This window comes from Parambassis ranga, unplaced genomic scaffold (genome assembly GCF_900634625.1).
Source record: "Parambassis ranga unplaced genomic scaffold, fParRan2.1 scaffold_31_arrow_ctg1, whole genome shotgun sequence".
NCBI lineage: Eukaryota > Metazoa > Chordata > Actinopteri > Ambassidae > Parambassis > Parambassis ranga.
In genome coordinates this window covers 1,132,401-1,204,489 of record NW_021144801.1, presented here as the reverse complement: position 1 = coordinate 1,204,489, position 72,089 = coordinate 1,132,401, and the positions used below count along the sequence as shown (strand labels likewise).

Genomic DNA, 72,089 nt, shown 5'->3' with positions numbered 1-72,089 from the left:
CGAGGAGGACTTGGCCCTCTCCCACCACCCCGCGCTTATGCGGGCCCCAGCTGGGTTGTACGCTTCCTCCCAGACGGAGGAGGAGGAGGGGGGAGGCCTGCAGCAGGCAGGGGAGGACGAGTCTGTAAGTACCGTATTTTCACGACTATAAGGCGCACCTAAAAGTCTAAAATTTTCTCAAAAGTCGGCCCTGCGCCTTATAATACGGTGCGCCTTGTGTATGGGTTGAGTACCAGACACGGGGACGTGGTACGTAAACTACGTACGCTGGCAGCAATTCACCAATCAGCTGAACAGTACGTCATACGTACACTACGTACACTAGCAGCGATGAACCAATCAGATGGATACTACATAACACACCGGTTCAGCCGATTGGTGAATTGCTGCCAGCGTACACTACGCTGGCAGCAATTCACCAATCAGCTGAACGCTACGGTACTGGCGCAGCAACTTCCAGCGGATTACAGCTTCCGCGTTATGCAGTGACAACATTGCCAGCAAAAACATCCAGCCCAGCCACATCACCAACATGGATGAAGTCCACCTCACTTTCGACATCCCCGTGACCCAAACTGTGGAGAGAATGGGGACCAGCACGGTATCAATACGGACTGTAGTGGTGGACTGGATGGTAATGGACAGAAACTTCCGCCTATGGAAGAGAAAGACTCTGCCTAAAGAAATGTTTCCAGCAGGAGTCTTTGTTAAGGAGAAATGAGGAGACGAGGAGTGGCTCAGGGAAGTTTATGTAAAGAGACCGGATGGTTTTTTTCACGCATCACCCTCGCTGCTGATCCGCGACTCCGCGTACGCCCGTCTCACCGCTGGTGTAAAAATACAGGCGAAGCAGATGAATTCATAGCTTGCCGTAATCCCGGGAGGGTTAACAAAGAACTCCAACCGCTGGACATCGGCGTAAACAGGGCGTTCAAAGTAAAGTTGCGAGCGGTGTGGGAGCGATGGATGGCGGACAGCGAGCACAGCTTTACTGCGAGGCAGCGCCGGGCGAGTTACGCCAGCATATGTGAATGGATTGTGGACACATGGGCTCATGTTTCTGCAGTGACTGTTGCCCGAGCTTTTGTGAAAGCCGGCATAATTTCCGAACAATAATAATAATAATTTCCGAACAGCCAGCCGGCAACGTGTGTGACTGTGACTCTGACAGTGACGAGAGGGAAGCTGGCAGGTTTGAACTCGTGCAGTTGTTTCCTGTTTATTGTTGTAATAAATATTCTGTATAGTCAGCCACTGGTAAGGATGAATTAGGAATCACTGTGGTGCATCTGATTAAAATGCGGGACAACGTATATCCGAAGATGGTCTTTATTTATTAATAAAGTGTAAAGATAAAGTTGGAATCACAACAGGCATTCAGCAGCAGCCACTGCTCTGCCCGTAGAAACACACACGCTGTTTCTCTGTCGCTGCCACCGTCGAGAGAGAGGCTGCACCGGCTCCTCGCTGATATCCAGCCGGTTTTTACTGAATTTACATACTGGTATGTTTTAGTGTAACCTGCGCCTTATAGTACGGTGCGCCTTATGGTCGCGAAAATACGTATATATGATGAACCAATCAATCATCACATTCTGATCACTGACAGGTGAGCTGAATAACACTGATGATCTGGTTACCATGGTAACTGGCTGGATATATGAGGCAGCAAGAGAACATTTGTGTGTCTAAGAACCAGCGTTAGTTTTGGGTTAGGCATTAAAAAACAGTGTTGTTGTTGTAGAGTCTGTCTGTGTGAATACATTAAATGATGTCAGCGATTCACTGAAAGGAAAGATCCTTCCTGCAGAGGATGGATCCTTTAAAGATGGAGGACGGGTTTGTGTGTGTGTGTGTTCTCCCACAGTGAGCATGTGAGTGTTGGACAGAACAAACAGCACACAGGTTAAACCTCAGCCGTGTAGCTGTGCCGCTTCCTCCGTGAGTCAGAGCAGGAAATGATTTGTGAGTTTGTGTAAAGCTTCACGGTTGTGGAAGGATTACTGAAAGTCCCGCTTCCTCAGCAGCAGCTGGCGAAACAAACACAGATTCCACTGCTGAGATATTGTGCACGACACCAGGCAGCTACTTTATTTGTAACTGCTGGAAATGTGAGTCACATAACAAATAAAGGAATCAGCATGTTGCTGTAAACACTGCGTCACTCACCCACAAATAAAGCTTCACTTCATGACTGTTTCAGATAAAGCTCTGTAATCTCTGAGAGCAGAAACAAAGCGCTCATATTTCTAAATGTCTCCGCGCCTTAAATCCATGTTTCTTTTGTTTGATGGCAAATCTAAGTGAATGAAAGTGCAGAAAGACGGTTATTGATCTAATGATCCGGGCAGAGGGCGAGCTGTGTGGACTGTATGTGTGCAGGCCGGGGTCCGTCTTTGGAATACAAAGGCCGCTCTGCACTGGAGCACTCTCAGCAGCATGTCTGTGAATCACTGTGTGAGCTCAGGCAGAAAAACTCAGGTTAACATCCTGATTTCATCCTGAAGTGAGATCTGCAGTTCTTCCATGAAGAAACACAAAGTACGACAAACAAACACACCAACAGCCAATCAGAGCGAGCGAGCAGACCGGGAAGCACCACCGACCTGACAAACATGGCTCCAACCAAAACACACAACAACACGGCCCAGGAGAACATACACACCGGGGGGAATATGGCATCAACAACATGCGTGTCTTTACTATGTCTCATGGAGACACATCACAGCTGACGACATCTGTCGTCCTCCATGTTTGTTTTTCTTCTGAAGTCACGTTTGATCTCCACACACACATAAACACAGACACACACACAGTGTAGAATGTGTGTGTGTTCAGTGGATAAACATGAAAACTCTAAAACAGCTTTTACATGACAGACACAAGCAGAAAAACGCTGAAGCTTCACAGACACATCATACGAGCTCTCTGAACTTCCAGAGGTCTGATGATTCATGCAGTGATGGTAATGGTCCAATAACATTTTAGGAAGCCTCTGTTAATCAACACAAGTAAACATGTTCACATTCAGAAGTCACGTTTTAGCTGCTCACACCTGCACTACACCAATAAATGAAACCTTTCAATGTAACGTCCTAACATCATCAACTCAGCTTCCTGTCCACATCTGTCCTCTGCTGTGCCATCATCAGCTCTGAGACAGAGACATGAATGTAATAAAACAGGACCTGAGACTGAACCCTGTGGAACACCGAACGTGACGTGAGATGTGATAAAAACCAACCGGGTTCAGTGTGTGATGAGCACACAGGTCTGAAGAATCAACTCGAAGCTAAGATAAAAAGAATTAAAGGCGAGCTCTGTGGTTACAGACGGTCTGTGCTGAGACTGAATCAGGTGGATCATCCAGAACAATCTGTGCTTCCACTGTTCAGCTTAGAGTCCTCCTCCACTGACTGCACATGGTTAAAACATTAAGAGCTGAAAGATATTTTTCTCCGCTGTGAGTAAATCTATTGCTACATGCGTGATAACTGTCATCCTTCAGTGTGTGTAAACAGAATCATTAGCGGGCTGCTGCAGACCTCTGCCTTCTGTGCTGAAGGTGGCTGATTACTGGGTTTGGTGTTAACAAAGAAATCAGCCGGGGAAGAGTATTGGCATCAGCACCGGGTAGAAGCAGACTGCATCAATTCTGTTAATGAGTTCTCCACCTCTCTGTCCTCCTCTTCTTTCTTTATTCCCCTGTGCCGTCTGCTGAGCTGGTGCTTCTGCAGGAAAAGATGGCTGGAGGATGGAGAGCAGCCAAACTGGCTCATCCATGAACTTTCAAAGGTCACACGATATCCTGGCAAACAGCCACAGGACACGGAGTGCTACAGTAGCACGGTGCTGTTCAGTCAGTGGTGTCTTGTTGATCTGCTGGAGGATGAGAGCATTATAAGGCTGCAGGTCCTCGTCTGAAGCAGTGTTTGTCTTGAGTAATGCAGCCCCTCACGTTCATGATAGAAAATATGAGCCTTAAATTCCCTTTTTCCTATGAAAATATTATCAGAGGAGCATCGTTCTTCATGCACTGACTGCTCATTTTCTTTGAGAAATGAAAACCTGTGGTCGGCCTCTCTCTCACACACTCAGTGTAATCACTGCACTGCATACCTCCACGCTGTCTGGACTTTGATAAAATCCCGGCTGCACTTTAACTACACAGTTTGACTCTGTTTTTTTCCATTAACTCCACTTTTTTTCTACCTGACTTGTCATATCTTGCAGGTGTACATGACACAGGCGGCGTCCTCGCAGCGTGATGTGTGCGGCGCCGCCGGCTGCTGTAAGCAGATTCTGCTGGTGATACATGAACAGCCTGCCTGGAGCTTCTGTGCTGTTTGTCCACAGGGGGAAACTGATGAGGTTGACTCAGGGGTCATCAGCTCCTCCTGGGCAGGACACAGCTGATCATCCTCCTCCTGCGCCGCTCCACTGCTCAACAATCAGCACAGTACCAAAAAACCATGAGGCAAAGGAACACAGATGCCCTTTACCACCCACAGTCCAGCCTGCAGGACGGCGCTGCAGCGTGGGCCCCAGCGCCGGAAAGTTACATGAATATAAACATGTAATACATTCACTGGGAGCAGGGACTCCCATCTTTTCTGCCACTGTGGTCATTTTCCAAAACACAAGCCTAATGTAAAAATAATCCATGTATGCAGAGTGGAAATGGATGTGCAGTGTTTAGCAGAGTTTGTTTTTATTTTCCTTTGGTCAACAGTGATTTCATGCTCCAGTGGGAGAGTAAAGCTCAAATCCCCGCTGACAGAGCTCTGCTGCCGACCACTGCCACGGGTCAGCAAAGGTTAACTCGTTCCTTTAACTCCACACACCTCCCAGTGCAGCTCTGTAAATCATTTTAAGCTGCTTCAACCTAAAAACCTAACTTCATCTGCTGCCTGAGTTAACTGGTCAGACTGAAGGTTCACTGAGCACTGCGTCGGACTTAAACCACCTCATCCATAAACTGTAAATAAAGATGGACAAAGTGGCTCCGCCTCCACCCGTTGAAGGTAACTCCACCTTGGAGCCAGAGAGAACATCACTCTCCTAATGTTTTCAGCATTGAGCTCAACACAAACAGGATGCAGTTTACTTAATGTTTCCCAATAGCATCATGCTAAGTTACAGTTAGCTGCTGAATGCTAGCTGGCCGTTTGTAAGCTGCTTGAATGTGTAATTAAAGCTAATGATTGGTCTGCTAATCATGTAAGCCTGCTGGGTAGGGTTGTTCAAATTAATTAAAATTTAGCATCCAGGTCTGCCTCGAGCCCCTGGCTTGTGGTGCTCTGTTTTCAAGATTCAAGATTCAAAGGGCTTATTGTCATGTGCACAGTATAGAAACTGGTTTCCCTGTACAATGAAATTCTTACTTTGCTGCTCACACTGAATGCCATAAAGGTTTAAGAAGTCAAAATAGAATAATTTGCAAAAGAGCAATTTGAAGAGCAAAAAGATGCAAATAAGTACACAAAAATATAAACTATGGAAGTAAATGAAGCTACATACATATACATGTAAATGTGCATGTGTGCTACATCAGCAAATTGAGCAGAGAATGAATCATAGTGCAACTGTCAGGAGGTAAACAGCTGTACATGTGCAGTTATTGGATTGGATATTAAGGTGCATAAAGAAAGAAATAGATAAACAGTATTGCAGTTACTGTTACTGCATGCAAACATGTCAGCATGTAAACAGTCAGTGTGTATGTGCAGGGTACAGTCCATTTTTTACTGTTGTGTGTGTGTGTGTGTAAAATTAGAAGGCTAGCAATCTAAGCTAGCATAGCCAGCCAGAAGTAACTTAGCTAAACTACATATCTGCTAGCATCCTAACTAAAAAATGTACACTTGAAAACTCCTGCTGATCAGAACCTGTCACAAACATAAACTTATTTATTTGTCTTTCTATTTACTGTCATTAGTTTTTAAATTTTTTGTCTGAGTGTTTCGGTTTGGACACACCAAGCACTTGTTCAGAGGGTGCAACCCCCCATTAAAATACATGGGATCTGCCCTGAGAGGAGTAACAGGAGGCTGACACACCTCTCTCTCCAACATTACTTAAGCTTAATTAGGCAGGCAGAGCTGTTACCATGGTGACAGGCTGTCACACAAGAAGCATACAAAACAGCCATATTTGTAGTCTTTATCAGACTTTAGGCATTATATCTGTCATATTGATCATCCTTCAGCTGTATAGTATTCGGTATTACTTCTTTGTCAATCATTATGATATCTGCCATATTCATCGCTATGGAGCTGTTTGCTACATGTCCACATCGCATATACTGTGTTGTAGAGCAACATCTTGTGATTCTGGCGGTGTCCATATTTTTTGTCTGAAGGCTTCAGTTGGGACAAAAACAGAAGTTGTTTAGAGGGTGTTTTTACATTGGAAACACATTAGGAGGGAGACAGAGAGAGCTGCAGTCAGGGGCATTAAGAGCAGCAATAAACATTCAGGTTGCCATGGATACAGGCAGGCATGCCTTTGATTCAAAGGCATACCTTTGATCCTGTGTCAGCCTGTCACCACGGTAACAGCCCAAAGGTATATAAAGGCACACCTTTTTGCAATAAAGGTATTGTTGGTCAGTTCCAAAGACAGACACAGCAGGATATTTTGGGGAGTTCCGTGGAGACGAACCTGCCTGAAGTGCAAAGCAATAGGCGTCCTAAAGGAGAATAATTTCAAGCGTGATTACTGGACTAAACGCGGAGAACAGAAGGATCAGAGAAGAAGGAGAAACACAGCTGCAGAGGAGGCTAACATCTTAGCAACAGGTTTCTTCATACAGTCAGATTCGTGGTGAGTACTAACAGTAGTGAGTGATAAGTGCAACTTCATCGCGTTCATTCAAAGAGAGAGAGGGAGAGAGAGTCGTGTGCATTTACGCACATGCTGTGTGTGTGTGTCTGTGCGTATTGGGGGCGAACTCCATTCTGTGTGATAGAGAGACCAGAGAAATGTAAACCCAGGGACTGTAGAGACGGTGGAGCTCTCTGTGAAGTTACATTGATGTTAGACTCAACTCAAAAAAAAAGCTGGGAGGAAGCTGTTGTCTACTTAAGGTTACAGTAGATGGTATTATTTGGCTGATGATCTGTTGTTTGCCATATCTGCAATGGACATAAGGAGAAGGGTTACAGGCTGGAATTAGTAGATCTGATTCCAGAATCGCAAAACAACATGTCCACATAAAAATCATTTAGTCTCCCTAAGCCTCAGCTATTATTCCAAGATCAGACAATTCACCTCCTATTCAAAGCAATTTTCCAGCTGCTGTTCAGATGAATTCAGCTGCTCTTATGACTGATTCAGCTTGTGTTCAGAGTAATTCAGCTCTTGTTCTGCCATTCAGCTTCTATTCATATGCAATCTGATGTGGTTTTTCATATTTTTAGAGTTCAAAGCAATCGTTCAGATAAGCTTTCAAAGCAATGCTGCAGCTTCTGCAATCAAACTTGCATTTTCTTCAGAAACTGCCTTTTCTAGTTTATATTCAAGCCGTTCACACAGCAGCCACACAGGGCACTTCTCACACAGAGGAGTGATTCACTTCTGTCATACAATCCAGTCAAAGGCAGACTGCTGCTGTCTGGAATTAGCGACCTATCAGCCAATCAGAAAATAGAACTGCTCAGCTCATCTGTCTCTGAAACAATGACAAAATAAAGTGTTTGCTTCTGTAGGTAAAACAAAAGCAGCATCCACCAGTCACCTGGGAGCACTGCAGTGTTTGTCTTTGTGTCATTCATGATTTTAGTATAGATCAAATAATGTATTCAATATAGTGGAAGCTCACACAGAAACACTTGAAGTCTTGAGAGCCCTTCGCGGACACATGAACAGCGTGTCAGTGTGAACGTGCTAATTGTGATCTATATTTTCATTTACACCTCACAGCTACAAACCTCCAGCTCTGCACCTAAAACACGTTTCCATCATTTCAGTGTTCTTGAACACATTAAAGGAGGAGAGGTGCATGCTGGGAAGTCTGTTCAAATGCTGCTCAAGTTTCTTTTGAAACTTAATGAGTTGAAAGAACTCTTTGATGATCAGAGGCAGCAGAAGAGGAGCTCAAAGGGTTAAATGCACTTTCATGCTATACATATGGATGTTTAAAGCTAATAGTCCATCATGATTCTGTGTGTGTGTGTTAGTTTATCTCACCTTTATACCATTATTTAACCTTTATCCTCTTAAGGAGAATTCTGGTAAAATAAAGGGTTAACTTTCAACCTCACAGCTCATGTCTGCTGGTCCTGATCAGTCGGTGGCCTCAGGCAGCTCCTCATCACTTCCTGGACGATGACCTGAGTCCTGGCTCAGTTTCTGGCTCTCAGGCCCGCATCTGTCGATAGTGTGAGTAAGTCAGGCATCAATAAAAATTAAACATTTAGCAGCACGCAGCTGATTAATGTGATTTTCCAAATGATTTTTCCTCCTGGCTCTTAGCTGTGAGGGCTACAGTAATTCCTCCCTAGATGGGTTTGCTTCCTGAATGTTAACTGTGGATCTCTGTGGAGACAACAGGCAGCAGACCTGCTGCATGTCAGCCAGCAGGTTCCTTCACACTGAAGCCAAATAACAACCAAGCGGCAACCTTCGGGGCTCAAAGTGGAAGCCCATGCGGAAGTGTCAAAACTTGTAATTCACGCTGCAACAGCTGGGGGTTGGCTCCAAAAGCGAGTAATTTCCCATAGACTCCCATGTTAAAATGGCCGATTTCACAGCAGAAAAGAACATGTTTACGGCCTGGTACAAAAAATCGCTGTGGTCTCAGATGATAGGTTCTCTTCTAGTGTCAATTGTAGGGGGGGTGAATTTTTTTACAACTCACTCGTTTCAATTGTATTCGGACTTAAAATTACGCCTAACGCGTTGCCGCTTGAGTGACAGACAGTTGACGTATCACAGCGTGAGTTTCCTGCTTCCACGATCGCCCGCCCCCCTAAACCCCGCTCGTGCCCCCCCTCTTTGTCCATATTCGGAGTTTTAGTTGACGTGACGCTGCCAACATGGCGGCGGTCATCAACGTCCCGGAACCTCCCACTGAGACTCAAAACGGCTCTTCAGAAACAAACGGGTGACGTCACGGAGGCTCTGTCCATAGTTTTTACTGTCAACAGACAGCACAACAACTGCTGCAGCAGTCAAAGGAAACACTGACTGTTGAATCATGGAAACACTGTTTAACCTGTCAGACCCCGTTTCCACAAACACGGGTATCTGTGAAAACGAACATTTCCTTCCCTCCGTTTTCCAAAATAACATTGTGCACACATCATCGTTTTCATAAACGTTTCTGTTTACATTAACCCGCATAAATACGCTCAGAGAGCCATCATGACTACGCCAGGCCTGTGGGGGGCAGTGTTGGCAGAAGGAGAAAGCCGTGCAAGCCAATCAGAAGCCTCATCGAAGCAGTCTGCCTCTTTGTGTCAGACGTTGTTCCAAAATTGCTGAAACTCGAGACCTAACATGTCTCTGCTCCTCTACACAGCACGAGGAGCTGTATTTGCAAATGCAAACGCTACCATTACTTCCATTACTAGACTACAGCTGCTCTTGCAGCCGTACTACACAAAAAAAAGGTCGTACCAACTGACGCACTGCTGCAAACTCCGTTTTTGTCAGTTCAAACGCGAATACACAGAGTTTTTAGAAAGAATTGTTTTCATAGGTGAAAACTCATTTATGTGTAAATAAAAGGCACAAAGGAAGGAAAAGTCTCCGTTTTTACACATACCTGTGTAACAAGGTCTCAGTCAGACTGAGTTACACATCGTCCAGCATGTACAGCTGAAACAATGACATCACTGATGTCAGTATTAGCTAACCTGCAGTGACAGCTTTGAGTACACTTCAGGGGACTGATGGAACCTGGACACATCAGCCCAGGATGGTGGACATTTTGAGACATTTGGACAAAAGAAGCACACTGTAGATCACAGTGCTGAAGAGAAGCCTGAGAGCACAGCGCTGTAACACTGAGGCTCTGCTGTGTGACACTCTCATCAGTTTATCTCCTGCCTGCGCTCCGTCACACAGGCCGGCAGTGTGTGTCCTCAGAAAGGTCAGGTTCTGCAGTTTTTGTCATTTTGAACCACCTCACTGTGATGTAGGGCTGCAACAAACGAGTATTTTGATACTCGGCGATTATTTTTGCGAATACTCGAGTACTCGGATCACACGTAAATGTCATAGTTTTCCCATAGATACGGCTGCAGCTAACAGCTAATGGATACCTGCTTTGGACCGCTGCAGTGTCATTGCTTCAGGCCATGACCGCCTCCATGCCGGGCGCCAAAACGCGTATGTGTGTGTGTGTGTGTGTACAGTTTACACATTTTGAACCCCCCAATGACGTCTCTAACGAGTCATCGAGTACTAAATTAGTTGTCGATGCATTTTGCCCTCGAATATTACTCGAGTACTTGTAAAGTAATCGTTGCAGCCCTACTGTGATGAAGACTTTCAAAGATATTCTGAATGAAGAAGAGGCGTCAGGGTGTCTGTCTGTGTTCATACCTGCACTGTGGGCTGAAGACAGTCGGCTCACTTCTTCATTCTCCTGTGCAGATGTGGGCTGCAGAGCTGCAGTCTCCTCAGAGACGGCGGTTGTTATGGTTTCATAGAACACACACAGATGGTGATGCTGCGAATAAAAAGGATGGAGGATACACAGAACCAAGACACAGGCAGGAACAACGAGGGCGGGCAGCCAATCACAGAGGAGGAAAGACAACAGGAAGTAAAACAAACTGCCTACCAAAACAAAACAGGAAGTAGAAAAAAACTGAAACAGAACCAACTTAACACAAGAGAACATCCACCCACCCATCATCTGAACCAGAACCAAAGACCTTTATACAGCACAAAGTGAACTTAATGACCAAAAGATGATAAACAAATGGAACACGTGTGACAGGAGCAGCTGTCCTTTAAAGGACCTGCAGTGGGACACAGCTGTGTGGTCCTCACCCGGAGCTGGTCTGGACCAGCCTGGCTGTGCTCAGGGACACAGCAGCATGTGCAGCATGTCTGCAGCAGCACATCCAGACTGAACAGCACCTCCAGCAGCAGGCCTGCACAGCTTGCACTGTCACTTTTTACTTGCTACATCTGGCCGCTAATGTTGTTATTCATAAATGATGATGATGATGGCCCAGCTTGTTATATCTGAGAACGACAGGAGCACCAGGAAACCAGCATTATAAAGAATCATTAGACTGGAGCACATGAAAGCCTATTTCCACACATTTAGGGCTGCGTTCTCATTATCCACAGCATAAATCACTCTCTGCCAAGAAGAATCATGAGCTGGTAAAATATATACATGTCTATATAAACCTCCACATGTTCTATCAGAGTCCTCAGGTGACTGGTCATGATTTAAATAAGCGTGGGAATATTTTATGAGCCAAGGACAGGCAGAAGCAGGAGCGGCACGTCGATATTCATACGATGCTCTCAATCGATGTTCTTTCTTCTACAGAGCTGAAGGCGGCTCGCTGAATGTGAGAGACGTGCTGCAGGAGGACAAAGACCGTCAGGAGGTGTGAGCTCCACAGCACAGGACGTGCAGACGTATCAGGATGCAGCCAGATGTTTGGTGGGATCCAGGTCATATAACAGCATCCTGCTCCCTCTGCTCTGTTAACTGCTAAGTGCTCTGTGCTTCAAACCTCGCTGACACCTGAGCCTTTTCCTGAAGAACACAGCCTGTTCAGAGGACCCTTATCTTTGGTCCCAAACCTCCCCTCACAAGCTACAACAAGCCCCGTTGACTTAATGTTGTCCTCCCAAGACGCACCGGTCTCAGCGCTCTCACACAGGAGCAGATAAAAATGCAGCGCGAGGAACGACACTGAGGAACTTTGGTGCCTTTCAGCTGAGAGCTATTGATTCATTCACAGCTTTGGCTCACCGTGTTCTCGCTGTGCTAACAACACGCACCGGACACGGTAAGAGGAGCTGAGACTGCAGGAGGCGCAGAGGAGGAGCTGAGCAACCAGCTGCTTACAGCCAATCAGCACACGGGGTCAGACATTAAACCACGTGTTAGGATAAAAATTTCTGGTTCAGATTCATATAAAACTCGATCAATACCGATGACCAGTCTGGTGTTAAAACTTGATTTCGGCCCCATGCATCAGCAGCACGTTGGTAGAGCTCAATGACAACAAGCACAGAGCAGCAACATAGGAAGCCAGCGGTATGGAGGTAATTCACAGTCACTGTGCCAATAATCAATCACTTAACTCTTCTCTATTTTCTCTTCTTTAATTACAGAAAAAAAACTGCTGCTTTTCCTGTTCAAAGGAAAATGTGACACAAGGTGACATCACCACAAGCCACTGTACAGCATCAGTCACCATCAGTCCTAATCTGAACTAACCAATCAGCAGCCATTAGCAGGATGCTAGCATGCTATGGTCGGAATTAGCTGTAAGGAAGAGGGGCGCTGTGGGATGGCTCTCCTCAGACGTCTCTAACTGGTTGCGAGGTGACCGTGACGTCGTTAATTTGGCGCAGCTGCTTCATATTGATCAGCAGCATCAGATCTTAGGTGAAACTTCAACAAAGCCATCCACCTAAAACTCCTTTTGAGAGAGAACAGTTCAGCTCGACATGCAAACAAACGCACAGCTTTGGTTTAGCAGCATCTGAGCAGACTTTACATGGAGTACTTTCTCAGAAAGCCTCTCTGAACTGTGTCATGTCGGGGTGAAAAATCCCCTTGTTTCCTTCTGATCACCCCCTGAATTAGTTTGTAAGGAAGGAGCGGATAAATTCTGGTCTCAAAATTATAATTTATTAAACAATGAGGCAAATTCTGAGTCGCAGAGCTCTGGGTTGTTGAGATACAAAGAACCAAACAAGAACAACACAAGAACAGGACAACCAACAAGAACAAACAACCACACAGCAACAACGAACAGCGCAACAACAACTGGACATGGAATTCACACATTGATATACCCCATGGGCGTTCCGCCTGCCAGCCCACAGGGGCATCTACTAGCCCCCTGCAGACCCTGGGTCATACAGCGAATAGAACATTAGTGTTTACTGCCAAATAAGGTAAAACTTCAATTTCTTAAATCTCATAGGTTGTGAGTCCGATCTAGGGATGACCATAACATGGGGCACTCAGGAGAAAAACACATTCCTTTAGAATCTGGCTTTTATCAGGTCAGAGGTGCTGCTGTCCTTAGTCTGAATTTATGACCATCTCGTACCAACCGGAGCTCCAGAGAGCAGACAAAACAACTGATCTCATCTGCCACAGCCTGAACTGCAGAAAACAAAGTTATATGACACACTATGAAATGACTTCTTAATACATTCAGTATCCTCGAATTACTTTGATTTTCTATAAAATTTCCTAACACATAAACACGTATGAAAATCACATTATTAAGTGATAAACACATATAAACATGAATACTTATATATCTGAACACACTGCATGTTAACACCATGCAGAATAAATTCTTTCACCCAACAGTTGTTGTACCCAGCGTCCAAGCTCTACAGCACCATGTGACGCATCATGGCGACGCAGACAGTGAGCTGACAATAGTCTGCTCAGAACTTCACCTAAACGTTACACAATGAGTTTAAAAAAATAAGAACTGCCCATATAAAATCACAGGCACACAGGCTCGGGTCCGGCAGCTCTACTGTAAAGTGGTTTGAAAAAATGAAATCGTAATCGGCTAAAATCAACAGCAGGTCAAACTCAATCAAAAACTGGAAATCAGAATCGGGATTCCTAGTTAGCATTAAGCACAGACAAATAATACAGAGATTAACAGATTACTGTTGATAAGAAGCACAATGTGTATATTTAGGAGACCATGCAGTCTGAAACTGGAGAGATGAACATGTTTGTGCTGCTAACTAATGAAACAAACTAAACAGCCTTATGCTATTTATCTTATTTGACAGGCAGCAAATCATTAACTAATTCACTGATTAAATGTAACTTCATACAGTCTGCACATAGGACGCAGACACATGCGCACATACAGGTGAGCACACTTCCACCAGCGGATTGAGCTGGTGGATTAGGCTAAACTAAGCTAAGCTAAGCTAAACTAAGCTAAGGTAAGCTAACGGTTGTGACGCGACCGATCATGTGGCGCGCTTGACCGGCATAAAATCGGCATATCTCAGTCTGATCTGCGGACGCCGGTCATGGCCGATCAATCGCTGCATCTCTGATGCTAACTGACGGTAACTTCAACGGTAAATAAACAAAGCACAGAGCTCTGAGGAGCTAAAGCAGAGAGAGAACAGCTGGAGGGACACATTTGTAGCTTCAAGTCATGAAGTCAGTGTCCTCCTGTCAGAAACACTATGTGCTGAATGTCACTCTTTTCACACAGAGCCGTTGTTGTTCCGTGACATTGTCATGTTTACATACCTGTTCTGTGTAGCTTGATCTCAGGCTTCAGGAGCAGATCCAGCAGTTTGCGCTGACGGTCCAGCTCTCCCTCGTACTGGACGATAGTTTGTTCAAACACTCCCAATATTTCAGCAGCAGCAGCAGTTAGCCGCTCGCTGATAAAAGCTCTCAGAGACTCCGCAGCAGCCATTCAGATGTAATAAAACACTTACAGCGGAAAACTTCTGTTGAACTTCTGCTGTCGCTGTGCTCGTCTTTCTAGTTCCTCTTCCCCCTCCTTCTCCTTGTTCAGTTCATTTGTTTGATTGCCGTTGCTAGGCAATAAAACACTTGTTATTCACCCTCTTTCATCTTTTTTGTTTGATTTCCGTTGCTAGGCAACTTGCCGTTGCTAGGCAATCAACTCTTGTTATTCACCCTCTTTCTTCTTCTTCTTCTTTGTTTGATTGCCGTTGCTCATCTGTTGTTCATCTCCCAGAGGACATTCCGGGTCAAATTCACGTTTTTTTCCAAAAATGATAGTTTTTCAAATATTAAGCAATTTCGGTGTCATCTGCCAAATGTATCTCCTCCTAGAAATTTCAAGCTGCAGACTCCATTTTAGTCTTAAAACGCTCATTAGATGCTGCTCTATCAAACTTGTATTCAGAATTTTCTAATTCCGAATCGTTTCCACACGCCAGGCGCAGCCACAGGTTCTGAGCGCTGTGTTTACTTGTTTTTGCTCCTTGCTTTATACTTTTTTTACAAACCATACATTTTGTATGACTTACAAATGCCAATATTTCCTTCAGACTAGGTTTCTATTTTCTTTATATTTCATTATATTTCCATTTGAATGACTTAATTGGAATTGTGAAAAGTCTCCTGCCCTGAAATGACTGAGCTGTTTCTGAGGTATTGCCGTCTCCTTCCTCCTCTCTGGCGCTTACTGTTTGTAAATGGCAGATTTCAAGCCCAGGAGACTGGTGGGAGTGCATGCAGCCTGTGGGAGTCAAATGAAAAAAACTGGAAGATTGTAAACAAGAAATGTATATAAGAAATGTGAATAGCTGGTTCATAGAGTGGAGGCTGACCACCATTTTAAATCTGTCCTAAAGTGCATATTGTGCAGAATCAGAAAAACCTCATTAATCCCTGCAGATGCTGCTTTGTTCAGTCACTCAACATCATAAATTATCCTGGATAGTATGAGAGATGGATGGATTTGTCATGGTCACAGTCCTCCCAACATCAACAGACAAGTGCCTCATAATGCACCTGTAGGGGCTACTGCTGTAATAAAAGGAATGATGCAAAAATGTGACATCATCTTACACACACACATTTCCAAGAATCCGTCTGTATATTATAATACAATAGGCATATTTTATAAATGCTGTTGCCCAGAACATATACATTGGTTTGTGGTGAAACGGTACCCTAGCTTCTATATCGTATGCTCACTCAGACTTGATACAGGGCAGAATCTTGTATTCGTATATGTACTTCCAATATGAGGCGCCCTCACATTTAGGCTTTAGCTAGTTCTGTGTCTGAGTAAACGCTCTTACTTGACACACATATATGCATCAAATACAGCAAGCCATTGCCATCACACAAGGACATCTGGCATTCAGCACACCAGCTGTTTGTACTTTTATAAAATATAAGCGTTGTTGTTTTTCAGTGTTCTCAGGCACTGATGTGACATGAATAAGCATGTTTCTCACAAATGATGGTCTTGTTCCGCCTGCTATTGTGGAAACTGACAGTTAAGGTTGGTCAGAGATGGGAGACAAAGCCTTATGTAGCCTTATGCCTTCGACCCTCAGATTGCCTCCTCTGCTGAGGCTTATTAACACAGACCTGTATCCATAGTAGTTCACATGTACAAGTGGCTTGGATGACGTCCCTGAAACTATGACAGGTGGAGAAATAAATTCAACTCTGAAGAAGATAATTGTGTTGTTACAAAGCTTGTTGTCAGTATAGACTTTCAGGTATTTTCAGTCTTGTGTTTTGTCACAGAACATGTGTTTACTGCAGATGTATTTATGAGAGAAGTTAAAGGAGTTAGCTCTTTTTTATGCTACTGTAAACTAATATAAGGTTCATTTCATCATAAAAATGCAATTGGGCCACTTTACAGATATTCACACAAACTCAGATAACTTGTCTTCCACCTGATACGTTCTTTTGGTTTCATAAGAGAAGAATATTGAGAAAGAGGTCAGCTGTAGTTCCTCCTCTCAGTTCCATTGCAGTGTATTATTTTGTGTCTGTCTCCTTATTTCATTTCCACTGTGTTTGGGGACTGCCAGGTGAATGCCTGTTTTTTCCATCTCCTGGTGTTGTATGTTACTAACAGTGTTGGGAAGAATACTTTTAATAAGTATTCAGTTACTGAATACAGATTACAGGCCCTAAAACTTAACATTGCTCAGTCTAAGTAACATATTCTGAATACTTGGATTACTCACACATTAATTTGTGTAGCATGTATATGATATACTGTACAAATCTGGATGTATTGAGTTGGACTAGTGCAGGGGTCGGCAACCTTCAGCATTAAAAGAGCCATTTGGGCCGGTTTCCCACTGAATAAAGCACACTCGGAGCCACAAACCCCCAACTACTAATCTACACCTATTTGACTAAGTTAAAGGCAAAATGAATCTATATATAGGCCTAATATAGATAGATATAGATAATATTTATCTGAACAAAAAATCAGAATCAGAATCAGAATCAGAAATACTTTATTGATCCCCGGGGGGAAATTGTTTAAATGCCAGTTTATATGTTATTTTGATTTCAGTGTGCCGTCAAAATATTAAAAGTTTTATTTTAATCACGACAGCATCTCAATCTCCAAAGAAACAACTATTACTATGAAAAAACTAAATGAATAAAATAAAATACATTTAAATTAAACGGCCATTATTTATTCATATTATTATTATTTTTTACCAAAAATGAGCTCGCTGCCTGGGAGCCACAACAGAGGGATGAAAGAGCCTCATGCAGCTCCGGAGCCGCAGGTTGCCGACCCCTGGACTAGTGGCTCAGAAGTGTAGGAGCAGCTCTGGGAATGAGTAAGAGAGACAGGGAGATGATTTGCTGAAGTACCATATATATTTAAATGACACAGACAAAAGACAAACAGTTAACAAACCCAGCCATGGGGGGGCCACACGCAGCGAGGGGACAAAAGTTCAAAATAAAGGGGGCTGCAGGAGCCTCCTACCACTCCTCCAACCAGAAGAGATCTGGGCCAGATCCAGACGTTGAGCTGAATCGTATTCTTCGAGCCTAAGCAGAGCTCAATCCTAGCTCGCCATCAGCCCTGGCCTGCACACAGCACAGGACCAATTAATGTGCACACAGTCCATCTATCTAATAATAATACAGTACAAATCGTATCATACATAGTTCTAAATTAGAGTTCTCATATCATCAAATATATACATACAAATATAGATATTCTATTAGTCAAATTGGGAAATAAATGTTTGCTATATTGTAATATCAATTCTGCTAGTGTAGCAATATCAAACATGATCAAACATTAAAGGTCAGACAGAAATACTTTACAGACCTCTCACATTGATTCAATGTAGCACAGTTAAGGATAGTCAGAGAGACCTGGCTTTTTTCTGGACTCAGTGCAGGAGGTGGGTGACAGGAGGGTCCTGACAAAACTGACTCCCATGATGCACCACTGAGACACAGGAAGTCATTCCTGCCTGTCTCAATCAAACTACTGAACTCTGAACTGTAAGATAAGACAAGACAAGACTTTATTAATCCCGAAGGAAATTCCTGTGCCAGAGGTATCAAGTTACATTAAATGCAGTTAAGTACAGAGTATAAGAGTAGAAGTGTCACTCAGACACTGTACATTCATACTGGTGCATTCATGTCCTGCTCTTTACTATGGAAAGGTTTTATACAGTAGTGAATATGTTCTTTAGATACAACTCAGGGATTTAAATGCTGTCTAGGTATTTAGATATTTATTATATATTTCAATGTATCTTTAATTTCTAATGTCTGTAACAAAAAAGAATTTCCCTTTGGGGACAAATAAAGTCATTCTGATTCTGATTCTGATTCTGATGCTGGACAATGAGTCCTGCAGGACGCCCTGTCAGCTCTGCAGAGCAGCTTCAGTGGCAGACTGCTCCACCCTCGGTGTGTGAAGGAGAGATACAGAAGGTCTTTCCTTCCTGCTGCTGTCAGACTGTATAATAACCACTTCTGATAGGAGCAATATTCACACACCACAGTGTACAATACATTATTTATTTAGTTTCTGATGCACTATGTACAGTTTTCTTACAGACCACTTCTCCCTCCACTCACCTGTGCAATAACTGTTCATATGTAAACTGTTGATGATTCTATTCTATATTTTATTGGTAGTTTATTTTATCATATATATCTTTTCTTAACTTATCCTTTGCTGTCTGTACCTGCTGTTGCAAAAATGCAATTTCCCCATTGTGGGACTAATAAAGGTTTCTTAATTCTTAATATCCTGTGCTGACCGCTCCATATAAACCAATGGAAGCGGCTAGGCTAAATTACCCAATGGGAATGAATGAGCAGCTGAGCTAACAGTAATGAGACTCACCAGTTCTGCAGTTTAAGATCAATTCAGATGATCCACTCATATCCACTCCGCATAAAGACTTTGGTAGTTGGCTCCTATAGATCGACATTCAGTACATTTAATTTGAAGAGATTACAACATGAATTACAGCAAACTTTTCCTACTCGTGTCCCAGCGATCAGTCCCTGTTTACTACAGAGGACGCTATAAAACATTCAGTCAAACCTGTCCAGACTGTTCCAACTGACTGCATCACATCAATGTTATTCTACTTAAAGAAACAGGAAAAAAAAACGTAATGATGACAGAACGCTCCTCCTACAGCTGTAAAGCTACAAACATGCTTTCAAAACTAAAGTGTCTAAATGTGATGACACCCTTGCTGTGACTTTGGGACAATCTGACAACATAGTAATTAAAAATGTGCAACTCAGAAAGTAGCCATGCTATACAGCTGAAACTTTGAACATATTTTAAAAGATGTATTTACTTAAATATAGTTAAAACTGTAGTCATAGCGCCACCATGTGGTGAGATATAAAGTGTCAAAAACTTTGGACAAAACATTAGTGGACAACTTTAAATAGTGTAAGATTTTTGTATTTTGGAATATCTAATAGCGTTTCATTGCTATTGGCTAATAAACTTTTGTGGGCGTGGCCATGTGTACTTAATGTACTATAACTGATGCATACTGTAACATATAGCTGCTAAATTTCACTTATGTAGGCTAGTACTAAGACTTAGTGTACCAAGTTTCATGTGGTTTGGCCACTGGGGGGCGCTATAGTGAGGTGTGAAACAATGTGTGAAACAAGTTAAATATTGTCCATTTATTGTTTACAAAGACATCTACAGTGCCCATGTTAGTCAGAATATGTCTATGTGTTTGCGCTGGCTATTGCACCAACAAAAACTCTTACTATGAATAATATTCTGACAAAGAAAAGTTTATATGACAAGCACCCTAGACCACGTGGCCTAATGGATAAGGCGTCTGACTTCGGATCAGAAGATTGAGGGTTCGAGTCCCTTCGTGGTTGAGGTTTTATACAGGTATGAAATGAGCCAACTTCTATCTGTGGTTTATCCACAACCTTTAGTGGGTCTACTACTACACTACTACGCCAGTTTGGAGTCGCCCTCGGAACCTGAGACCCTCCTCCTCTCCTGATAACTGTCTGTCTTGATGGGTTCCCTCAGTGTGCAGGGGTGATGGATGGGAGTCATATTTCCATTATTGCTCCTGAGGATAACCATGCTGACTATTTTTTATTTATTCAACATCTGTCCAGTCAGCAGTCTTCCCCATGATTGTGTCTGCTTTGCAGGTGTTTTGAGTTCATCATCTGATCACAGTGTGACATCATTAGTTTATAATATTGAACTTTTCCACAATATTCTCATTTATGGAGATGCACCTGTACATGGTGGCTGATTATGATAACAAACAATAAAAACATGAGACAGTGGGGACCTTGGGTGTCTCCTTCAGCCACAGACCTTTGTCCAGACAGGGGTCAGACTGTATAACATCAGTCCATCTGTACTCTAACCTCTGTACTTTATCACCATGTTTACACCCAGTGACACTGATGGGGAAACAGTACAGTGTTTTTTCTCTTAGTGCAATAACATCCTCACCTACAGTGTAATACTCAGAGTTTTTCATGATATCATAACAGGACATAATACATCTCTGTACATTTCTCATCTGTATATCTGCATGTCTTATGGTTGCTCTGTCCATAGTCTTTATTTCTACTTTATCTATTGTTATGCTGCTCAGGACCTTGTTTTCATGCTGCTGTAATGGAATGGAAGGAACGCTGACAACCAACATGGGTCATAGCAGCAGTCCTGGTGCGGTCATGTATCAGCTGGGGTGTGACGCAGTGGCTCCGTCAGTAACTATGGGCAGTGTGTACGCACCCAGACACACATCATTGGAGACCAGCTTTAATGAGAGGTGAGGGTTGCAAAAGTCAGAACAAGAGCCTGTTGACAGAAAACTCTAAAGGAGAAGGTTGCCATGTTAGAAAACGAACAAGACTTTCTGCAGAAAACCATGACCATGACATCCACTGGTAGGTCATCTGTTCTTTGAACTCAAACGTTTGAACTAGTGCCGTCACATGATTACAAATTTAATCACATTAAACACAATGCTGTATATTTATTGTGATTAAATATCACTCATTTGTTTAACCTATACTCATTGGATGAACTCAATTAAATTGAGTTTTTCCATCCAATAAATGCAGCAGAAATAGAAACAGTAAGGTGCATAACATTCCTCCAGGACATAAACCTTTGCATTTCAATATACCAAATTAAGTTGGATGAAACCCCCACATCGCTGGGCTCCTGTCTTCAGAACGTGTAAGCTGCCCTCCTATAGGGTTAAAAAACACAAACACACAACACTCATGTTGATCCTGAGCATCACATAAACATGTGAATCTTTCATTAATATTGAAGTTCCTCCTTTGTTCTGGGAAACTTACAGAAGCTTCTTTGAGAAGTGGTTCAGCTGGGCCATGAACTTCAATGCAGCGGCTTTATATTCCTAACCAGAAATCTTTGTTCATAACTTTACCAATGTCAAACTAAGAAGAACATTGTGTTGTTCTTCCACTGACTGAAACATGAAAAAAGAGATGTCACACATGGCTCGTTGGTCTAGAGTCTGATCTCACCGTTTATAGGAACTACACTGCAGTTTTGGGCGGATTGTCTTCAGTCGATTATTTGATGTTTGGCAGGTCTGGTTTTAGATCTGCAGATTGCACCCCCTCCTACATTAGCACAGGCCACTGGTGCAGCTTTGACACCTACTGCTAGGAGGGTTTTTTTAATGCACTAAAATTGGAAAGCAGTTTTTGTGACTGGGGGACAGGACACAGAAAAGCAGGGCTCTCTGATAAGGTGGACCAATGTGACCACTAGTGTGACATGTGGCGCCCTCAGTGACACCATGAGCTTCTTTTGGGTGTCGCCTCTTTAACCGGGGTCAGATTTATTGTGGCAACGGCGCCCTTAGCAACGCGGCGGGTCCATGGAGACAAACAACAGTCCGAGTAGTGAGGGAATGCTGGGCTGCACGGTTAACAGACACGAAGAAAGAAATCTGATTAAACTGCATGTTTGAGGACTTTTTATGGGCTCACTTCATACCGCTGCTGTGAGGTGAAGATGGGATGCCTAAGCTCGACGCACACGGCGGTTGAGCCGCTGGTAGCCGCGGAGGTGCAGGAGGTAGGCTCGGTGTGTGGAGACGTGTTACAGAGATTTACGTACTGTATCCTACCAATGATTTAGCTGCTGATTCTCATTCATTATTAACCAAAACTAGCAACTCTAAGTGAGAAACTTCTGCGAACTCATACAACACTATCAATAAAATCAGTCAATCAAATTACAGGATGGAACATAAATGTGAATAAATGGCCCTTAAAATGATCACATCATAGTGCTAATATTTATGTTTTAAAACATGTCACTAACAAAAGGATAAGTTGAATGAAACAATTTAATACTTAATAATCTTGGCCTTTGCCTGAGTATTGGCAGCTCTTGGGGATTTTATGCTTCATGATTGTATCTTTGTTTTATTGTATTTTACTGCAGTTTGTCTCTTTTATGTATTTTATTAGTTTGAGTTTATTTCATGTATTTTAATGTTAAGCACTTTGGTGGGCAATGCCCTTATAAATGTGATATATAAATAAAACGGGCATTGACATAATAATAAACCTTAAAATGTTTGTAGACTAACCTGAATTAAAAAAACTACAAATGAATTTAGTGTTAGATTTAGTTAAATATAAATTATACCTGTCCTCTGAAATGAAAGCGTGACAGATTTTCTCTGGTTCTACATTTACACCAGCAAAAATTGGCAAAATTTACTTCAATCTCTTTGTAGTGTATCGTTGTTGTTGCTGAGTTACTGTATTCATGACAATATGTCAACACAATGATGATGTCACCATGACAACGTCACGTCTGGGATTCAGGATGCTGTCAAATTGTGATAATGTGTGTGTGTGTGTGTGCTGCCAGGAGGAAACTAAAAGTAAACTCAGCGGTCGTAGGGACTCTGCTGTGTCGAAGGGCACTGCGGACAGCGGGGTGGTGATGGAGAACACAGAGATCCCCAACTTACCCGACACAGTGCCCAGTAACCTTCCTCCTCTAACATCAGTGAGCGTCACAGAAAGTGAGGGAAACAAAGAAACACAGCACAGTGAGGATGTGCTCCACACAGGCTGGAGAGAGAAAACATGTGTCTTAAAATGTGTTTATGTTCTGTCTGCTGCTCCAGGTCAGCTGCTGCAAAATGGCACAGAACAGAACCGTCCAAAGGCCAGAGAGATCCTGGAGGAACTGATGCAGCAGGGAATCATCATAGAAGGGCAGAGAGAGGCCGGCAGTGGCGCAGGAGAGGCCTACAGCATCATGGTGGGCACCTGGTTAGCATGCTTCATTCACAATATCAATATGCTATGATAAAATATGTAACATTGTGTGTGTGTGTGTCAGCTGGATGACAGTGAAGGGTTCCGGCGAAGGTACCCTGCCAGACTTAAGTCTCTGAGGGGCAAAAAAGCTCCCTGCACCAGAGAACAGATTGATGAGAAGATGAGGCTCGCTGATGAGAGACGCAAGGTAGTGTGTGTGTGTGTGTGTACTAACCACCTTCTTCTAATGTCTTCTCTCTCACATGCTTGATATTTCAGTCAAAGGAAGATACGCTCAAAACACGTTTAAGAGCCAAGTCTGCACGTATTCGTGGCCCCGCTCCTGTCTGCACCACTGAGGAGGATGAAGATGCAACCATTACCCCTGTGGTGCCGCTGCAGTTACCTGTCAGTCCTGACAGACAGATTGGTCAAAAAGCTGGTGAGGAAGGAGGGTGGGTGAGAGACGCTGGAGGTGACGACAGGGAAAAAAGTGGCCCCGCTCCTGTCTGCACCACTGAGGAGGATGAAGATGCAACCATTACCCCTGTGGGGCTGCTGCAGTTACCTGTCAGTCCTGACAGACAGATTGGTCAAAAAGCTGGTGAGGAAAGAGGGTGGGTGAGAGACGCTGGAGGTGACGACAGTGGCCTTCCTCCTGTCTGCATCACATAAACCCAATAGTGGATTGGGTTCATTCTCTGGAATGTTGAATTAAAATAAACGTTGTTCTCGGACCTGCAGGACTTTGTAGTCACTTCAGCTGGACACGCATCAGAAAGTCTCACCTACGCTTACTACGTGGCCGGTTGTGGTGAAACGGCCACTTCATAGGACGTGAGCCAAACTCAAACATTTTGCACTGTGAAGACTCCTCTTTAAGATATATATTGTTTGCAGGTAAATAGACAGGATGTCATTAAGCATCAGCACTTTAATGGAGGTAACATTATTATATATATTTGCATTTAGGAGGGATCAGTCTGGCACTGAAAGTACTCCTGCACCACGTGCTGCTGAGGAACAGGAGTACTTTCAGTAGCCAGACTGATCCCTCCTAAATGCACCACTGAGTGCCACTGGAGGTCATTCCTTTCTGTGGCCATCAAACTGTACAACTCCTCCCTCTGAGATCAGACAATCTAACGCACTGTCTTGTAGTTATACCCATATTGGATTTATAGTAGACAAGATTTTACTGCACACAGTTTTAGTTGTATTATATATGACTATCAGTCTTCACTTGCCTGGATTTTACTTGAATGTTTATTAACGTTTGGAATTTCTAACCTGTTTTATTTTTATTTTACTATTTTACTACTTTATCTTACTACTCCTGTTGGACTTGAGATGGCGCTGTTTCATTTCCCTGTAGATGAGCTACTAGGAAAAGTCTGAGTAACATGAGGAAGTGCCTTATGTGAAAAGACATTAAAAACTTATTTATGAATAAAGTTCCAGCTTTTCTTTAACTGTAAGTGTGTACAGTGGCAGTGTGTGAAGATATATGTGCTACAAAAGGATGCTGAATATGAATGAAATGTGATAAATTAAGAGGGAAAGATTACTATTTTAGGGGATATAACAACTCATATTACGCACTGCTCAGAGACTGACCCACTAGTGTAACCTGATCTTTTAATATTTGTTTTAACTTACGCTTAAAAGTAACTTTAAAGTTGTACAAATATTGGGTAGAGTAACAGTATTTCCCTCTGAAATGTACGTGAACATAACAGAAAAATGGAGAAGTTCCTCTCCCTATATTGAACACACAGTGCATATTTGACCATTTATCTATGTCATCTATGTCTTCAGGTTGGTTGTAGCCACACACACACACAAGTGGAAGCTGTCAGGAAGCTGCACCTGTCTGTGGAGCATCTGTCCTCTGAGCTGCTGCCTGTCTGTTGGACAGGATGGATCTCAGTAACAGTTCAATCATGAGAGACTCAGCGAACTGAATGAGAAATATTTATTAGTACAAAGTTTGAATGTGCATCGGCGTCCTAGACCCCGTCGTGAAGACCACATCCGAAAAGGGGGGAAAACGCAAGAAGAGAGGCCGCTGGATCAGAAGACGAAACGCACTAAAAAAAACTGGGTGGGGTTAGAGGCAGCGCTTTTAGGAATGGGTCCCAAACGTATTTAGTTACCAAGAAGAGCTGGAAACACCTGATGCTATCCGTGGGACAATCCGCTCCATGTCACAGCCCTCTTAACTGACATCTACCTCCAGGCTGCTTCAGTATTATCACTTTTGTCGAGTTTTTTTGTTTGTTTTCTCCCGAGAAAGTCACAGAGCCAGCTGATCTTTTGCTTTCCTCTCCACACACGTATCGATAAGGAGACTTTGCACTATAATTAGGGCCCGAGCACCGAATGGTGCAAGAGCCCTATTGAAACCTTAGAGATTATTATTTTTCATTTTGTTTTTTTTCCGACTCGATGATCACATTTTTGGGGGGCTTAACATGCTAACTAACACACTGACTGATCATGTAAATAATTTAAAATATATATACTTTTCTAAATGTACCTGATTAAGATTTGGTTCTTACAGCAGATAAAATCATATATTTAACTGTACTATAACTGCCATGAATACTTCCTGCTCTTGGAGCTGAATGTTTTGCAAACACAACAGAGCTTGAACCTGAACAATGAGCTTCAGCCTGTCTCCTCGGATTTTGCTGATCATTGAGGCAAAAAAAATGAGTTTTTTTTTTTATCTGTGTGAGTGCAGGTATTTATTTTATTTTTTTACACCAATGATAATTAAGAGTAGATCCTGGTCAATGCTGCAGGTGGAGTATGAGCTGTGTGTATCCTCTGCCTGTCAAAGACTCCATCCACCACCAAAATAAGAAAGTTAACTGTTAATGTATTTTCAAGACATGGAAGGCATTTACACAGTATGATGTGCTGATGTGTTGGGACATATTTAGCTTATAAAAGTAATGGAGGAAGGACTTGGTGCACCCTGAAGGTGGAGCAGAAGTGCCATGCATCAGTTGTCTACCTCCCCAGGACACTGCAGCCCTCATTACAGGGAACTGCCACTGTCAGCTGTGCTGCTTCTCATGTGTAACCCTTATTCAAGCCTAGACCAACGAGCCACATGTGACTTCTTGCTTTTCATGTTTCAGTTGGTGGAAGAACAACACAAAGCACATGTTTTTCTTAGTTTGACATTGGTAAAGATATGTACAAAGATTTCTGGTTAGGAATATATAGTGTTGCTCCTGAACAGGGACTTGAACCCTGGGCCCTCAGATTAAAAGTCTGATTTCCTGCAAGATCCACCCACAGAGATCCTGAACACATAAAACTCAGATTCCCAACCAGAATAGTAGCAGAACTGAAGACACCACTTGGAGGAGTGTCTTCAAAAACCAATCCTTGAGTCCAGAACGCACGCTTCCATGACATCACAGGCCGTTGTTGGGTTAGGGGTTTAATCCCAGAATTTTGTCTACCATTCCAGAATCCTGCCTATCATTCTGGAGTGGGTGGATGGATGTCTATTCCAGGATGCTCTCATTCTAGATTTCTGCCTTTCATTTGGGAATGCTTTCTTCCATTCTGGGATGCTTTTCATTCCAGAATGATGTCTTGCTGACTTCTGTTCCACTATACAGAGTGTTATTCGGGAATTCTGCCTATCATTCTGGAATACTGATGTCTATTCTGGAATGCTGCCACTTATTCTGGATTACTGCCTTTCATTTCGGAAATTTGAATTTCATTCTGGAATGCTTTTCATTCCGAAATGCTGCCTTTCATTCTGCAAGTCTGCTTTTCGTCCAAGGCGCTGTGTTAAAGTTGCAGTCTCCACTGGAGGACAACCCTGAGACAGAACCTGGTACAGCCAAAGGATGAAACTCCCAGGGAGAAACACAGCAATATCATATATGCAGTTCAGTGCAGTGAGGAATGCTCTGATCTGTACATTGGAGAAACTAAACAACCACTCCACAGAAGAATGGCTCAGCACAGGAGAGCCACCTCCTCAGGACAAAACTCAGCGGTTCACCTCCACCTCAAAGACAAAGGACACTCCTTTGAGGACAACAATGTTCACATTTTAGACAGAGAGGAAGTCAAGGAAGCCATCTATCATAGTCGTTAGCCAGTCATTAGACACACCTGGCACAGGCAGCCAGATCATCACAGGTAATTATGGAAACATTTAGTGCTATTGTTTGTGAGTTTTATCCAGACCACCCACTGAGGTCTGCAACCACATATAAACCATGTTTCCCCACCAACAGATCAACAACTGATGAAGCTGCTTGGATGAGCAGCGAAACCTCTTCAGGAAAACTCTACAAGTCCAGACGCCTTGCTTCAATCTTCTCTACAAACATGCCAAAGCAAACAGTTTTTACCAACAATGTTACACACTGAGTTTTGAAGGTCTTAACCACTAGTCTTAAGTTGGAATGTTTACGACATGTGTGAAAAATTGTAATTCACGTGTGTTATTACCCATAGACTCCCATGTTAAAATGTCCAACTTCACAGCAGAAATGAACATGTTTACAGCCTGGTACAAAAAAACATTCTGGTCTCAAATGATAGGTTCTCTTCTAGTGTCAATTGTATGGGAGGTGATTTTTTTTACAACTCACTCGTTTTAATTCAAAGTCAGCTTTATTGTCAAATCTGCTATATGTGCTGGACATACAGAGAATCGAAATTGCGTTACTCTTCACTCCATATATAACATATAACTAAAAACTTGTGTAAGTGTAAAAAATGTACCTACAATGAGGCACACACAAAATACAAGGCACAAAAATGAAGGCACAATGCAGTAAGAGTGCAAAAGATGTATAGTGCAAGACAGTGCAGTTGGCATAATGTAAACAGTCCAGGAATGGTTTAAGTTATAGCAGCTTATATGAGACTGGATGACATGACTAGGGTGCAAGAGAATGCACAGGGTAAAGTGGCTGGTGCACAGAGTTCCTAACTTGGGGGGGTTCTTTTGTAGAGGGAAGGGGGAGAAAGTGGGGCACAGCAGGGAGAGAGTTCAGCTTCCTGACAGCCTGGTGGATGAAGCTGTCCCTCAGTCTGCTGGTCCTGGCCCGGAGGCTGCGCAGTCTCTTTCCTGATGGCAGCAGACTGAAGAAGCGGTGTGAAGGGTGGGTGGGGTCTCCTGTGATGCGGAGGGCCTTTCGGATGAGACGGCTGTCGTAGAGGTCTTGGAGGGAGGGGAGAGGGACGCTGATGATCCTCTCAGCTATGAGCAGCACTATGCGATGAAGCACCTTCCTGCAGGTGGCGGTGCAGGCTCCGTACCACACAGTGATGCAGCTGGACAGGATGCTCTCAACAGCCCCTCTGTAGAAGGTGCACAGGATGGAGGGAGGGGCTCTGGCTCTTTTGAGCTTGCGGAGGAAGTAGAGGCGCTGCTGTGCCTTCTTGGTCAGGGATGCAGTGTTGTTAGTCCAGGAGAGGTCCTCAGTTATGTGCACACCCAAGAACCCCGTTGATGGTCAGAGGGGTGTGCTGACTGTGTGCTCTCCTGTAGTCCACAACCATCTCCTTTGTCTTCTCCACATTCAGGGAGAGGTTGTGGTCTCTGCACCACTCGGCCAGAAGGTGCACCTCATTCCTGTAGACGCCTTGCTTCAATCTTCTCTACGTATGATGACCTGGATGACTGAGAATCTTCATCAACATCTTCCTGCAGTTTGTTTCATCTCCACCAGAGATGAGACCCACCACAGTTGTGTCGTCCACAAACTTCACAAAGATGTTGGAGTTGTGTATCTTTGAAGAAGAACTTGTTTCTGTCACAGCTTTTGCCTTAAACATAAGCATCTTGTTTGAAGACAAACTTTGACAAACATTGAAGGCCAGTTTTTGGAGTAGTTGTTTGGTTTCTCCATTGTACAGAACAGAGCATGCCGCACTGCACTGGACTGCATATATCCAGGGGTGGCAGTAAAAAGCAGCTTCCCTGAAGGAAACTCAGTGATGCTGTAACCTCTGTTATGCTGACTTTTTTTTTAAAAATACTTTAATAATCCCAGAAGGGAAATTGCTTAAGGCTGCTGCCAAGCAGTGTCATACAATGACCAGCACTGGAGGCAATGTGGGTCAAGGACACACAACCCTGCTCTACCACTGAGCCACTGCTGATGTTGCCTTCCCTTCTGGACTGCTGACTTGCCAGAATACTGACTGTTACTCCTGAATTCTACGTATAATTCCGGAATTCTGTTGACCAATGCGCAATGGATAGCACATTGGACTTCTAGTTAAACACAGGAGAAGTGATTCAAAGGTTGTGGGTTCGAGTCCCACCAGAGTCATAGTGCCTTTTAACTTCCTGTGGCGCCGTCCTTCAGGGTGGATACAGCTCCTGTCCTGAGAGCTAGAAAAAAAGGACTGCACTCAGACATCCCGGAAAACAGCGTCACTGCCCCTGGCTTTGTGACCGTACAGGTTGACAGAGATCTGACTGGTGTGAGCTTTTGCTTGGCACAGAGGCAGCTAATAAACTGAAAGTTGTACCTTTTTCAAATGACATGGTGAGGAGGAGAACAGAAGATCTCTCAGCTGACATTCAGGCACAGCTGCTGGATAGACTGTGATCATGTAAGAAATTTTCCTTTCAGTTGGATGAATCGACAGAGCAGAGCATCTCCAGTGCTGCTCAGTTGATAGTTTTGGTGTGCTATCCCTGGAAAGGAGATATTTTGGAAGACTTTCTGTTCTGCAAGTTATTGTGCAGATAAAGTCTGTCAATCCAGAGATTAAAGCTGCTCACTGTATGCTGCTGAACATGAGGCACTGCTGGATCACTCTCTCTGGATCACTGTCGCAATGGCTGCAGCACAGAGCTCAATCAGAGGGAAAGAAGAAGGAGCAACATCACTGGAGAGCAGACTGGAGAAGAAGGCAGCGTGGTCAGAGCAGTCAGAAACAGGTGCTGCAGGGTTTCAGCCTTTCTCTGACACAACCTGATTCAGATCATGTGCTTCATCTGGTGCAGAATGATACAGCTGTAAATCCGAATGAACTCAAAATTCATTAGTAATCCTGTACTCCTGTTAACCTCTCATTGTGATCAACAATTACATAATGCAATTAGCAGAAAAAGTGTCAATATTATTACAAAGGGGCAGCTAATTATCTACAGGTTTAGATTTTGTTAGCCACAACACCCACTGTTTTAACAGAGACAAAATGGCTGACAGTAAGTAAATAGTAAAAGTATATTATTTTGTTACATTTGTACTTAAGTACAAGTAAAAGTACTGGCTTAAAAATAAAGTACAAGTACCCAGAAAAACTACTTAATTACAGTAACTTGAGTATTTGTAATCAGTTACTGCCACCCTTGGATATTTGCAGTCCACCCCTGGTCACATGCAGTCCACCCCTGGACACATGCAGTCCACCCCTGGATATATGCAGTCCAGTGCAGTGAGGCATGCTCTGATCTGTACAATGGAGAAACCAAACAACTACTCCAAAAACTGGCCTTCAATGTTTGTCAAAGTTTGTCAAGATGCTTATGTTTAAGGCAAAAGCTGTGACCTCTTTCAAGTTTTGCAGCGTATTTTCGCTCGAAGCCGTGAACACATGTTAATCAGACAGACGAGGTGGCCGAGTGGTTAAGGCGATGGACTGCTAATCCATTGTGCTCTGCACGCGTGGGTTCGAATCCCATCCTTGTCGTTTCATATTTTAAGGTCAACGTCCTGACACAGGATCATCACTTGATGGTGTCATAAATATTCCAACTTAAGACAGTAATACTGGTGTCCTATCTACACAGATCAGTCTATGGAGAAGTCCACAGTCTGTGCATTGGTCCAGCTGTAGTCATTAATGGAAAACACACATTCAGAAGGTCAGGAAATGAGAATATGTGAAAAGGTTCAATATTGAAGACACCTGGAGCCACTCTAACCAGATAATGAACTCAAAACACCTGCAAAGGCCTTTAAATGGTCTCAGTCTAGTTCTGTAGGCTGCACAACCACAGGAAGACTGCTGACTTGACAGTTGCCCAAAAGACGACCATTGACACCTTGCACAAGGAGGGCAAGACACAAAGAGGCTGGCTGTTCACAGAGCTCTGTCCAAGCACATTAACAGAGAGGGAAGGGGAGTACAAGCAAGAGGGAGTACAAAGTGTTCTGCCCAAACAGGGACTTGAACCCTGGACCCTCAGATTAAAAGTCTGATGCTTCCAATACTTCACTAGTACACTTCATGTAGAGTAGTGAGTCCTGATTGACTTGCGATTAACCCTTTATACAAGGGGGATTAGCTCAAATGGTAGAGCGCTCGCTTAGCATGTGAGAGGTAGCGGGATCGATGCCCGCATCCTCCAGCCTGCATTTTAGGGAGGGTGTAGCTGGATGGATGAGGATGGATGGATAATGTAGTGGACTCCCACCCAGCAGATCAAGTCCCAGAGGTTACAGCATCATTTATTAGCTGAGTTTCCCTCAGGGAAGCTGCTGTTTACAAGCTGTTTACAGAGAGAAGCAAGAAAACAACAGTCAGCATCATCTTCCATAAAACACATGACAATAACATGTGAGACAGAGAGTTTATGATCAGTGCTCCCCCTGCTGGTTAGGACATATGATGACATTTTAAATGTACCAGTCAAAAGTCACTCAGTGGTTTGTCTTTGTTTTTATGACTTTCTACATTGTAGATTCATCCTGAAGACATCAGAGCTGTGAAGGAACACATGTGGAATGACGTAGTGAACAAACAGTGTTAAACCAAGCAGAATATGTTTGATGTTTGACATTCTTCCAAGCAGCCAGCTTTTGCTTTGATGACAGCTTTGCACACTCTTTGCATTCTCTCAATCTGAACTGAACCACCAATGCTGTGCAATGCTGACATCTAGTGGTGAAATCACAGGCTGCAGCCTCCTCATTCCAAAATCAATCCCTCCTCCACATAAAGTCAGAAGTTCTAAATGTGAGTCATTAAATGAGAGGTTCCAGCAGAAACGTCCAAACATCTGAAGAGAAGCTGAGAAGCCTGAGATACAGGGGCTGCAAGCTGTGCTTCAACTGTTCCTGTTTAGACAATAAGAACAGATCACCACTGTCTTTTAAAATGTTCTGATCAAATCACATTAGTTTGTATATTTATATTACACACAGAGCTGTTGTTTCAGTCACATCCATTTGTTATGTGTACAGTGGGTGCAGGAAGTATTCAGACCCCTTAAATGTTTCACTTTGTTATATTGCAGCCATTTGCTAAAATCATTGAAGTTCATTTTTCCTCATTCATGTCCACACAGCTCCCCATACTGACAGAAACACACAGAGCTGTTGACATGTTTGCAGATGTATTAAAAAGACAAAGTGAAATATGACATGGTCCTAAGTATCAGAGCCTTTGCTGTGACTCTCATATATTGAACTCAGGTGCGTCCATTTCTTCTGATCGTCCTTCAGATGGTTCTAACCTTCATCTGAGTCCAGCTGTCTTTGATGATACTGATTGGACTTGATGAGGACAGACACACACCTGTCTGTATAAGACCTTACAGCCCACAGTGCAGGTCACATACTGGGTGATGACGTCCTCCTGCAGGTGTTACTGTGGAACAACTGCTCTGGATTGGGATGAGTCTGAATAGAACTTTGTTAGCTTTGGAAAGCTGTGTGGTAGTTAGAGAGGAACTGAAAAGTGTCAACAACATATACGCTGTGTTGTCAGTCCCCACTGCTGGCTCTGTCTCGGTGAGCTTCCACTCAACTGCAACCTTCTTAAATTCTTTATTAAGTTTGGTGCTTTGTAGAAATTGTTTTCACATAGCTGCTGCTTTCAAAAAAACAAGCTTCAAGGAAAGATTTGACATTTCTGAGCAGTTGTTGTAGTGAAGAACCATCATAGAAAACATGTCTGATCTCTCTCCAGACATTATCACGCTGTCTTCAGGTGCTGTGGAAATGAATGTTGTGATGAGCATCCAAAAGGAAAAGGTGGGATTTCTAACAATCCCCAGTTTGCCAGATTAAAGGTTAAGAGCATCAAGGTCCTGTCAGTGAGTGCTGCTAACAGTGATTAATACAACAACTACTGTTAAAAATAAACATATGCTGTTTGCATGCATCACGTTCTTACTCTGCAGTAAATGCTGTGTGTCTTTGATGTGTGGAATATAAGAGCTTTTGTAGAAGCTAGTTTGTGTATCTGCATCTCTCAGTCAATAGTGTACATTTACATTCTAGAAATGTAACAATTGTTGTATTTATAATGAGTTCAGAATGTTTGAAGATGTGTGGCTCGTGACAGATACAGGAAGTGACTGTTCAGTGTGTTTTTCTTCTAACCCAAGTTTCAATACTTGTGTAATTGTACAAGTGTAAATGGTGTAAAGTGTAAAAACAGTCTACAGGCTCTTACGGGAAACAAGAACATCAGGAAAATTCTCTAGAAGTTTTATGCAACTATGCAGTGGTAACAGAAGTGTCAAAAACTGCAGTTTCCCCTGTGGCCTCTGGGTCTTACTCCAAAAATAATTTAATTTCCATAGATCTGAAAGAATAAGCCATTCAAATGGAGACATCATTATAACATATCCCTGGGACAGGTGTGTGCTTGCTGTTATGTATGTGTGTGATTGACAGCTGTGCTCAGCTCCACTGTTACTGTGCCTGCATATAACTGTCAGAGTTGAACGGCAAACACTGATTTTGCTCATGCTTGTACTGCATGTGTTGATGTGAGAAACAGAGTGACATGGACAAGGGAGGTGTGCAGGTCAATACAGTCAGTCTGTAGATATTGTCCTCACCTCTTTGGCACACGCATAGTCTAAGAGATGATGTAGTCTTACTACAGAAAACCTGGCTCAACAGTAATAATAAAAACCGGCCTCTGTTTATATGAAGTTTGTATCGAGCACTCCTGTGTCTGCATGTGGCCCAAAGTTTTCCTGTACAATGTTTGTCATCCAACAGAAACTGGCTGGTGCAGACAGCAACTCCACCAAGTGTCCCTGTTCAGTACCAGGTACCATTGCTCACTAATTCCTCTGTGCTGTGTTATGCTCATGAAAGTAGCCCCTTTGACCCCAGTATGAGGTCTGTAGTTAGCATACGAACGTGCGAGTACAGACTCAACTGATGGATGAATGCAGAGCTCAGGGAGCATGTCACATGAAGAGCTGAGTGCACTGAAGTGGAAGGCTCCTCATGTGCACACAGCTGTCAATAAAACACTTTCACTGGCACCAATGCAAGAATGACTGGACACATTTAAAGTTGTTTTCTTTTTAAAAATGACCACAAACACATTTTTACATTGGCTGCTATGATCTGTTGTTTTAGGTGGGCCTGGTTCTCTGTTTTATTTTCAAACTTCTTGTCTTCTGATCTTTGGTTTCTCTCCTTTCTTGTGTCACACTCCAGGGTTTCTGGTGGCCCTGCATGATTCTATCTTTTGTGTGTTAACCATCCGAGTTATACTTCCTGTTTCATTTTGGTGGTGGTCTTTGCTGCCGTCTCGGGGGTTGTTTCCTGTCTTTTTCTTCTTCTTCTTGATTAGCTGCCCGCTCTCATTGGTTCCACCTGTGTCTTATTATCTGTAGCTGCTGTATTTAGTCTGGCTGCCCCCCCTCTCTGTGTCTTTGACATGTGGTCTGCTAACCTCTGGGTTCCCCGTCTGACCTGTCCATGTCTTGTTTGGTTTGTATAGGTTTAGTCTTTTGGTGTCTTTCGTTTGCAATGTGTTCATTCAGTTTACTCTGGTGGTTTCTTATGTTTTTGGATTTTGTAATTTTAGAAGCAGCTAGAAAAGGTTCTATTTTCCTAAGGAACCAATACCTTGTTGTATGTGTTAATACATAGTGATATAGACCAAGGAATAGGCTATTATTGGGTACACTGTGCAAAACAAATTATTTTTGCATTTTTAGTGTATAAATGTTACTCAAGATAACTAAAATGAAACTTCAAACCTGTTGGTCTATCTAACCAGTACATATTGAGATTTTTAACATCTCAACAACATGAGCCAGTAATGAGTTTCCATTGAGATCAGATAGTGACCAGTCGGCCCTTTTTTCCATGATCCTCTCCAGCCTGACCAACTTGCAATAATGCTGCTGCTGCTGCTGCTGCTGCTGGAGCTTTTTAGGACCACGATTGATGCAGTTATTTCTGCATCAAGCGTCAGTTTTAGGACAGTTGTAGCTTGAGGACAGTGACAGGAAATGGCTTGACAGGAAGTGTCTGTGAGGTAAAAGCAGTTAGAATCTGAAAAAGGTAAAGTTCATGTACAGATAAAAGGAAATAACTCAGAATCACATTTGTGTGTCAGTATTTGTGTGTGTGTGTAGGAAGGCTGTGTGTGAGAGTTGAGCAGCAACCTTGCCAAAAGCAGGTTAAAGATTTTTGATTTGATCTGACTCACCGACCTACACACACACACACACACACAGCTTCTCCCTAGTCATTGTTGTGTGTGGGCACTTTACCCACACTGCCTCCAGTGGCGCTCCTTGCTGGTCATTGTATGACGCTGCTTGGCAGCAGCCTTAAGCAATTTACCTCTGGGATTATTAAAGTATCTAAAATAATTAAAAAAAAATGAACCTCCACCAGAAAACACCAAGTGTCACCTCAGCCTCATCAATAATGCAGCTCTCTGCTCTTTATGGAGGCATACGGCTCTTTGGGCCTGTTGAAAGCCACGGCTTGTCAGTCTGAGTTGTTTGAGTAAGTGCTTAAAGAGCTCTCACTAGTGTGACAGTGAACACAACTTGTCACACATTCAGGTGCTTCAGTGTGGAAATGATAAGAAAAGAGAAGCCTGTGACTAAACTGCTGATTTACTTTGCAGAGCTGTTCAGTTCATGCTGACAGCGATGAGAAAATCAGTCATATCAGCTCATCAAATGAGGACGTGTAGCAGCTCCTGCACTGCTTTCAGCACACAAAACTCACTGCAAAGTGATGGAAATGGCCCTTTAGACACAAATGTGTGTTAAAAGTGGGGACTTAGTGGGGATTTAGTCGTTTTATTGTTTTGTGCGCCATGAGATGGCTTTTGAATGTGGAGCAGGCTCTTCTTGGAACTGGAAGGCGCAGAGGGAGACACGTGGACAGCGTCTGAGTTTGATGACGTCATGATCCGTCATGATCCGATGACACCCTGGAAGTGTCAGGCCTGTGATGTGCCCCTCTGTGTTGTGGTGGACAGGAACTGCTTTTTGAAGTGGCACAAATAATTTGTGTGACACCTGTACTGCATATAATACTTATAAATAGCTGTACAAAAAACGCCTGAGGCATTTACTGCATTCAAGGATAAATAGTTGTAAATAATTTTGTTTTTTGCTACATTTGTACATATCTTTTTTATTTATTTATTTATTTTATTTTATTTTTTTTATAATTTTATTTTATTGCAGGACAAACAGGTAGTACATAGCTAGACGTACATCAAATATCAAAACAGACACATAACATGATGAACATGAACGACACAGAACAGTACAAAACAGACAGAACAAAAGATAATAATTGTAGATGACCGTAAGTGGTGAATGCTGAATTGTGTGTGTATGTTCTGGAAAGAAAACCAAAACAGTTTCCCAAACCTTGCTGTACGTGCATGTAAATATCTGGCCATACCTGCTTCCTCTATACCTGTTGAGAGGATTTTTAGTGTTGCTGGCAAGATGTTCAGACCAGATGCCGCCGCAATGATAAATCCTTTGAGGAACTGTTGACCATTAAATGCAACAATGTTACCCTGTGAAGTAAATGATAACTGCATTTACCTCAAGTTTGTGTTATTTGATTACTATAAAAATACTATACTATAAAAATATTTCTAATTATTCAACAAGAAGTTAATGTATGCGTAATGATAGTGTCTGTATTGGATTTATAGTGTTTCAGATGTAATTATTCTCATTTGAAAGAAAAAGACGTTTAAAGAATCACATTCTCACTGATGTGTGGTAAAAATTAATTTCTCTGAGTTGAATTCTGAAATTCAGAACGCTGATAGAGATGCAATTTCATTTTCAATTGCAGAACTTGCAGGATGATCGGACACAGAGGGTAATGGAGAAGAGTCAGTGGGACCAAAGGAAGAAATGTAGAGACTAGACGAGTGTCAGCATGTACCAGAAGATGCATGATGCCATGCTGTTGGAGTATGCAGACACAGAGAGGACCACTAAGAAGGTAGGAATCACTTAATGTTGATTAGATCAAAACTAAGAATTATTGTAGCAAATGTAAATGTCAATCATACTCACTCTGTGTATGTATGTGTAGTCCTTCTGAGTACACAAGGAGAAACTTAAACAACAACCGAAGCTGAAAGGAGTCGATGTTTGAAAACCTTCCCAGCAAGGAATGTTTTCATTTTATTTACATTTCTATTGCAGATTATTATGATTCTAGATTGTACAGATACATTAACCTGCTTAGATTACATATAAAATGCATGTTGACCTCGTGCTGTGTATCTAAAGTCTCCCCGTCCACCTGCAGATCTTCCTATGAAACAACAGCATGTCAGCATCCAGGTAAAGTTTTCTAACAGGATGATTTGACTGTAGTTTTACTCAAGTGCACTGTTATTGTCATACATATGTACATGTCATAATATTAAGTCATAGTGGTTGTAACTCATAAATATTACCGTATTTTCCGGACTATAAGTCGCACTTTTTTTCATCCTTTGGCTGGGTATGCGACTTATACTCAGGTACGACTTATCTATTAAAAAATATACAACTAGTTAGCCTGTGTCCTGACGTCCCATTACAAATATCATGGCAGCTGTTCTGTCCCTCTCCTGATGGTTCTCTTCCACCTCCAGCTTGTCCACACTTTCCGCGCTTTCCAAGCACATGTGACACTCGTGGTAGATAGGTCGCTAATTCCAGACAGCTATAGCGCACAGTAGTCTTTTACTCATTTACATGATGTTAATAGGAATTTCTGTGCAGTGAAGCTCATCATTTCTCTGCGTGAGAACATGTTGAAATGCGTGTGTCTCACTCAATGCCCTGCAGCCACACCACTTAAGTTAAGAGGAATTCAAGAGGCAACATTACACTAAAAAAGTAGTGATTTATTTACACTGGCGCAACTAATAGTCAGGAAAATACTGTATTTTTTTTTTTTGAAAGAACAAACCCGAACAAACTTATTATACCTTAACGTTATGATTCAATGTTGAGCTAATGCCACAGCCACAAAAAGACATTTCTCCCAGCTGCTAGACAGCAAGCCTTATCTAGACATGGAGGACAGTCTCCTCATGGAGGACAGTGATATGCAAAGTGTTCAATCTTTGTTGACACAGTTAGAAGAAATCTTTGTTCATATCTTTACCAATGTCAAACTAAGAAGAACATGTGCTTTGTGTTGTTCTTCCACCGACTGAAACATGAAAAATAAGAGGTCATACATGGCTCTAGGGGTATGATTCTCGCTTTGGGTGCAAGAGGTCCCGGGTTCAAATCCTGGACGAGCCCTGGTGTTTAACTTTATTACATTGGAGACCAACTCCTTGTTGTTGACTCTTTTCAGTTTCTCTCTAACTACCACACAGCTTTACAAAACTAACAAAGTTCTATTCAGACTCATCCCAATCAGTTGTTTGATCAGAGCAGTTGTTCCACAGTAACACCTGCAGGAGGACGTCATCACCCAGTATGTGACCTGCACTGTGAGCTGTAAGGTCTTATACAGACAGGTGTGTGTCTTTCCTCATCAAGTCCAATCAGTATCATCAAAGACAGCTGGACTCAGATGAAGGTGTAGAACCATCTGAAGGACGATCAGAAGAAATGGACGCACAACAACTCTGTGTGTTTCTGTCAGTATGGGGAGCTGTGTCGACATTAATGAGGAAAAATGAACTTCAATGATTTTAGCAAATGGCTGCAATATAACAAAGTGAAACATTTAAGGGGGTCTGTACTTTCTGTACCCACTGTACATATTAGAAATATAGATTATTAAATTATGCGAGCAAGGGCTGAGCTGACAAACCTGTAGCATTGTAGTACACCAATTACTGACTCTGCGGGGGTGGGAGAAAACCCACAGTGCCGTCATAAGACGGTATTAATGGCCTGGTATGGAAAATGACATAACGGTTGTGTCTCAATTCAGGGTCTGCATCCTTCAGAGGATCTATGCGGTCTCGGAAGCCACGTCCTCCTGAGGATCCTCAACCATCGATAAATGCCCCAATAAAAAAATGCCCTAATAAAGGCGCTGATGGTCACTGCTATCGCAACTCTTTTCCTCCATTATATTGCAGGCAGTTTGTGACCATCAGGGCCGCTTCATTGAAACGACTCCAGGGTACTCTGGCACAGCCCACTGTACAGGCGTGGCATCTACCCTCCTCCAGGGCACTTCATCTTTGCAGACGGTGGGTACCCATGTCTCCAGCATCCACTCCCCCTCATCACTCCTTACAAGCGGCCTGTACAAGGTGTGGCAGCCATCATTCCAGGGCACGCTCCATCATAGAGCATGCCTTTGGAATGATGAAGATGAGGTGGCGATCCATCTTCCTCCAAGAGCTGGAGGTGCACCACACCCTTGTGCCTCAGGTATGTCACTACACAAGAGAAATATTGCTTATTGTTTAATGGTGAATAACTCCCAAAAAACTGAAAAAAAGAAGAGAGAAACTTTAGCAGAGAAGAACAGATTGAAAAGGACGGTGTGGCCTGATACGCAAGCCGGATCTGGATTTGTTCTGTTTCAGATAGCGTGAAAAAAAGAAGAGAGAAACTTTAGCAGAGAAGAACAGAATTAGCAGGACAAGAAAGAAGAGAGAGGGAGTTGGGATGGGAGAAACAAGAGAAACAGGCCAGTCTTCTTCTTCAGGTAGTGATCTGTAAACAGATAAAGAAAATCATTATTGTGTTTGAAACATAGAACCTAAAAGCTACAAAGTTTGTACTATTACAATGTGAAGCTTCAGCACACTGAGCTGCTCAGGTGAGTATCTTACTTTAGCATGTTGTGTATTTAAATATTTATCATTATGGAAGTTGTTACATGAATCGACTGTATTTTCCTTTGTGAAACTTGTTACAACATGTTGGCTCTGAAACATAGTTCTATCAGTTAAATGTCAAATATACCTTATGTTTTTCACATTATAACCTGTGGAAATATATGGTCAAACTTGGTCAAAATATATGTTTGTCTGCATATATGGTAAAAGTGTATGGTTGTGCATAGATCCAGACCTCTGGCTGAGGTCATAAAGCATTCTGATGTTTAATGGTGTGTTTAGATATTCGAACTGCAAACCCCTAGTTGACCCAGAGATGTAAACACAAGCTTACCAAAGAGACAAGATATACTCAAGGTCGTAACAGGAGGATCTGTGAGAACACACACACACCCTCACATCAAAGATGTGAGTGGGAGAACTTCAATGTCTTTTAGTTTCGTATACGCCCTCCACCTTGTGATTATTGAATATGCATGTTTCACTGAAAAACATTACCTTTTATGCCTTTCTATGTAAATGTAACCACACCTTGTTGTGAGATTAATAAAACGAGCCTAATGCATGGGACAGACAGAATGCAAATGGTCAGCTGCAGGAGCAGATCGAGGGGTCTGTATTGAGCTGTGCATTCTCCCTTTATAAAGGCGAAACTGAAACTGATCAGTACTGGTTTTCATTCAATGTTCTGTGCTTCGGGGACGGAGTCTGGGAATCCGGGGTGACCAGATCAGGTCACAACAATTTGGGGGCTCGTCCAGGGGATCAAAGGGCAAAAAATCATCCTCAGATCCGTCAATTGAACACAAGGGCCGATTACGAACAGACAGAGGACACGTGCCGGCAACAATAAGGTAAGCAGACCTTTTATATCTGCATTGACTACTCTAAAATGTAACGTGTCCCGAGTCTTAGTAGTAATCTGTCTGTAAAAGCAAAAAGAACATTGACTGAATGAATTTAACTGTATGTGAATGAATATGACTACAGTGAAATAACCGTATGTGAATGAATATGACTACGGTAAATGAGTAATGACTACAGCTGTTTAAGAGATAAGTAAATGATGCCTGCAGAGGAATAATGCCTGCAGAGGAATAATGCCTGCAGAGGAATAATGCCTGCAGAGGAATAAGAGAAAAAGGGGTAGCAGAAAATCCTGAGTGTGGCGACTCCACCGGTGCTCTGACGAGGGGCCGGAAAAGCTGGGTTTGAGGCCCGGGGCTTGAGGAACCCTAAATCACTACAAAAAAGAGAGAAAAAGGAACAAGACCAGGCAGAAAACACATGGTATGAATGTTGGACAGACTGGAAACTGAAACAATGACCGCACTAGTTAGGCGGGAGTTGTAGTAAGTCAACAGGCTTCCAAATTACAGATATATAAGATTCTGGTGTCACGGACAGAGGCTAGTCTCGAATCCATTGGACTGAGTACCAGGGACACAGCGTGCCTTATTTCTCAGTCGGCCAGAATCTAGAAAAAAAAAGGAACTCTTGAAACTCATAACTGTGAGTCGTCTGAGATAAAGACGACAAGACCAGAGAGTAGAGAATAAATAATGAAATAACTGTGAGCCGTTCTTACACTGGACGGCAAGACCAGAGAATAAGTCCTGTGAGTTCATGAAGCACCCCTAAAGAGAAACAAAGAAAAGTGAAGATACAGTACTGACACACACACACAGAGCTCGCAGTATAAATGGGTAAAGCATGAGTGTGGAATGTGTATGAATGCCAGAGACGAGGTGAACTGAAGCAGCAGCACTGCTGGAAACCTTAATCGGTGTAAACGTAAAGCAGTGGCCTGTTGAAGTAGGTTCACTCACGGACTGGATTAGTGTTTTGTTGTGCACATACTTTTGTATATATTTCTGATGTGAACATAGTTTCTGAACTTTTCTAACAACATAGTTTTGTTAACTCTTCTGAGCACAGTTTTGCAAATAACACATTATTATTAAGCTTTAGTTTTAATTTTCACGTAATCACATGACTGAGACTTTGATGACTGACGACATGGACGGAGATTTTAACAGAGACACTGTTGATGAGGGGTGGGGTCCGAACAGCCCACTAAAAACAGTAGAAGCTCAACTGATTATTTTAGAGAAAGCGCTGCATCAGGCTTTTGACTCTAAAACCGCATCAGAAGAGATGACTCAGATGAGGGAGGCAGTCATTAATTTGTTGGGAGAAATAGGCCGTGGCATGAAAGATAGAGGTTGTTTACAGAAGGAGTTTTGGAGAAAGGAGGGTGAAGCGAAGGCAGAGAGGGAGAAGGCCAGGAAGAGTGCAGAGCAGTGTGGCTGGTCTAAGAAAGGGAGATTTAAGAGGGAGCAGGAAAAAGCAGAGGAAAAGAGAGCTCAGTGGGCGCGATGGGCTTTGATAGGTCAGGGTGTAACTCACCTCATGACTGAGAAGCCCAAAACACAGGATGACAAAGCAGAAAAACATAAGGATCCCCCACCGTATACACCACCCCCTCCTACTGCACCACCATCCTCTCATTCATCCGCTGGATTATATCCAGTTTTACAAATAACTCAAGGCACACTGGCCATAACAGACACGCCTGATTCCCCTGAGGCGTGGTCTGATGACAGCTCTCACACGTCCCAAGTGAGTAGTGTGTCTGCTTTACCCTCGGGAGTTAGCACCCGTGAAGGGCCTCCAGAGGCCCCTGACCTTTCACCTTTCCAGCTGCGAAAGGACAGAGAACCGAGCTGCGACAGAGCACTATGTGTTGCAGCTGAAGCCCCGCTGTCACACACAATACAGACACCAGACATTGTGAACACAAAGCAGGGAGAAATAGACAAGCTGCAACAGTTGCAGGAGGAATTAAAGGAGTTGCGGGCTGCTATAGCTCAGGACTTAACACCACACACATATGCACACGCTAACCCCAATTTGGAGACGCTACACTTCACGTGGGAGGCGTGTGGAAAGATGGATCACAGGAAGGGAGGACAGCTGGAGTTCAGATGCAGGTCGAGGGTGTTTGGTCCGCGGAGCAGGGAGACATGTTTGATTTATTACAGAGACAGACCAAGGCTACTGAGGAGTGGTTGAAAACACATGAAGCTGAACACTTAGCACACAGAAGCAAAACACACCACATGACAACTAGATCTCACGGACATGATAATACACAGACACTCAACTATCAGTTACCACTGATTCAAACTGAACACCAGATCAAATATCATCCATTCCCACTAGGTGATGTACAGGCACTAGTGGATAAATTACCTCCAGTGGCCGAAGGTGGAGCAATGTGGCTGAGTCAACTCGACAGTCTGACAGCAGGCCACAGACTCGCTCTAGGTGATTTTCGGGCCGTTATTTCTAGGTGTCTTACAGCTTCAGAAGTGAGGGACATAGAGGAGGACGCCGCCACTACTAGACAGAGAGATGACACACCTTTCACTCAGGTCAGCACTGAAATAGGCAGAGCACTAAGAGATAAATATCCTCTGCCTGCTGGAGCCGCCGTTCCCACTTTGAAATGGGACCCCAAACAGAGTCCAAGAGAATATCTTAATCAAAGCAAAGACACATGGATCAAACACACCGGGTGCCACCCTGGTAACCCAGGCATTCAGAGGGTGTGGTACAGGACCGCCGTCCTAAACGGGGTTCCTGAGACTGTAAAAACTGCCATGGATAATAACCCAGACATGGCAGGGTGTGATTCCAGTGTGTGGGAGAGACATCTAGTGCATCACTTGGCACGTGCCCAAGACGCAGCACAAGCTGACAGTAAGGATGTCCAGGATTTGCAGACACAATTATTGAAACTGCAATTGACTGAGGCCAGACAGAAGGCCAATGACAAAAAGAAAGATAAAAATAATAAAGTCATGGTTGTCACTGAAAGCTCTGACGCACCTCCTGTCACACCTTGGGTGCCTCCACCACCTTATTCTCCTGATTATCAGCAGCCTACGGGGTCCTACAGGGGGTACAGATCAGGGAGGGGCAGATGGAGAGACAGGCGCGGAAGGGGTGGAACACTTAGGGGACAGCCGAGGGGAGACCCAGGTCGTGACCGCTGCTATTACTGTGAGGAGTTGGGACACTGGGCCAAAGACTGTCCACACAGACAGGGACAGTATGCCCGAGGACGTGCAGCGTCTGGTCCACGGAGGGCTTCCTCCCGCCCCCCAGGACCTCCATTCACTGGACAGTTTCCTGTTTCCGGCTGGGAACAGTGGGATTGTGACTTCTCACAACAATGACACACCCCACAGAGCAGCTCAGATTACATCGTTACGGCAGATCCGATGTTATCTATGCAAGTAGAGGATGAGACACTGCCTTTTCTGGTGGATACTGGCGCCACCTGTTCTACATTGTTTCAATCATCTTCTATGGAATTGTCCAGCAACTCTATCACTGTGATGGGCTTCTCTGGGGATAAACAGACTCTGCCTATAACCACTCCCATGACTGCTCAGTTGGGACATCAGACTGTTTCACACTGTTTTGTACACTCACCTCTTCTGCCTCTGAATATACTGGGGAGAGACTTGCTGATTAAGTTTGGAGCATCTATTTTGTGCGGCCCAGACGGGCTGACAGTGACACTGCCGGACGGCACCATGTTCCACTGTAATGTTGCAGACACAGGCGGACAATATCTGATGAGACCTGTGACTGACCCATGTGCTGACATCTACTGGGGCATGTTACATCCTGAAACTCCCCAGAACCTGCAGTGGAAGCCCTGGATAGCGCAGGTCGAACCATATGTTTCTCCCCCTGACCCCCCTCATGTGACTCTATTTTATGACAGGCAGCAAACTGATTGGTACCATGAGAAGTTTGCGCACTCCCTAGAGGGACAGGACTGGTCTATTACAGTCCGAGACATTTTTGTGGCACCTGAGGGCGTGGCAGCCGGTGTGGACCTCACTCCAGAACAAATGTCTTGGTACATGATGAGTGACGAAGGGCATCCCCACGTCTCATTAGCCGTACATCCAAACCACCAGGCCAAAGAACTAGGTGGCATGGTTAAACGTGCCATGGGGCAATCAGACTGGCAACCCACACCTTTACCTCAAATCATGTATTCTCCATCTGCTAAAGCATACAAAATAACTGTTTCAACTATGAACACTGTCACTCTGGCACATGAACTGCTTGCTAGACATCATGGTAGAGAGAAAACTGATCATCCTCTGGCACAGGCTGTGATTGACAGCTTGCCACCACATTTATGGGCAGACGGTCCCACTGATGTGGGTCTGGTGGACTGTGAACCTGTGACGTTTCAGATTAACACACCAGGCCCTTTGTGGATACCACAGTATCCACACAAGCCAGCAGCCGGAGCTGGCATTGCAGATACTATTCATGGACTCTTTGAAAATGGCGTGCTGGAACTCTCTCACTCAGACTGGAATACTCCCATCCTACCTGTAGAAAAGAAAGGGACAGGTAAATATCGCATGGCACATGATCTGAGGGACATTAACGCTGCACTGTCAACCCCCACGGTACCAGTTCCGAATCCATACGTGGCATTGGCCCAACTGGATCCTTCACAGAGCTGGTTCACCTGCATAGATTTAGCTAATGCTTTCTTTTGTCTCCCTCTGGCACCTGAATGCAGAGACATTTTCTCATTCACATATCAGGGAACACAGTATCGCTACACCAGGCTACCTCAAGGTTTTGCGCTCTCCCCCGGTATTTTTAATCAGGTTTTGAAACAGATACTCAGTCACTGCACCCTCCCAGAAAACACTACACTCATTCAGTACGTTGATGACCTTCTTATCGCAGCTCCAACGGCAGCAATCTGCCTGGATGCCACGCAGGCTGTTTTGCAACATCTGGCCACAGCTGGTTTTAAGGTCAGCAAATCTAAACTCCAATTAGTCAGGAAACAAGTTGCTTTCTTAGGACGCATTGTTTCACAAAAGGGAGTCAGCATATCGCCTTCACACAAATCTACCATTTTGCATCATCCGCGTCCTGACAAAGTGAAGGACATGCTCTCATTTCTCGGTCTGACTGGCTACAGTAGAAACTTTGTTGCTAACTACACTGGCCTCACACAACCTCTCAGAGACCTTGTCAAAGAACATGGCATGCGTAATGTGTCAGCTCGCCTAAATTGGACGCAGGCAGCTGAACAAGCATTCATTGCTCTTAAACAATCTTTGGCCACTGCAGCAGAACTAGCCACACCTGACTACACTTTACCTTTCTATTTGGATGTCTCTGGAACGGATGCCTGCATCAATGGCATCCTGTTCCAGAGAAAAGGGGGAGAAAGAGTAATACTGATGTACATCAGTGTCCCCCTGGACAACATGGAGAAAAGACACCCTCAGTGCACACAACATGCAGCAGGAATAGCTAAGCTATTTCAAAAAACCGCACACATGGTCATGGGACACCAGCTGTATGTACTGACAACACATAGTGTAGTGGCATACGTGAACTCAGAGACATTCACACTCACCTCATTGAGACAGAGGAGGTTGAGCAAGATTTTAGAAGCACCAAACATCACCTTCACACATGAGGGCATCAACATGGCAGACCAGATAGGAACAGGAGAGCCACACACATGCACAGAGAGGGTGATTAGGGAAGAAAAGGTCAGAGTCGATTTACAAGCCACACCTCTTTCACAGGCCAGAAATCTGTTCACAGATGGGTGCTGTTTTAGACATGACACAGAAGGACTCAGAGCAGCATACGCGGTTGTTGAAGACACAGGGGAAGAAATGAGAACACTGAAAGCAGAAAGATTAGAGGGACAGCAGTCAGCGCAGAGAGCCGAGGTGAGGGCAGTGATTGAGGCACTAAAGATAGGTCAAGGACAGGACATCAATGTTTTTACTGACTCAGCATATGCGGCAGGAGCAGTGCATGTGGAATTAGGGCAATGGCTGAGAGCAGGTTTTCTCACTGCAACTAACAAACCTATACGGCATGAGGCTGAAATGAGAGAGCTTGCTGAAGCTCTGTTGTTGCCTAGCAAAGTGGCTGTGATTAAGTGCAAAGGTCATGGAGCAGGAACTGACAGGGTCACAAGAGGAAACAATGCAGCAGATCAGGCAGCAAAACAGGCAGCAGGCTATGTTGAGCGAATGATTTTTATGTGTTCAGAAACAGACTTGCCTCCCCCTGTTGATTGGACTGATTTGATTCAATTGCAAAACAAAGCCTCTCCACAGGAAAAAACACTGTGGAAAGCTAGAGGGGCGACTGACACAGGAGGAGTATGGAGAGGGCCTGACGGACGCCCCATACTGCCACCTGGACTGAGACAGACTGCCATGGAGGAAGCGCATGGGGTAGGCCATGTGGGAGTGGCACAGATGATGAAAAATCTTGAGCACTGGTGGCACCCCTACATGAAAGACATGGCTCAGTATTTGATCAGAACATGTGACCAATGTTGTAAATACAACCCCAGACCGACTATCAAACCAGAAATTGGAAAATATCCTCTAGAGACCAAGACAGGTAGAGAAATAATCATTGACTACACTGACATGGTTGACTCTGTGAGAGGATACAGATACATTTTGATGTGTGTTGATGCATACTCAGGATGGCCAGAAGCCTGTCCTGCAAAAAGAGAGGACAGTAAAACAGTCATCAAGTTTCTGATTAACACCTACATTCCCAGACATGGTTTTCCTGAAAAAAAATCAGATCTGACAATGGAACACATTTCAAAAATAAATACCTCCAGCAGGTGGAGGCTATGTTGGGACTGAAGCATGCTTTTGGTACTGTTTATCATCCACAGTCTCAAGGAAAGGTGGAAAGGATGAATCAAACCTAAAACAAAAATTGGCTAAAATCTGTGCACAGACCAAATTTATATGGGTTCAAGTATTATCTATTGTATTGATGTTCTGGTAATAACGCCATATAATCTACACCTTATGAGCTTCTTACAGGTCGACAGTTTCCTGGACCAGCTGGCCGGCTGAGACTGAAGAAGCATGCAGTATGGTATTAATATAAACCATAATATAATGAATTTGAAGCTTTGGTGTTAGAATTTGTATTACAGGACAAAGGAGAGATGGTGAGTCCAGAAGGAGCCACACACAGCCGAGTGGGTCCTCCTGAAGGTGATAAAAGGAAGTGGTCGGAACCAAGGTGGACCGGTCCCTACCAAGTGACGGAACGCACCTCTCACGCGGTTCGGCTGAGAGGAAAGGGGGACACCTGGTATCACTGGAGCCAGTGCGCAGGCGCAGAGGAGCCTCAACGCTCTCTACAGGACGTCCAAACTGATCTGAGGGCACAGAAGTCTGAATCGGCTGATTCAGACACAGATCCTGTCACAAAAGGGGCAGAATAATCCCCTGACAGAGATCAAGGATCCCGGGTAGTCTAACCCCAGGGATCCGAAGAAAGAAGACACATCCTGAGGACGAGAGGACTTGGAGGACGATCTGATTTTCGATGCAGGGATTTAAACTTTGCCATCACGTTTCGTTTTATGTACTCACATGATATGTTTTTTAATACACTACATTCTTAACAGAGTTTTTCTTTTTGCACCTTCATTTATGGTTTTGACACGCATACACACACCAGGTGTTTGGACATTTACTCACAGTGTTGTTACATATAGATGTCACTTTTACCCATAGTTTTGTTTGATTACACACAGTGTTTTCCTATTTGCTGATGTGACCGTTTATTGTTTCTTTTTCCTTATATTTCTGAGTGTTGGACTCTTAGTAGAGTCCAAAAGGGGGAATTGTGGAAATATATGGTCAAACCTGGTCAAAATATATGTTTGTTTGCACATATGGTAAAAGTGTATGGTTGCTCATAGATCGGGACCTCTGACTGAGGTCATAAAGCATTCTGATGTTTAATGGTTAGTTTAGAAATTCGAACTGCAAACCCCTAAGTTGACCCAAAGATGAAAACACAAGCTTGCCAAAGAGATAAGATATACTCAAGGTCGTAGCAGGAGGACCTGACACACACTCACATCAAAGATGTGAGTGGGAGAACTTCAATGTCTTTTAGTTTCGTATACGCCCTCCACCTTGTGATTATTGAATATGCATGTTTCACTGAAAAACATTACCTTTTATGCCTTTCTATGTAAATGTAACCACACCTTGTTGTCAGATTAATAAAACGAGCCTAATGCATGGGACGGACAGAATGCAAATGGTCAGCTGCAGGAGCAGATCGAGGGGTCTGTATTGAGCTGTGCATTCTCCCTTTATAAAGGCGAAACTGAAACTGATCAGTACTGGTTTTCATTCAATGTTCTGTGCATCGGGGACGGAGTCTGGGAATCCGGGGTGACCAGATTAGGTCACAACAGGTGCTGTGCTTAAACACCTGTCTGTGTCTCCTCATGAAGATGCCACAACCTCCACATAATAATCTGGATTATTTACAGTGTTAGTTATCAGGCTGATCATTATGGTCTTATACCACACAGGCCATGTGGAGCCCTGTGAGGAAACTCCAGAGGACGTCCCATCAGCGGTCCAACACCTGAGAGCCTCCACTCCTTCCTCTGCTCCTCCAGCACCTGACCTGGTAACAGAGGAAGGGTCCAAGGTGTCCAGGTCTCACTGATGATCCTGCACTGTGGACAAACTTAATAATAACAATACTAGTCATCATATCTTGTGTTGTCAGTGGTGGAGGAAGTACTGATGTTTAGTACTTAAGTGAAAGTACAATTACCCAGCAAAATATATACTCAAGTAAAGTAGATGTGCTACATCAATGAGCCTACTTAACCAAAGTCTCAAGTACTTACTTTCAATTTCCAAGAGTTTAAATCGAGACAATTGGACTCAAGGATTGTTTTTTTTTTTAACATGGGGATACATAAAAAATACATGAAAAATTACCTAAGTACAGTAACAAAGTACAAATACTTAGTTACTTTCCACCACTGTGGACAGTCTTCAGAAAATATATATTTCTATGATGAATTTTGATTGTGTTGTACAGGTTTTTTATATTTCCTTAAGATAATATTTTCATATGTGTGTTCCACATTATTTAAATAAAAGGTTGCTTATATAATCATCACTGTACATGTCTTTGTGTTTGGGGCGGCATTTCTATAGAATCTAGTAGCCCGTAGGGCCCCAGTGTTACCTTCTCGCCTAGGGCCCCTATAGTGTCAAGCAATGGCTCTGTTCAAGAGTTAACAAGACACAGGTGACAACAATCAAACCCTTTGCAGTGCGCAGTGCGGACTTTGCAGTGCGCAGTGCGGACCAGTGCAGCCTTTGCAGTGTGCAGTGCGGCCTTTGCAGTGTGCAGTGCGGACTTTGCAGTGCGCAGTGCGGACCAGTGCAGCCTTTGCAGTGTGCAGTGCGGCCTTTGCAGTGCGGACTCTGCAGTGTGCAGTGCGGCCTTTGCAGTGCGCAGTGCGGACTTTGCAGTGTACACTTTGCAGTGCGCAGTGCAGACTTTGCAGTGCGGACTTTGCAGTGCGCAGTGCGGACCAGTGCAGCCTTTGCAGTGTGCAGTGCGGCCTTTGCAGTGTGCAGTGCGGACTTTGCAGTGCGCAGTGCGGACCAGTGCAGCCTTTGCAGTGTGCAGTGCGGCCTTTGCAGTGCGGACTCTGCAGTGTGCAGTGCGGCCTTTGCAGTGCGCAGTGCAGACTTTGCAGTGCGGACTTTGCAGTGCGCAGTGCGGACCAGTGCAGCCTTTGCAGTGTGCAGTGCGGCCTTTGCAGGGCGCAGTCCGCACTGCACACTGCAAAGGCTGCACTGGTCCGCACTGCAAAGTCCGCACTGCACACTGCAAAGGCTGCACTGGTCCGCACTGCAAAGTCCGCACTGCACAAGCCGATATTTTGTGGCCCCCCACTTGACATCAAAGTTTAGTGTTAGTGCGGCCTGCACATTTTTCTCACACGCACTTATTTACTGAGTCCGCACTGCGCACTGCAAAGTCCGCACTGCACACTGCAAAGGCTGCACTGCACATGCAAAGTCCGCACTGCGCACTTCAAAGTCCGCACTGCGCACTTCAAAGTCCGCACTGCAAAGTCCGCACTGCAAAGGCTGCACTGGTCCGCACTGCAAAGGCCGCACTGCACACTGCAAAGTCCGCACTGCGCACTGCAAAGGCCGCACTGCACACTGCAAAGGCTGCACTGCACATGCAAAGTCCGCACTGCGCACTTCAAAGTCCGCACTGCAAAGTCCGCACTGCAAAGTCCGCACTGCAAAGGCTGCACTGGTCCGCACTGCAAAGTCCGCACTGCGCACTGCAAAGGCCGCACTGCACACTGCAAAGTCCGCACTGCGCACTGCAAAGGCCGCACTGCACACTGCAAAGGCTGCACTGGTCCGCACTGCGCACTGCAAAGTCCGATTCGTTATGCTCTGTTTATAGTCGTATTCATCTTGTGCATTTTTATCACCAACACCTTGCAGCTGTGGAGCTGACTGACTGTTAAAGGTGAACTGTTATCAGTGTAGTATTCTAGTGTGACCCATTTCAGGGTAAGTCTGACCTGGAAGTGGTCAAGCTGCGGGCAGAGTTTGTCCTGAAGCTCCGCTGGGTGGAAGGAGTTGAAGGAGGAGGTGGAAGAGACACATTGGCCTGTGAGGGGTAATAGAGAGGAGCATTAAAGGGTACGCTGCTGTGGCTGCATTAGTCCTGCTGTTTGAGCTGTTCTGCACCTGCAGGAAGTATTTCTCCAGCGCCGGTCTGACGTCTGGGTTTTTCTCCATGGCCTCATTCAGCATCTTGTCAATAACCTTGTTAAATTCCTTCATCTCTGTCACTTTAATGTCCTTCTCTTCAAAAGTCTCACTCTTGGTGTTTTTTGCTGAGCGGATCTGTTTGGTCAGCTTGGAGCACTGGAAAACAGCAGGACATTACAGAATTAAACAGGTGGTGTTCTGTATACACACACAACACCCCCTGTGTTTACTGCCGCGTCATGAAATGAGCGGTTGATTTTAAACCTGTTTTGTGGCTCTGTCGAGTTTCTCCTTCTGAAATGTGATGTCTTTGTTCAGTTTCTCCAGGAGTGTCTGATTTATTCTCTTTTCTCCCTCCTCTTGGTCCTCTTGTCCTGGAAACAGACACACACCCATGAATACACTAAAGCTGAACATGCACATACACAGATTCATACGAGATCAATGTCAGGCAGATAGTTTAATAGATAGTTAAAAGTTTATTTTTGGTCTAAAGCTTTCACAGGGGCGCTACATAATACACCCTCTGTATTCCCTGTAGTATTGTGCAGTGATGGCTGCACAAAACAGATGCAGCTTTAGGCCACATGGTCTGTGGGCGACTTCTACAAAGGAGGGATCTGTGTGCTCCATGGGTGCTGGACTAAGTGTGTAAATGATTGATTCTCTAACTTGGCCCAAAGCATATCCATCACTGTGTTGCAGTGATAATACACTGACTTCCAACAAAAAAACAGTAATTTAACTATTACTGCCTGCTGAATGTTGACCATTATGCTAATAATATATGAGCTAATAAAGTATTTGCATGGTTAAGATCCAGTTAATCCAGAATCAGTCTGAATGTAACCTGAGCCATCGAAGACTAATTGCTTCGTTCTCAGTGATCTGCTCTACACTGGCTATAAACAACAATAACCTGCATGTCCTGTTGGAGCTCCTGGATCGTTTGTTATCCTTCAGCTTCACTTCAGCAGCTCTCAGCTGCTCCTCCAGCTTCAACTTCTCCTGATAGTCCGGACCTAAAACGAAAACAAATTACATCGTGGCCAATTAAAGCTGCCACCATCATTTAACAATCAATCAATCAACAAGTATACAGTTGAAGAGGGCTGTGGCTGGTTTACATACTGGATTCTCCAGCTTTGTTGAAAGATTTGCGGTATACAGAGTTAGAGTTGCTGAACAGCTGGTTGGTGTTCTCCAGAGCTCTCTTTTCCTGCTCCAGCTTGTGGATTTTAGCATCCAGCTCATCACCCTTCTGCTTAAGTTCCCCTTTCTCTTGTGCAACCTGGTGAAAAGCACACACAGATGATGCAAAAGTCTGGAACCATGGTGTGTGCTTCAGTAGACTATGTGTGAAGAGCTCCGACCTTAGTGATGTAGTAAGCCTGTGACTGCTCCCCCTCCGCCTCAGGACCTGCCTTGGTCAGGGTCACAACCTCAAAATGTTTCTTAATGGTTTCAGTCTTGGACAGTTTCTCATTGAGTTCAGCACTGAGACACAATGATTGACATTGAGTGATGTGACAAACCTTTGAGAACTGAGTGATTTGTTTTTTTTTTACCTGAGTCTCTGCCTCTCCTGTTCACCGAGCTTCAGCTGCTGGCTGAGCATTTCTTTGTACACCTTGATCTCATCCTCCCTCTCTGTCATAGCTTTCTGCAGGTTCAGCTTCCTCTTCTCCAAAGACAGCACGCCGTCTGCCTTGTTGTACAGCAGATCCCTCATACGCTCCACCTCTAGCTTCATAAACTTGTGCTCCACCATGCTGTCCTGATAGGGAACCCATGAGTTTAAAATCACAGTGCATACAGCCTTTCTGTCAGGTCCATTCTTAGCTTTGAGGAAAATCTACTTCAACCTTCAGTTTCTCCTCCAGCGCAGCATTGTGGATCTTGGCTTCCTTCAGTCTAAAATACACAGAAACATAAAACAGACATTGTGTAGTACATTACCACAGCTCCAGTCAATACACACACAGAGCCCTGCTGTGATACACTGACTTGTCATTGTAGTCCTGGATGTCCTTCTTCATCGTGGATATGTGGGACGTCAGCATCTTCACATCAGAGGTTGTTCTCTCTAGGTTGCCTTTGCAGCTTTTCAGCTGCGGGACACACGAGAGTCAGTTCACTTATAATAATATCAATATGAAGGCAGTTTATTATTAGTCCACATTCAGCACCTCATCCTGCAGCCTGCCACAGTCACTCTCCTGCTCCTTCAGCTCCTGCTGCAGTTTTACTGCCTGTTTGTTGGCCACCGCTGACTTCCTCTCGGTTTCTTTCCTGTTGTTCCTCTGGATCTCCATCAGGTGCTTCTTCTCTGCAATGGCGGCCCTGTTTTCCCTCAGCTTCTGGTTGGCTTTTGCAAGTTGCTGCAATAATAATTTAAAAGAAAAGACTCCTGTGTGAATTCACTCTAGAATGAATGACCAGTAGATGTTTAATGTCCCATGCTTTACCAGTGCACACTGCTGCATCTCAGCATCTTGTTGCTTCATGTACTTGATAGTGTTTTCCCACAGGTGGGTAAGCTGCTGTGTCTCCAGGTGAGCCTGCTGCAGATTCTCTGTCACCTTATCCAATGCAAGCTGGTACGACAGCAGAGGGATTTTAATGGGAAACCACAACTGCCTACACATACTGTTAGTAATAACACCATGGATGTGCTGTGTTTTTACACATTACCTGGGCTAATTTTGTCTCAGTCTTTTTCGAGTGCTTTGAGCTTTTCATTGGCCTCCACAGACTTCTTCTCTATCGCCAGAATGAGCGACTGCACCAGGGGAGGTTAGACAGCTGTTAGCTGATGATAACTCAAAGCTGTAAGTGCTGCAGAAGAGAGATGTTTTCATCTCTTTACCTTGATCCTCTGCTCATCTTGCTGAGCGTATTTGTTGATGGCCATCGTGTCCTCATATTTGCCTGCTGACTCCTCCAAAATGCAATCCATTGTCTGCTGGTCCCAGTTCATCTGCTGCCTGAACTCCTCCAGCTTCTGTTTGGCCTTGAAAATGTTGTTCTGGGGATACAGATACATGTTATTGTGGCATCACAATCTATAGCTACTTCTCTTTTCTATTTTTTATTTATGAAAGGCTCGGACCTCCAGCGTGTTTTTCCTCTCTCCTAAGGAGCTTCTTAGCCGTGTCCTGAGTCAGACGGCTAGTTTCTCTCTCCGCGAGGGCTGTCAGGTGTTTCTCTAACTCTATCTCTCTCTCCTTTGCCTCACACAGAGCCTAGACAACACAAATAACACACACTGCATAACCCACCACAAAACAAACATATCACAACTCATAGATACTGACCTCAGTGTTTTCCAGCTCTTCTTTAATATTCTTTAGGTAATTGGCCATGTTCTTCTTTTGTTCCTTGTTTTTCTCCAGTTTGTCTTCCAGTTGTGTCCGCTCTATCTCTTTTCTACAAATCTGTTGACATCATCATGACACAGCACACAGTGAATCAAAATTCAGATACCGAAAACCGATGTGCAATAACATTAAGAAAACACAATCTAAAGTGTAAAGTGAGGACCTTTTGTCCATACATACATATCTGACACTTAACAAGAAAAAAAGATTCAAATGTTACATTTTATTTGGAAATTTCAGCTGCTCTTAAATATTTAAAATAATGAATTGAACAGTGACCCTGGTGTCACTGCAGGAGGACCGTGTGCACAACCTGCACTCAGTCAAAACAAACCTCATCAACGGTTTGTGTTACAACATTATTCTTCAGTGAGTAATTTTAAACGACCCACATGATGACACCCAAAAACAAACAGAGAAAAGGAAGCTAAACACGTCTGTGCCATTAAACATGTTAATAATAAGTTTCCTCACCTCCTCCAGTAAGGCTTTGTTTTCAGCGTTGAGCTCGGGGACAGCATAACGGCTACCCCACCCCACTTCAGCCAAAACTGGGTCGAGAACATCAGACATAGATTCCATTTTAACACCGCGCCTGACAAATGCTATGGAAAGCAACAACACAGTAATTCTCAGCAATATCTCTTGACTCCGGCTTTATACAGCGTCTCTCTGCCAGTTGCTAGGGCTCAGGTCTGTTGTCAGTCGCCCCTAGCAAACCCCCCGTTCGGCATGTCGCCACAAGGAGGCAGCGCAAGACCAGAAGTAATGCTTCCGGTCAGCTTGTAAAATACATTTAAGAAGTAATTTCATAGCGTGTCATATAACTTTGTTTTCTGCAGTTCAGGCTGTGGCAGATGAGATCAGTTGTTTTTCTGCTCTCTGGAGCTCTGGTTGGTACGAGATGGTCATAAATTCAGACTAAGGACAGCAGCACCTCTGACCTGATAAAAGCCAGATTCTATTCTATTCTAATGTCAGTATTGGAATGGCAATGTAATTTACATCCTTTATCCACTGTACTGTAGGCTATGTAGATTTAATGATATATATTCTGAAAAAATAGATGGAATTTGACACAGTTTGTTTCAGTGTGCTGGGTGTAATACTTTATCATGTGCTGCTGGTAGAGGAGGAGAAGAAGATCCATGAGAAGCAGGTTCCATGGTGTAATGGTTAGCACTCTGGACTTTGACTCCAGCGATCTGAGTTCAAATCTCAGTGGAACCTTTAGTTTAGTTTGGACAGTAATACTGGTGTCCTTTCTACTTTCTCTAAAAATTCAGGGCTCATTTTGCAGATTTCCAGTCAGCATGTTGTAACTGAATAACTATCAGAGTGTATCAGAAGGAGAAGTTACATAAAGATATAATTTAAATCTCTCTCCTAAATGACACCTTAATCTGGGATTAATAATGAGTATAAAAGTAGCTGAAGACATAATTTATTAAAGTATTATAACAAATACCTCCTTTATAGGGCTGTCTTGATAACTGCCTCTCATTTCCACCTGTTGTCTGTTCCATTTGCACAACAGCAGCTGAAACAATCAGTGTTGATCCTAACTGGACAGGCTGGTTTCACACAAGTGTGGCTGACTTTTTGGGGCAATATTATAACAAATACTTATGAGACATTATATAAAAAGAAAGGTCAGTGCATCATGACTTCAGCTCCATTCAAAGCTTTAGGAGGCTTCATGGCCTCCATCACTCCATAAGACTGTTCCATCTGTTCTGCATCTCTGATATGTGCTGGGACGTGGTGGCTTGGATGTTTCACTGCAGCTCATCTAGTAATAATGAGTAACACATATATGAACATCAAGCTGATCATGTCATGCTAAACTGAGTCCTTGGAAGAGCAGAAGCTGTGAACAGACCTCATGGAGCAATGGTAGCACGTCTGAGTCCAGATCAGAAGGTTGCATGTTCAAATCATGTCAGGGTCGCTGGTTTTATGTAATTTAGTCCTCTTTCTGTTCACACCAGGTCCACTAGAGCTCTCAGACTCCTCCACTGCACTGAAGTCTGGGTAGTTTTCACTTGAAGCAGAATGTCGGCTTTCTCCTGTGTTTTCTGGTTAAATTACTGCACATTCAGGGAAAATAGAGTTAGGGTTAAATAGAGCAAAAAATCCTGAGTCATCGATCTGCATTCGTTTAGAGGGCCGAAAGGGAGCAAGTGTGAAAACACCCTCATGTTCAGCAGCATACAGTGAGCCGCTTTAATCTCTGGATTGACAGACTTTATCTGCGCAATAACTTACAGAACAGAAAGTCTTCCAAAATATCTCCTTTCCAGGGATAGCACACCAAAACTATCAACTGAGCAGCACTGGAGATGCTCTGCTCTGTCGATTCATCCAACTGAAAGGAAAATTGCTTACATGATTGCAGTCTATCCAGCAGCTGTGCCTGAATGTCAGCTGAGAGATCTTCTGTTCTCCTCCTCACCATGTCATTTGAAAAAGGTACAACTTTCAGTTTATTAGCTGCCTCTGTGCCAAGCAAAATCTCACACCAGTCAGATCTCTGTCCACCTGTACGGTCACAAAGCCGGGGGCAGCAACGCCGTTTTCCGGGATGTCTGAGTGCAGTCCTTTTTTTCTAGCTCTCAGGACAGGAGCTGTATCCACCCTGAAGGATAGCGCCACAGGTTAAAAGTTAAAAGGCACTTTGACTCTGGTGGGACTCGAACCCACAACCTTTGAATCACTTCTCCTGTGTTTAACTAGAAGTCCAATGCGCTATCCATTGCTGGACAGAGCCACAAAGCAGTCTGTTTGTTTGTCCTAGAATGAAAGGCAGAAATCCGGAATAAGCAGCAGCATTCCAGGATAGTCAACAGAATTCCGGAATTATACGATATACGATACGATACGTCTGCTGCCATCAGGAAAGAGACTGCGCAGCCTCCGGGCCAGGACCGGCAGACTGAGGGACAGCTTCATCCACCAGGCTGTCAGGAAGCTGAACTCTCTCCCTGCTGTGCCCCACTTTCTCCCCCTTCCCTCTACAAAAGAACCCCCCCCCCTCCCAAGTTAGGAACTCTGTGCACCAGCCACTTTACCCTGTGCATTCTCTTGCACCCTAGTCATGTCATCCAGTCTCATATAAGCTGCTTAAACCATTCCTGGACTGTTTACATTATGCCAACTGCACTGTCTTGCACTATACATCTTCTGCACTCTTACTGCATTGTGCCTTCATTTTTGTGCCTTGTATTTTGTGTGTGCCTCATTGTAGGTACATTTTTTTACACTTACACAAGTTTTTAGTTATATGTTATATATGGAGTGAAGAGTAACGCAATTTCGATTCTCTGTATGTCCAGCACATATAGCAGATTTGACAATAAAGCTGACTTTGAATTAAAACGAGTGAGTTGTAAAAAAAATCACCTCCCATACAATTGACACTAGAAGAGAACCTATCATCTGAGACCAGAATGTTTTTTGTACCAGGCTGTAAACATGTTCATTTCTGCTGTGAAGTTGGACATTTTAACATGGGAGTCTATGGGTAATAACACGCGTGAATTACAATTTTTCACACATGTCGTAAACATTCCAACTTAAGACTAGTGGTTAAGACCTTCAAAACTCAGTGTGTAACATTGTTGGTAAAAACTGTTTGCTTTGGCATGTTTGTAGAGAAGATTGAAGCAAGGTGTCTGGACTTGTAGAGTTTTCCTGAAGAGGTTTCGCTGCTCATCCAAGCAGCTTCATCAGTTGTTGATCTGTTGGTGGGGAAACATGGTTTATATGTGGTTGCAGACCTCAGTGGGTGGTCTGGATAAAACTCACAAACAATAGCACTAAATGTTTCCATAACTACCTGTGATGATCTGGCTGCCTGTGCCAGGTGTGTCTAATGACTGGCTAACGACTATGAGACTGCTGGTAGACAGCCCATTGTTCTTGCTGTTAGCATGTGACTTGGAGTGAAACTTCCTGGGAATGGATGAAATAACTGCTTTGTATGTGGTAAAAAGATGAGGCCACCACCTCGAGAAGGTTTTACCAGCTTAACATAGATGGCTTCCTTGACTTCCTCTCTGTCTAAAATGTGAACATTGTTGTCCTCAAAGGAGTGTCCTTTGTCTTTGAGGTGGAGGTGAACAGCTGAGTCTTGTCCTGAGGAGGTGGCTCTCCTGTGCTGAGCCATTCTCCTGTGGAGTGGTTGTTCCAATGTACAGATCAGAGCATTCCTCACTGCACTGGACTGCATATATGATATTGCTGTGTTTCTCCCTGGGAGTTTTATCCTTTGGGTGTACCAGTTTCTGTCTCAGGATTGTCCTCCAGTGGAGACTGCAACTTTAACACAGCGCCTTGGACGAAAAGCAGACTTGCAGAATGAAAGGCAGCATTCCAGAATGAAAAGCATTCCAGAATGAAATTCAAATTTCTGGAATGAAAGGCAGTAATCCAGAATAAGTGGCAGCATTCCAGAATAGACATCAGTATTCCGGAATGATAGGCAGAATTCCCGAATAACACTCTGTATAGTGGAACAGAAGTCAGCAAGACATCATTCTGGAATGAAAAGCATCCCAGAATGGAAGAAAGCATTCCCAAATGAAGAATGAGAGCATCCTGGAATAGACATCCATCCACCCACTCCAGAATGATAGGCAGGATTCTGGAATGGTAGACAAAATTCTGGGATTAAACCCCTAACCCAACAGCGGCCTGTGATGTCATGGAAGCGTGCGTTCCAAAATGGAAGGCAACATTCCAGGACAAAAGTCAGCATAACAGAATGAAAAGCAGATTTGCGGAATGAAAGACACCATTCCAGAATGAAAAGCAGTTGTTGGGTCTGCTTACGCAGCTTCTTCCAACAGGTCCGTTGCCACGAGATCACTCTTTTAAGGAAGCATGCACAAACCAATTTCTGCAGTTTTACTTGGCGCCGAGGGAAGTGAGTCAGAGTCTGACAGAGCGTGGCTCCGTATAGATCTCCAGCTGACTTCAGACTTTCTTCCTGAAGGCGTCTCTTTTTATTCAGTTGGTTACAAAGGAGTGAACATATTAACAGTATTTTCATTGGTCACGTTCAGTCACACAATAAAGTAGGCGAAGCATTCATTGGTTAACATCTGTTGCTGAGTTGTGTTTCCTCATAGATACACATAGGCGCATGTACACATACACTTCCTCCTTGGTAAGCACATTTTGCATAGCACATCAAGTGAGTAAATATAAACCTGTTGCTTGCAGATACATACATGAAAATATTTGTAGATACTTGCAGATGGCAACACCTAAAGTATTCTTAATAACGTTGTTACTAAGGGGAAAAGGGAAACATCTTGTTCAGTATTTAAATCACTCTTTTCATATCTTCACTGACACCCTTCTTGACACCGTTGTGGGTGTGCTTCCTTCTCGCTTCTTGGTGAAGTTGCTCCACTGCCCCCGCCGTGACCTGTCTACCAGCTATTTACATGCAAGCTGGCTACAGAAGATAATGCATGATATGACACGTCTACAGAAAATAAGGAACACTTTTATAAGAATAAATGTATAATACTTAAACAAGTAATAAGTAATAAAATAAACCCAACATCTCCCTCCTGTTTGTCATCTGCAATTCTTGTACATATAATCAGTTTTACTTAACTTCCTGTCGGATTTTCTAAGAAAACTTCATTGTGAGTACAGTCAACAAACAGGACATTGTGATGCACAGTGAGGTGACGTAGGGTTGAGCAAAAACCCTCCAATAGGGCAAAATTCTCAACCGGCCCTTGACTTTCAAGCGACCACCCTCAGGTCTACGTAACACCTCTATTTACATTTCATCCTCATCTTCATTTACTGTGTTAGCTGTACTTAAAATGATGGTTGCATCTACAGTATGATTATCAGCACAGAACCAGGCAGTCCCTTCGATACCACCTTGTTTTACAAACCCGTATCTGAGGTTGTATCTGGGCTCAGTCTGCTCAAGAGTCAGTCCACAGGGTGGTGCACCGATCTTTGCCTTTGTCTGCTGTCCTATTCCATTGAAAAAACCATGTCCTGATACTGATGCTATCAGGCAGGTCAGAACAAGTCCTTTGTCCCACCCTAAGGCCATAGCTGGGGGCGCGGATCACTTTCTTCTTTTCTTCCGCGGGCAAGGGTTTTGATACCGCCCGACTTCCACCGCTACCCAGACACTTAGGGTGGTGAGGAGATCAGTTTTTTACAATGGCTTTGATGTATCCACGTGGGCCGCTCAGCTATTTTCACAGCTGTTGGCGTTGACAAGGTCACTGTATATGGCCCCTCCCACTTAGGTGTAGCCCAGTTTTTCCGTCTGATGACCTTGATCAACACTTGGTCACCGATCTGGATCTTGGAGTCCTGTGGAGACAGAGGAAAATCTGGCAGATTATGTGGTTCAGACACTTCTTTTCTTTGGAGCATTTCCCTCATATAATCAGCTAAAGTTAATTCTTCTTTTTCTTTTTCAATCTGATTCTGTGTGATAGGCATATGGAATGGTCTTCCATAAAGGATCTCAAATGGTGTGAGGCCTTTGTTAGTGGGTGTAATTCTCATGTACATTTTTACTAATGGAATACATTCAGGCCAGGAGCGGCCTGTGTGTTCCATTGTTTTCCTTAATCTCATTTTGATTGTACCATTTGTTCTTTCAACCAATCCCGCACTCTGTGGGTGGTATGAGCAGTGGTTTTTCAACTCTATGCCTAGTGTTTGGGACATTTGTTTGATTATGTCATTAACAAAATGAGGCCCATTATCACTATAGATAGTCTGCGGTATTCCATGATCTGGAATAATGTCTTTGCAGATAACTCTTGCTACTGTGATGGCATCAGCATGTTTACATGGTACTATTTCAACCCATTTTGAGAAAGCATCGATTAAAACCAGACAGTATTTATGCATTTGGCATTGTGTTAGTTCAATAAAATCCATATGAAGTATTTGAAAAGGTCGTGTCGGCTCTGGGAATCTGCCGCGCCTGGGTCTGAGGTTCCCCTGAGGGTTGTGTTTATTACAGATTAGGCAAGATTTGCAAAATTTTTTAGAGTAATTTGTAAACCCTGGAGCATAGAAATGCTCCTGCACTATATGAACCATCCCTCCTGTTGACACATGGCAAGGCCCATGTGTCAATACTGCTACTGATTTGTATAACGACCGGGGGAGACAGATTTTCGAGCCGACCATGTATAATTCTTGTGTTTGTATGGCCCCAGCTGTGAGCCATTGCTTTTGTTCACCGGGTGGTGAATGTTTTTGCATATCATGAAGCACATCTGTTGCAAGCAGGGGTGTCACTTCCTGAGTGGTTAACACCACAGTGTCGGAGCGTGCAGCAGCCTTAGCAGCCTGATCTGCCCTTTCATTTCCTTGTGAAATAGGGTCAGTACCTTTCGTATGTGCTGCGCATTTACATATAGCCACGGCGGCTGGTTCTTGTACTGCTATCAGGAGTGCTTTTAATAGCTCCGCATGTCTCACTGGTTGGCCGGATGCTGTTTTCATCCCTCTGCGAGCCCATTGTGCTGCAAAGCAATGCAGAGTGGAAAATGCATACTGGCTATCAGTGTAGATGGTGACATGTTTATCTTTAGCTAGCTCGCATGCTCTAGTGAGGGCTATGATCTCGGCCTGCTGTGCAGAATAGTGGTTTGGTAATTTCTGTGCCTCTATTACTCTGGTCATGGAAACAACAGCATAACCAGACATATTTGTGCCAGTGTGATCTTTTGAGCAAGAGCCATCAACAAACCATGTTTCTCCTTCTGCCAGTGGTTCATCTGACAGATCTGCACGAGGTTTACATGTTTGTTCTGTAACCTGAATACAGTCATGTGGTTCCCCATCATCTTCGGTGGGGACAAAATTTGCAGGATTTAAAGTAGAACATCTTTTTATAGTTAAATGTGGTTGTGACATTAGAATAGTCATGACAGCCAAATGTCGTGCAGGGGACAGGAAAGACATCTTTGTTGAGGTTAGCAGTAGTTCCACCGAGTGAGGAACTGATAACGTGAGTGAGTGGAATAACACAACATCAGCAGACGCTTCTACAGCCATTGCAGCGGCACAAACAGCGCGGACACAAACAGGCAATGCACTAGCTACCATATCTAGTCTTTTAGAGTAGTAGGCTACAGGGCATTGTTTTCCTCCCCACGGCTGTGTTAGTACTGAGGTCATAAAATTTCCTTTGCATTGTACAGTTTGCACAAAAGGCTTTGAATAATCAGGTAACCTGAGGGTGATAGGGCTCATCAATGCTTGCTTTATGCTGGTAAAAGCTACTTCTCCCTCTGGTTGCCACTGTATTTTGTCCTTCAAAGCCATAGGTGTGGAATAAATGAGATTCAAAAGGGGCTGAGTAACTTCAGCATAATGTGGAATCCACAGTCTGCAAAAATTTGTTAGCCCTAGAAATTGCATCATTTGTTGCTTTGTGATTGGTTTAGGTGCGGCTTGTATTGCCTGCAACCTAGTTTCAGTTAAAGTGCGGCCTTCTGGGGTGAGTTTATGACCCAGGAAAACTACTTCCTGTTTGGCGAACTGAAGTTTCGCCTGAGAGGCTTTATTTCCTGTTTTACACAGGTGTTTGAACAACGAGACTGTGGTTTCAACGTTATGCTCTTCTGTGTCAGAGGTGATCAAAATGTCATCTACGTAAGTTAATATTTGACTGTGCGTGGGCGTAGACCATGTGCATAAACAGTTTTCTAATTCAGCAGCAAATATGGTTGGACTATCTACATAGCCCTGGGGCAATCTGGTGTATGTATATTTCTTTCCTTCATATGTAAACCCAAACCACCCCTGGGATTGCGGGTGTACTGGAATAGAGAAAAACGCGTTGCTTAGATCCACAACAGTGAACCACTTCATTTCTGGCCTAATTTGGTTCATGAGTGTGTGTGGGTCAGGCACATTTGGTGCTCTGCTCTCTACTGCTTTGTTAACTTCTCTCAAATCTTGGATCATGCGCCACGTCTTCTTATCAGCTTTCTGGACTGGAAAAATGGGTGTATTACACATTGCCTCGGGAGCTTCTATAAGAATTCCTGCTACAATCATTTCATTTATAACGGGTCTGATGCCTTCGGCGGCATCAGGCTTTAACGGATATTGTTTAACACGAGGTCTATATTCAGTTTTGGGTTTGATGACAACTGGTTTTGCTGTGGTCATTAATCCTACATCTGTTTTTCCTTTTGACCACAGGTCAGCTGGGACGTCCTTTAGACGTTGATCTAAAGAGACGTCCAAAGATAATACTCATGTGGTGTATCGTGTATCAAGGTGTGTACGTGGGGTGAGGGTTAAGACCCAGTTGAGGTCTCTTCTCCAGCATTTATACTGTATATTGTAGTCCCATTCTCCTGTGTCATGTTGCCAATATTCAGAATCTTCCCGGGCGTTAAGCCAGGGCAGTAAATCCTTCCACTGGGACTTTTGTGGCTTACTAAGTGACACATGTGGATTAGCTCCCCAGTCATGCATTAATCTTTTAGCAGCTGGAGGTAAATGGGCTGAGCAGACTGCAAAGCCTTCCAAATCATAGTATATAGTACTTAAGGTAACTCTAACAGGACCCAATTTATTTATTGCTGCTTGATAGTCATAATCTGGTCCTGGTGCGTGTTTGTAGAACAAAGTTACATGCATGCTTGGGGGTGTCTGAAAATTTGTGTGTGTCGGCATAGGTGGTAGCAGACTGAGTAATTGTTCTCCAGTCCCACTTGGATCTGGATGGGGAAAATCAAGAGACCACCAGTAGTTAGGTTCTTTAGGGTCTAATACTACAAAATTTTCGGCAGTCTGTGGTTCTCCCACTGGCATGAGGCCTGAATCTGTAGGCACTAGGGATATTTTAAGCCTACCCATTTCACCTCTGCCTAACAGATTGACTGGGCATGACGGAACTATAGCTGCAGATGTGGTCGTTTCTCTTCCTGTTTGTGGGTCCTTAAGAGGAAATGGCTTGGTTACTCTGTGTTTTTCGACGAGGCCATTTGCAGCTTTTATGTACATTACTTCATCACTCATCTGGATGCCGTTAGGTTGAGTGGTCAATACTGTTCTGTCAGCTCCACTGTCGCATAAAAATGTCATGGGATTGTCTGCAACCAGAAGTAACCTGGTGGGTTTGGGACCATGATCTGTACCGCAACTGAATATTTCTTGCAAATTTACATCAATGATGCAGTCTCGAGTGGGGAGTTCATCGTCGGGGGCTGTATCTAGTCATGCCTGAGGGTTGTGAGCGGGAGGGGAGCTGTTGTACTCTGCAGGCTTCCTTTTTGTTGGTTTACTTCTACAGTTTATATTAGAGTGGCCAGATCTCTTACAGTATTTGCAGGGAGTGTGACATTCGCGGGCAAAGTGGCCTGCTCTACCACAATTGTAACACCTATCCTGCCTATCCTGTTTTCCTCCTTTTTGCCAATCATTTTGCTGTGGTGGGGCAGAGGCTCGAGACCGATGCCCAGCCGCAGCGTCTAGGAGGGCAAAGACTGCCTGCGCGGCGTCTTTTTTACTAGATTTTTTCAGTACTTCTTGAGCATGTCTGGCCCTTTTGCAAACTTCTTCAACTTCTTTTCCATTTAAATAGTAAGAGTCACACAAACTTTTAAAATTTTGAATCCATATGTCAATATTGGTCAGTGGATCTCCCAATCCTGCCACTTACACGCCTCAATTTGTTGTAACTTTACACAATTCAAATCTTTTCCTTTCTTTGTTTCTGATTTAGTTTCCAGATCTTTTACAAGTTCGTCACAATTTTCGACTTTCAAGTCTCCTTTAAATCCGTACTGTTTTTCCCATTCCAATAAATATCTAGTGGAGCCTGGGGAATATTTTTCCATAAATTTTGCGTCTCCACTTAATTCTTTAGTTAGTTTTTGACCCATTTTATCCTGCTTTAGGAAACGGTGGATTTATTGGATAACTTGTTACTTTACAATGAATATTTACTATTATGCAGTCCTCTAGATGATTTTTCCACGGTATGTTAGTCCAACTACTTGTTACCGTGACTGGACATTGACTATTTTCTTCAATAAATATGAAGGGTTTTCTTGGGTTTAGTCGATGTCTATGTTCTGTTAGTTGTTGAATTATTACCAAATGTCTATAATCAAAGGAACTTATTGGTCGTCCTTCTTGTTGAGGATAATGTATATTTACCTCGGTGATTAACCGAAAAACATTCTCTACAAAATTTCTTGGTTTACTCAAATGCCAAAATGGCGTTTCCCACCTACTCATGTAACACTGAGTTGGACAAGACGATCATCCACCATGTGTCGGTAAATCGTCCACTGTGTCAAGCTTCTACAGAACCTATTGTTCTGCGGACACAGCCGTTTACCTTCACCAGAATCTCAATTTCTTGTCCAACTTAACAAACAATTACAACAACAATTATACACATAAATATGAGAAATAGTGATCCCTAAAGGATATCAAAAAACACTTATTTCTCCAAGCCTTAATGAGTCGTCATGAACCTCATCAAGTGTTTCTTCACCATTACTTATCTCTCCCAAGCCTTAATGAGTCGTCATGAACCTCATCAAGTGTTTCTTCACCTTACTTATCTCTCCCAAGCCTTAATGAGTCGTCATGAACCTCATCAAGTGTTTCTTCGCCTTACTTATCTCTCCCAAGCCTTAATGAGTCGTCATGAACCTCATTAAGTGTTAGACAAAATTACGAATATATTGGACAGTTTTTCATGCCAAAAGATTTGTTCGTAAATGTCTATCCATTGAATTTTACGTAAAATTCCCAACAGTATGTTACTGTAAACACCTACCTTATTCTCGTGGTAGTAATATGATCTCTCGGCTTCCGTCAGACTTCCCCGAGGGGCGATGGGCGTCGACACGGGCCCTCTAGACGAATTCACGTAGAGGGTCTTTCAATCCGATGCCCTATTGGATCGGCTCCGGCCGGAGTCTTGCCGTTGTCAATCGTCCACCGTCCCTCTGGTCAGTCGTCTTGGAAACCGGGCGGAAACACCAAAGTAAATGTTGGGTCTGCTTACGCAGCTTCTTCCAACAGGTCCGTTGCCACGAGATCACTCTTTTAAGGAAGCATGCACAAACCAATTTCTGCAGTTTTACTTGGCGCCGAGGGAAGTGAGTCAGAGTCTGACAGAGCGTGGCTCCGTATAGATCTCCAGCTGACTTCAGACTTTCTTCCTGAAGGCGTCTCTTTTTATTCAGTTGGTTACAAAGGAGTGAACATATTAACAGTATTTTCATTGGTCACGTTCAGTCACACAATAAAGTAGGCGAAGCATTCATTGGTTAACATCTGTTGCTGAGTTGTGTTTCCTCATAGATACACATAGGCGCATGTACACATACACTTCCTCCTTGGTAAGCACATTTTGCATAGCACATCAAGTGAGTAAATATAAACCTGTTGCTTGCAGATACATACATGAAAATATTTGTAGATACTTGCAGATGGCAACACCTAAAGTATTCTTAATAACGTTGTTACTAAGGGGAAAAGGGAAACATCTTGTTCAGTATTTAAATCACTCTTTTCATATCTTCACTGACACCCTTCTTGACACCGTTGTGGGTGTGCTTCCTTCTCGCTTCTTGGTGAAGTTGCTCCACTGCCCCCGCCGTGACCTGTCTACCAGCTATTTACATGCAAGCTGGCTACAGAAGATAATGCATGATATGACACGTCTACAGAAAATAAGGAACACTTTTATAAGAATAAATGTATAATACTTAAACAAGTAATAAGTAATAAAATAAACCCAACAGCAGTCCATAATGAAAGTCACAATTTTGGAATGAAATGCAGAAGTCCAGAATAAACAGTAGCATTCCAGTATAGACATCAGTATTCCGGAATGATAGGCAGAATTCCCGAATAACATCATAACATCATTTAATCAATAGGGCTCGACCGATTAGCTCGATCCCCATACGGCCAATCTGTGTTTTCATTGTTGAAGCGTGGACATGCCTGTTTCACTTACTGTGTGCTGGTTGGTACATTGGACTCAAGGATTGGTTTTTGAAGACACTCCTCCAAGTGGTGTCTTCAGTTCTGCTACTATTCTGGTTGGGAATCTGAGTTTTATGTGTTCAGGATCTCTGTGGGTGGATCTTGCAGGAAATCAGACTTTTAATCTGAGGGCCCAGGGTTCAAGTCCCTGTTCAGGAGCAACACTATATATTCCTAACCAGAAATCTTTGCCAAACTAAGAAGAACATGTGCTTTGTGTTGTTCTTGCACTGACTGAAACATGAAAAGCAAGAAGTCACATGTGGCTCGTTGGTCTAGGGCAGACCTGGGCAAAGTACGGCCCGCGGGCCACATCCGGCCCGCTTGCGTCTTCAATGCGGCCCGCGGACTCGTACACACAATAAAAAAAAAAGAAGGCATCAAAAGTCAGCTGTCAGCACGGCATTACCGGTAACGTCTTTCCAACCCTCCTTGTCTCTTCCACGCTGGTGTACTGCTTCATCCCATCTACTCTTTGTAGAGACACGGTCGCGCTGTGTACACTTTAAAAATGCTGCGCGTCTATGCTGAAATGTACGGTAAAGCGAGAAGAAACGCCACGGCGCATTCAGATGTTACCGCGGTGCTGCAGCCGACATCGTCATCTGCTCTTAAAAAGCTCAGACCTTGTCCAACTTTCAGAGCTTTGGGATTGTTTTTAAAATTAGTTTTAACTCTAATGGTTTTCTTCTGTAAAAATATCTTTACATCATCTGTGCTGCTCTGCACTGTGCGGGAGTGTTTTTCAACATACAACCAGCAACACTCAGTGGACCTGGACACACACAGAGGACAGAGGAGAGAGCAGTAAACACACAGACCAGTTCACATCATCAACTCCCTCCGCCACACACTGATTCTGAGCCTTTTTTCCGCCAATGCGACTTTATAATATCGCTATCTTTCCATTCATTCAACTCCGCGCAACTCTCTCTCTCCTCCCGTCCGCGTTCACACACACGTACACACATAAGCGCGGATATGTTCACAGAGAAGACGACCAACGTTCTTGATAATGGAACATCGCACCCTAACTCAGCACAGACAGAGCTGGTAACGCAGCAAACATTATAGGTGATTTAAGGGGAAACGCGGTTGCGTCATATGACAATAGTCACATATGAATAATAACATCAAAAGCTGTTTTATTAATCAGTTAGTTGCCTTTAGTAGTTCCATATATCTGATTATAGTATTTATGCTATTAATGTATTTATGTGGTTATATCACATTATTTATTTGAACCTTTATTTTACCAGAAAATGTCATTTTACAAAACAAGAACAGGCTGATATATGAGGTCAGTGTTGACTTCATATAGTGAAATAAAAACCTTCAGCTTCAGATGTTTTTGTATGTTTTTGTGGCCCTTTGCTTTTCTAATGGAAGTCTATGTGGCCCTCGCAAAAAAATAATTGCCCACCCCTGCCCTAGACTCTTGAATAAGGGTTACACATGAGAAGCAGCACAGCTGACAGTGGCAGTCCCCTGTAATGAGGGCTGCAGTGTCCTGGGGAGGTAGACAACTGATGCATGGCACTTCTGCTCCACCTTCAGGGTGCACCAAGTCCTTCCTCCATTACTTTTATAAGCTAAATATGTCCCAACACATCAGCACATCATACTGTGTAAATGCCTTCCATGTCTTGAAAATACATTAACAGTTAACTTTCTTATTTTGGTGGTGGATGGAGTCTTTGACAGGCAGAGGATACACACAGCTCATACTCCACCTGCAGCATTGACCAGGATCTACTCTTAATTATCATTGGTGTAAAAAAATAAAATAAATACCTGCACTCACACAGATAAAAAAAAACTTTCATTTTTTTGCCTCAATGATCAGCAAAATCCGAGGAGACAGGCTGCAGCTCATTGTTCAGGTTCAAGCTCTGTTGTGTTTGCAAAACATTCAGCTCCAAGAGCAGGAAGTATTCATGGCAGTTATAGTACAGTTAAATATATGATTTTATCTGCTGTAAGAACCAAATCTTAATTAGGTACATTTAGAAAAGTATATATATTTTAAATTATTTACATGATCAGTCAGTGTGTTAGTTAGTTAAGGCCCCCAAAAATGTGATCATCGAGTCGGAAAAAAAACAAAATGAAAAATAATAATCTCTAAGGTTTCAATAGGGCTCTTGCACCATTCGGTGCTCGGGCCCTAATTATAGTGCAAAGTCTCCTTATCGATACGTGTGTGGAGAGGAAAGCAAAAGATCAGCTGGCTCTGTGACTTTCTCGGGAGAAAACAAACAAAAAAACTCGACAAAAGTGATAATACTGAAGCAGCCTGGAGGTAGATGTCAGTTAAGAGGGCTGTGACATGGAGCGGATTGTCCCACGGATAGCATCAGGTGTTTCCAGCTCTTCTTGGTAACTCTGCTGTCTAACTAAATACGTTTGGGACCCATTCCTAAAAGCGCTGCCTCTAACCCCACCCAGTTTTTTTTAGTGCGTTTCATCTTCTGATCCAGCGGCCTCTCTTCTTGCGTTTTCCCCCCTTTTCGGATGTGGTCTTCACGACGGGGTCTAGGACGCCGATGCACATTCAAACTTTGTACTTAATAAATATTTCTCATTCAGTTCGCTGAGTCTCTCATGATTGAACTGTTACTGAGATCCATCCTGTCCAACAGACAGGCAGCAGCTCAGAGGACAGATGCTCCACAGACAGGTGCAGCTTCCTGACAGCTTCCACTTGTGTGTGTGTGTGGCTACAACCAACCTGAAGACATAGATGACATAGATAAATGGTCAAATATGCACTGTGTGTTCAATATAGGGAGAGGAACTTCTCCATTTTTCTGTTATGTTCACGTACATTTCAGAGGGAAATACTGTTACTCTACCCAATATTTGTATAACTTACTTTTAAGCGTAAGTTAAAACAAATATTAAAAGATCAGGTTACACTAGTGGGTCAGTCTCTGAGCAGTGTGTAATATGAGTTGTTATATCCCCTAAAATAGTAATCTTTCCCTCTTAATTTATCACATTTCATTCATATTCAGCATCCTTTTGTAGCACATATATCTTCACACACTGCCACTGTACACACTTACAGTTAAAAAAAAGCTGGAACTTTATTCATAAATAAGTTTTTAATGTCTTTTCACATAAGGCACTTCCTCATGTTACTCAGACTTTTCCTAGTAGCTCATCTACAGGGAAATGAAACAGCGCCATCTCAAGTCCAACAGGAGTAGTAAGAGTAAAATAAAAATAAAACAGGTTAGAAATTCTAAACGTTAATAAACATTCAAGTAAAATCCAGGCAAGTGAAGACTGATAGTCATATATAATACAACTAAAACTGTGTGCAGTAAAATCTTGTCTACTATAAATCCAATATGGGTATAACTACAAGACAGTGCGTTAGATTGTCTGATCTCAGAGGGAGGAGTTGTACAGTTTGATGGCCACAGAAAGGAATGACCTCCAGTGGCACTCAGTGGTGCA

At 43.5% G+C, this 72,089-nt stretch overlaps 1 protein-coding gene and 4 non-coding genes across 5 annotated transcripts; 4 read left to right on the top strand and 1 right to left on the bottom strand.

The window, feature by feature from the left end:
• The first annotated feature begins 20,004 nt into the window (after positions 1 to 20,004).
• On the top strand, positions 20,005 to 20,077 carry trnar-ucg (transfer RNA arginine (anticodon UCG)). The gene has a single exon. It is a non-coding gene; the product is annotated as a tRNA-Arg (tRNA).
• An 11,036-nt stretch (positions 20,078 to 31,113) lies between these two features.
• On the top strand, positions 31,114 to 31,195 carry trnas-gcu (transfer RNA serine (anticodon GCU)). Its single transcript has one exon. It is a non-coding gene; the product is annotated as a tRNA-Ser (tRNA).
• Positions 31,196 to 31,783: 588 nt separating this feature from the next.
• trnaa-agc (transfer RNA alanine (anticodon AGC)) lies at positions 31,784 to 31,856 on the top strand. Its single transcript has one exon. It is a non-coding gene; the product is annotated as a tRNA-Ala (tRNA).
• A 22,188-nt stretch (positions 31,857 to 54,044) lies between these two features.
• On the bottom strand, positions 54,045 to 54,727 carry LOC114430893 (coiled-coil domain-containing protein 39-like). The gene is made up of 4 exons (XM_028398711.1): positions 54,675 to 54,727; positions 54,396 to 54,587; positions 54,214 to 54,317; positions 54,045 to 54,120 (listed from the first exon to the last, which is right to left on the bottom strand). The coding sequence occupies exons 1-4, from the start codon at positions 54,711 to 54,713 to the stop codon at positions 54,045 to 54,047; spliced, it is 411 nt and encodes a 136-aa protein (XP_028254512.1). The 5' UTR covers positions 54,714 to 54,727.
• A 2,017-nt stretch (positions 54,728 to 56,744) lies between these two features.
• trnaq-uug (transfer RNA glutamine (anticodon UUG)) lies at positions 56,745 to 56,816 on the top strand. The gene has a single exon. It is a non-coding gene; the product is annotated as a tRNA-Gln (tRNA).
• Positions 56,817 to 72,089: the final 15,273 nt, after the last annotated feature.

What these genes read in the sequence shown, in the direction of transcription:
- LOC114430893 (XM_028398711.1), bottom strand. Translation starts at nt 54,713, where the DNA reads ATGAAGCAACAAGATGCTGAGATGCAGCAGTGTGCACTG. An exon ending in AGATGCAGCAGTGTGCACTG is followed by an intron (nt 54,588 to 54,674) that starts GTAAAGCATGGG and finishes TTATTATTGCAG; the next exon opens with CAACTTGCAAAAGCCAACCA. An exon ending in ATCCAGGACTACAATGACAA is followed by an intron (nt 54,121 to 54,213) that starts GTCAGTGTATCA and finishes TGTGTATTTTAG; the next exon opens with ACTGAAGGAAGCCAAGATCC.